This window comes from Rattus rattus, chromosome 1, assembly GCF_011064425.1.
Source record: "Rattus rattus isolate New Zealand chromosome 1, Rrattus_CSIRO_v1, whole genome shotgun sequence".
NCBI lineage: Eukaryota > Metazoa > Chordata > Mammalia > Rodentia > Muridae > Rattus > Rattus rattus.
The window spans coordinates 189,949,531-190,021,619 of record NC_046154.1 but is presented as its reverse complement, the minus strand read 5'-3'; positions in this window follow the sequence as shown (position 1 = coordinate 190,021,619).

Sequence of the window (72,089 nt, the reverse complement as noted above, 5' to 3'; positions counted from 1 at the left end):
TACTAGCAAATAACAATTCTTTAAAAAAAAAAAAAACTATACAAAATTCAAACTTACTAACAATTTTGATAGAATGCCATATATTATATTTATTTCTATATTTTTTGAGGCAGAAATGATATTTTATTAATTCTTTGAGTGTTTTATATGATTAATTTTAATAATCTTTTCGTTCACCCTCCACTTTACCCACGCTCAACCCCTCCATCCTTCCCCTCCCTACTCACCCAACTGCTGAGTTTTCTTTGTTTTGTTAATCCCATAAGTTCACTGTATATGGCCCAACTACTCTTGGGGCCTGTCTTGGAGTGTGGCTAACCTAGCAGGGGCCATGCCACTAAAGAAAATGGACGGGGTTGGGGATTTAGCTCAGTGGTAGAGCGCTTGCCTAGCAAGCGCAAGGCCCTGGGTTTGGTCCCCAGCTCCGAAAAAAAAAGAAAATGGACTCTCCCTCTCCTAGCCAATACCAAAGGTCAATACCTCCTCAGCTAGATATGGGCTTTATGCCCACTACCCTCCTTCCATTTTTGGATTTTGTCTGGCTTGAGCTTACAGAGGTCTTGTGTACACTGTCACTACCTCTGTGAGGCTATGTGTACAACTGACTTGTCGTGTCCGGAAAACAGTTTCCTTTGGCCCATGCAATCTTCCTGCCTCTCTTCTGTGGTGATTCCAAGTGTTGATGGAAGAGCTGTGGTATGTATATCCCTTCTATGTCTGAGCACTTTACAGTCTCTTATCCTCTATATGCTGACCAGTTTGAGGGCTTCATGTTATTAATTGCTGTCTACTTTAAGAAGAAGCTTCTCTGATGACTGTCATGAGCTGTACTGATGCACTAAGTGTACCAAGAAGTCACTGGGGGTCATTTGAATACTATGTCCATTTAGAAGAGTAATAAACAATATTAGTTTCTCCCATAGGGCCTACGGTACATCTAGGCCCAGGCCTTTGGTCTTATTAAAAGTGCCTGCTATGGGTTCTATATGATGCAGTGAGCCTTGGATTCAATCACAAAGTGGTTGGTTACTCTCATACGTTTGTGCCACTATTGAACCAGTGGGGTTATCTGACTTATCAGGCCAGTCATTGTCGTAGCTCTCAGCGTTCTCATCTGCATGAGACTGTTAGACTAGCTGTCTTCTCCTGTACAGGGCACACCACCTATTAGCATTATGAAGCTAGGGAGTAGGGATGATGCTTCCGGATCAGTACCAGATTCGTCCATGCTCTATGACTCATGGATGTTGTGTCTTCAGCAATGAATTCTTAATGCCATCTTTTAGAGAATAACCAAGAGAATTGCTAATAGTCTGTAATGGTTAAGAGTCTGTGGGACCCCGTTAGTCAACAATTCCAAAAGAGATAAGCCATTCCTGACACTAGTGTTTTCCTTTTCTAGCATAGGGTGTCTTATTGTCACCCATTATAGGGTAATTCCATTTAAACTCTTTTTATGTATGTATATGATTTTGGAAGCTCCTACAATAATAGAGTTTTTATATGGCTATTTCAAAAGGTCTTTCACTTTAGTTATCCCTCCTTCCTCCCCTCCTATTTTAAGGTACATTTCATCTCTAAGTAAACACTCATTAAAGTTTTTCATTTTTAAATTCTTAATAATATCAGTTACATAACTCATTTCATGACATATATAATAAAATTCCATATTACTACGGAGATGTCTAAAGAAAAAAATTGACAAAGATACCTTAACTAGATTATGCTGTTTAAATATTCGCAAATGAAGATACTAAACCTAAACAGTGTAAACGTCATGACTGATGTACGACATCTGCTAAGGTTTGGATCTGGATTGTTCTTTAAAGGCATGTATGTGAAATGTTCAGTCCATAGCCTGTGGTATCATTGGAAGATGGTGGAATCTTTAAGAAGTTAGGCCACATGAAAGGATATTAGGTCATTAGGGATATACCCTTGAAAGATACATCTGATCCCCAATCTCTCTCTCTCTCTCTGCCTCTCTCTCTCTCTCTGCCTCTCTCTCTCTCTCTCTGTCTCTGTCTCTCTCTCTCTCTCTCTCTGTCTCTCTCTGTCTCTCTGTCTCTCTCTCTGTCTCTCTCTCTGCTCTCTCTCTCTCTCTCTCTCTCTGCCTCTCTCCCTCTCTCCTCTCTCTCTCTCTCTCTCTCTCTCTGTTTCTCTGTTTCTCTCTCTCTCTCTCTCTCTCTCTCTCTCTCTCTCTCTCTCTCCTTCACCAATCACGAGGTGAGCAGTTTTCCTCACCACTTCTGTTTTGATGACCTACACTGTCACAGGTAAAATCCTGAGGGCCTAGTGACCATGGATTGAAACCTACACATCTCAAGCCAAAACAAACCCTGCCCTTTATTAAATTTATTTCCTCAGCAATTCTATCATGGAACTAAAAAGGTAACATAACAACTGAACTAGAGGACTCCTTTGTGCTCCGAAATTACAGCTTTTTCTGGATGACAGGTGGCATCTCCATAGCCTTGATTGGAGGAGTGAACTAAGGAACTAAAATATAGCTTTCCAAGGGGGAGGGAGTCCCCCTTTTCTGAGAAGAAGGGGAGGTGGAAATAGAGGAAGGGATTTGGAAGAGCAGGACTGGAAAGAGAGAAGGGAGAAAGGCTGTGATTGGGTTGTAAAGTGAATAAAAAAATAAAAAAATAAACTAAAAAGAAAGAAGAAAAATGTTAAAGTTTTCACACCTAATGTGAGGCAATTAACCCTCTGAATAAAATTAATGAAAAATAACTTTGATGTTAGCAAGATAGTTTATTGTGTAAAGGTGCTTGCTCACAAGCCTGACTACCTACCTGAGTTGGATTGCCAATGCCCACACAGTAGAAACAGAGAATTGATTGACAAAATTATCATCTGACCTCCACATGCACTTCCTGGTGCACACACAGACACAGATGCAGACACAGACACAGACACACAGACACATACAGAGACAGACAGACAGACACACACACACACTTGCACGCCTGCACGCATACACACACACAACATTTAAATAATAACAATAACAACAACAACAATAATAATAATAATAAATTTCAAACTGTAAGTATTCTAAGAACTTTGTATCACATCAGTTCGTAGAATTGATCTTGCCAAGGGCATCAGCGGTGTGAAGTAAAGTCCTAGACTGGGGCAGTTTCCCATCCTGAGGTTAAGAAAAAGCAGACTCTGACACAACAAAAACTAGCATGCAAGCTCGTCCCCACCCAACCACAGTGCTATGACGGCTCACACAAACGTCTCTGGCTAGGTTAGGAAAACTACACTGAAAGATTTATAATGGTATATTCAGATGTCAAAGACCTAAAATAGAAATAGAGGTAAGAAGGGCCCATCCACCGCAGTGATTCACATCTGCTTGCTTTGTGGGAAGTGTTTACAGCAGGAACACTGAGGTGAGGCAGATGCAGTGATCTCCAGGATCTAGTTACAAATTCATTCACATTCTACCTATTTGCAAACAGGACCAAGGGCTAAAGTAGGAATGTTGAGCCACTGAGAAGGAGTGCACTGGACGTATGTATACATAAGGAGACACAAATTACGCTGCTGGAGGATAAGAAGGTTACCCTGGCAGTTAATGGAACAGATAACATGTGATTCTGTGTGTCTCCATGTAGGACAGTGGCTCTCAACCTTCCTAATGCTGTGACCCTTTAATACAGGTGCTCATGTTGGGCTGACCTCCAACCACAAAATTACTTTGCTTTTATTTTACAACTGTAGTTTGCTACTGTTATGGGTCATAATGTACATATCTGTGTTTTCTGATGGTCCTAGGTGACCCCTGTGAAAGACCCATTTGACCCCCTAGAAGGGTTGAGACCCACACATTGAGAACTATTGATGTAGGAGATATGACTTTTACCAGCTTCATGAGATCTTTTCTCAAGTGATATCTTCATTTTGTCCATGTTAGCATATGTAATAAAGCAAGTGGTAAGTTTGGGCATCATACAGCATTTACACAGATAATGGGATGATTATGTTATAGTTATATTAGTCAAAAAGTGAGGAGAAGCAGTGTTGCACCTAGTCAAATAAAAAGAAGTAAGAGGTATTATGGCCTTTAGGGAAAGTCCTACTGTGACTTGGTGGGGAGACACAGAACTGAGACACATTACTCACTGTTTGTTGAAACAGGCAAGATGTCTATGTAAGCAGGCTTATCTGTACTAAGCAAGCCTCTTCACTTCTTTCTGATGATATTTAAGATAATCTTGAAAGAATAATACTTCTCAAATAAGAATGTGTAGAAAATAAGGGAAATGTTAAAGGAAATATGGAAGCCCGGAAGTCTTGTAATGAATTGACAGCCATTTAAAAGAGCTCATTAGCATTCGATAACCTTTGGAACGGGCAGAGTGCTGCTCTGAAGGTTCTAAGATTGTCGGCTCTACAAGTTACAATTAATAAAAAGGAGAAGAATGAGAACTCGGCCCGTCAGAAAATTGCCAGCCAGCAGGACGGGGATTAAGAATATAATTGTAATGTGATAGAAAGAATTAATGATTTAAAACACACGCTGCTCTGTCCTTTAAAAACCCATGTCGTAAGGAGTTTATCACAAAAGTTATAGCTTTTATTAACTATGGGAAGAAAGAAAACTTCACTCCTGAGCATGCAAACTTTAAAATAGCCTAGGCTGCCCATTTCTCCTGACACTCCATCTGCATCCCCTTTTATTTTTTCTGTCTGGTCATCCATTATCTATTTCCATTACCAGCCATTCACTGAATGTTCCAGACCTCCAAAATGAAAGTCTAAGTAATCATCTCTGTGCTCAAAATGCACTTTACACAAGGAATCAAGTATGAACCGAATACTAGGCATGAAGCAACGAAAATAATCAGCTTGGCCAGGCCCGGCCAGGGCCACTACTCCTGGCTGCATCTTCATCCTACTGTTGATTAATCAGGTCTGAGGGAGTCCAGAGTATGCCCAATACGATCTTCATAGGAACCCATTAGTGATTGTCATTCTCTCTATCCTGTTTCAATGGCTGGCTAAACACCCGCAGATCCATACACGTGGTGCCCTTATCAAATATAATGAAGTTCAAAAACGCACAAGTATCTCAACAGGTTCAAGATGAGGCACGGGTAACCGTCCAACATCCTTAATGATAAAAATTCTAAATGGATCAATGATAAAATGCCAATGGCTTCGGTGAAGGCTGCTGGAGAATTGATGAGCACAAAATCAATTCCATGGGCAATTCTAGCAAAGCACGCGATCCCCACCTCTTGAGGTCATGTTCTAGTTCCTAGCAGACAGGGAGTACTCCTTGGTGCTTGTGCCTAGAGCATCTTAAGACGTTCCTGTACTGCTAGCAAACTGAATCTAGTGATCTCCGCCACGATCAGTAGTAATTCTTCCCAAGGTTGGTTAAACATAGGCAGATCAATAAATATGATGCACTTATTAAATATAATGAAGTATGAAAATATATGACTACCTCAACAGACACAGAAAAGGCATTTGATAATAATCCAACAGCATTCACGTTAAAAATTCTGGACAGATCAATAATAAAAGTTATGCTCGTCAACACAATAAAAACCACATGGAACAAAACAAGAACTAACTCTATAGTGAGTGGGGACACTCGAAAGTTTCTCTGAGATCTGAAACATTTTCTGCCCAGTTTCACCTCTTTAAAAAAATAAATAACAAGGTTAAAGGGGCATGAAAGCATACATTTCCTTTGCTTTTCTGCACGACTAACTCCTTGTTATTGTCAGGCAGCTCTTTCTCTTGCCAGAGATGTGGGTTAATATCTATCTCGTTCTCTTCCTAGACAATCTGAAAATTCCAGGTCCTCAATAGTGGATTCCTAAACTCTGAGATACACTGATTCACACAGGATAATGGGAAGAAGACTGAAATCTGCTTTCAATGAGTCAGAAATAGAATGTGTATATAGCCCGTGAAATGGGCATTTTATAAAACGTAAAATAATTACTTCCAGAATGTTTAATGAAAGACTTCCCATTCACAACAAACTGTGTGCTAACACAGTGTGGTAGGTCATGTGCTCAGTGGACCCTCTACTGGGAAACGTGGACTGATTGCAAGAGACTGGATTTGCCTATATTTCCAACCAACTCGTGCTCGATTTCCACGTTAAACACAAAAAATAACTTTATAAACCATACTACTTTTAAGTTAATAAAGATCATAGCAAAAAAAGAAAAATAAGTAACAGCAACAAAAACAGCAACAACAAAACACAAAAAGGAGGCAAACTTCAGTATCTCCGCTGGGGAACGTTGCAGCAGCAGCAGCAAGAGACTAAAGTGAGTTGTTTCTCTGTGAGAATTGGCTGTTCCCTAGTCTCATGGTGAGGGAAGTCGCATGTATTGTGCAAAAGGACTCAGATATTGCTGGAGGTTTGCTTCTCCGGGAAGCAACATGATACTAACCAAGGCCTGGGACCTTCCCACGTTCATAAGTTTTGGTTGGGATGTGCATTTGTAGGATGTGAAACATTCCAATCGTTAAAAGTGTGACAAAAACTGACAAGCAGGAAGCAGTGTGTCCAGTGAGAGGAATGTGTGTCTCTTGGAAAAGGTCACATTGCTGGAAGCGACTGACTTCCTGGTGAAGCTGACTAGAGACTACTGTAAGTTAGACTGACTTCAAAGCCCTTTTCTTTTCCTTTTGGAAGTTCATGAAGGCTTCTCACCAAAGGTACCAATCAATACCCCCAGAATTTCCAGGAAGAAATAGTTTCTCAATCCAATTTTTTTCCCCAATAAGAGTACATATTGGGTAGGACATATGAATTCTAATATCCTTTGGATTTCTCAGACAGCCAGGTCATTAGTTGACCAGATGAAACCCAGAATGATGAGTTAGGCTGACCCAGCACTATGGACCAGTAGAGAACTGTGAAAGAGATTATGACTTCCCATAATGTTACCCACCAATGATGTCACCCACCAATGATGTCACCCACCGATGATATCACCCACCAATGATGTCACCCACCAATGATGTCACCCACCAATGACGTCACCCACCAATGATGTCATCACCCATGAGAATGAACTTTGAGACCTGAGACAAGATTCTTTTGTTGATACCACACTGTTCATGGGTATTTCATGAATATTTGAATCATTCCAGAACCAGAGTATCTGAGTGTTAGCTTTGAGACAAGCATAAGTCAGGTCTCCTACCAACCTATGACTATTTGACAAACAGAGTTCTCAGTGCTGCACTGTGCTTTCTTTATAAGACTGAAGGCTTTAAACATCTCAATTTACTTCAGAGCTATGTCCAATTATGACAATATTGGTTTTCAACAGTTTTGCTAAGACAGTATACCCATTTTGAAGTGTAAGCATCAAGGATATAATAACATCATTATATCGTTATTATATCAAATTATATTATATATATATATAACTATGTAAAGGAAAGAGTTTAATATAACAATGTTAATCTTATGTTTTAAATGTAAAATTACAACAAAAAGTGGAACCTGAATCCAGTTGAATTTATCCATAGCAGCAGCAGAAAGAGGTGAAACTCAGCTTTAGTTCATGTTGAGATGTAATTTATATTGAGACTCACATATACCAAGCCAGCCTTGCACTTTCTATGTAGCTGAGGTTGGCCTTGAAAGGGATTACATATCTTGCATGAATGTTCCCTTTCGTGTTTTGGTATTCTACACCAGGTTTTCTGTGAAATTGAAGCGTGTGTAAGAAAATCCTTCTGGAATATGAAAGTTTACACTTTGGGGAAAAATTCAGTTTAGTTAATGTGCAATATGATATTTATGCAGGTACCCTCCAAAGTCCCCCAGAGACGAGAGGTTCAGATCCTCATTAGATGCTGGTCTGAGCTGAGCATTTGGGACTACTCCATCAAATTGCTGCTGAAATTTTACACTCACTCACCTCTGCTTTCTATGATACTGTCTCTACTGATGTTCCTCAAAACCAATTTATACTTTGTATGAATGTTTTTGCCACAGCAATTAACATTTAATATTTTTATCTACCTAAATATATTACAATTCTCCATTACATTAAATAGTTGCTACAAAATCAATAATCCTTCTTTACTCTATTTGTATTATATTAATTCAGATCATTTTAAGACCTATTTTTGTTATTATTATTAATAATATTATTATTATTGTGTGGTGTGTGTGTGTGTGTGTGTGTGTGTGTGTGTGTGTGTGTGTGTGTGTGTAAGCCAGAGAGGGAGCTGGGGTCAGGCAATTCTGAGCCACCCGATGTGGGTAATGGAAACCAAACTCAGGTTTTCTGCAAGAACTGCAAAAGCTTTTAACCCCTGAGTAACTTCCACGAAACTAGCCAGCCTGCAAGATCTGAGGAAGTCAGGAAGGAATGCATGGTAGGGTTAATTAATATGAAGTTCAAGAAAGCTAATTTAAAAATAAAAACAAGAGTAGTCATCTCTGTGGAGGTAGCTGGTTTGCCGGGAAAACACAAGAGTGGACATCACACACACAGGACGGGCTTCCAGCGTGTGACATGGGGACTTCAGAGGGATAATCCTGAACACTCACTTGAATGGTTGAAAGGAAGAAAAAAGCGGGCACCACTCTATGTATTTGTTTATCCAGCCCGAGAACACCTTAGACAAAGCGTTGTTGTCCGTGCCACCGTTTGTTTTTCTTTCTGGAAAGGAAGTTAAAGTATGAATAAAGAATGATGTTTTTGTTCAGTAAGTGACTAAGTTCAGACATTACGGCCAATGGATATCCTTCGGTGGATAACAGTGTGCTTTCCTATGAGTCCTCTAAAAGTCAAGCAAACAGAGAAGAATAACTTCTCCATGACTAACAGGTCCACAGAGTGCCTCTGAACACCTGTACAGACAGCCTGGGGGCTTCAGCTCCATTCATGCGAACCTTTGGCAAATCTAGGCCAGTGATTCATGCCTTTCTCATGCTGAGACAGACCGTTTAATACAGTTTGTCATGTTGTGGTGACCCCAACCATAAAATGCTCTCGTTGCTACTTCATAACTGTAATTTTACTACTGTTAATGATCTCAAGGCAAATATTTTCGGAGGCACAGGTTTTGCCAGAGGGGTTGCGACTCACAGGTTGAGAACCGCTGATCGACATGCTTTGCCGATCACCTCTCCACCGTACCTTTATATGTGATAGCAGAAATCCCTCCTGTGTACACAGTTTTTAACCCGCATGTTATATCTTGTTTGCCCTTCCCAAAAGTCCTGAGGTGAAAGAGGAGCTTCTGCTATCCAAAATTGTTAACAAATGTAAAAACAAGGTTTGGAATAGATAGTCCCAGAGCGTCTAACTAACAAGAGAAAGTACTGAATTCCAACCTGGGGCACCGGACTCCAGGCAGGCAGTTCTAAGTAAGGGACTGTCAGCCGGGACAGAGCAGTGTCATTGGTCTCTGGCTGTCCTTCCTTACAGACAGTCTTGGGCAATAAGCAAAGAGTGTTGCTGTTGCTTTGGGGCTAAACTTGGCCAAGATATCCAGCTTGGTGAGAACGAAGTGCATGAGCTCCAAAGATAAGAGCAGAGACATTTTATTTCATGGGATTTACAACCAAAACGCTCATCGATGGTGATGTGTGCTCATGGGCAAGGCTGAGAGGTGGAGTAAGAGAAGTCTGAACTCTTTTATGGCATTCTCTCTAATTATTGACACGTCACTTCGCCTCAACTTTCATAAAGGTTCATGGGGGCGCTGCATGATTTTGGTGCTTGCAATAAGGCTTAAATTAATAGAAATTAAATACCTTGCTTATAAACTGGAATAATTAATTTTACTACTTTTTTTGTCAACTTGTGCAAATCCAGACACATTTGCCTCTTGTTCCCTAATACGAATGGACTATTGATACACGCAAACACATATGCGTGCATATCAGTGCACATAGAGATAGAATATAAGTGTGCATTTCTATCTTAGGAAAACGCAACTTCTGGCAAAGTCAGGAAGAACAGATTGTACTAAAGCCAATATCACCATTAAACATAAACTATTATAAGAGGACACAGTCCATTGTGACAGAAGCTCTTTGTCTATTGTTTATCATCCTTAGGCTTTTAACCCTGTGATCAAATATAGCGAAAGCATGTCATGAGGGCGAAAGCATGATCAGACACATGACCATGGGCAAGTCACTAAAACTCTTAATGCAAGGGAGCTGACGTCAGGGCTCTGACCCATTTCCCTTTCCGTCTCATACAAGTCTCTCACAAGGCACAGCTGAGATAAGAATACAGGAAAAGGGGCTGTGTGTGTGTTCATTCAAATCCTTACTCTGTTGCCCCATTATGCATGGAGCTAGCCACCCAATAGCAGAGGTAGTGCTAAAGGAGGCATCTGGAACATTTGCTGTGAGCATCCCGTCCGAATATTAGAGTCATCAGACGTTAGAGGTTTAGAGGTATAGACTCCACATCCCCGTAAAGCAAAAGCTGCTGTAACAAATGTTACACACACACACACACACACACACACACACACACACACACACACAAATCTCAGTTGCATAGCATCTGCGTAGCACACACAGGAAGCTCCAGCTTGTTGAAAATAAATGAACTCTGTATCCCTCAACAGCCGAGACAACAGAGTCTCGATAGGTGGATGAGCACACCGTGAGCTGGACCGTGGCCTGAAATTCCCGAAACAAAACCCCAGAGCTGTGTAAGTTGACCTTCTCTCTCTTGGCACAGTTGACCCCTTAAAAAAGAAGAGATGAGACATCCCAAAGCACACTGAACTTTTAACGACAGCAGCTCAAAAAAAAAAAAAAGCTAAGAAAAGTTGGGGGAAAATGCATGGGTGTGCCCATGCGATGCTGAAAGAACACACTGATCGACTTGGCCACTTTCTGTTTGGGGAGTAAACAGAGATTGTTTTAGAGTCAGATACGCCAAGGTTGCTGTGGGATGCACAGTGTGCTGAAAACAAATTTATCTGTCTATTATAAACAGGCTTCCAACACGGCAGGACCCACTTCTCCATAGCAGTCGGGCTTACAGTGACATAAAACAGAACACCAGGAACTGTATTTAGAAAGGCTAATCTAAAAATCGATTCAGCGGGGAGAAGTGTACAAATGCTTAGAAAAAATATGCATGCACAAGGACAGTATAAATAGGAAGTGGGTTCTTTTTCTATAGCCTGAGAGCTCTTTTTTTCTTTTTTTTTCTTTTTTTTTTTTTTTTTCTTTTTTTTTTTTTTTTTTTTTTTTTTTTTTTTTTTTTCTTTTCATTTTTTTTTTTTTTTTTTTTTTTTTTTTTTTTTTTTTTTTTTTTTTTTTTTTTTTTCTTTTTTCTTTTTTCTTTTTTTTTTTTTTCTTTTCTTTTTTTTTTTTTTTTTTTTTTTTTTTTTTTCCCCACCCCCCCCCCTTTTTTTTTTTTTTTTTTTTTTTTTTTTTTTTTTTTTCTTTTTTTTTTCTTTTTTTTTTTTTTTTTTTTTTTTTCTTTTTCTTTTTTTTTTTTTTTTTGTTTTTTTTTCTTTTTTTTTTTTTTTTTTTTTTTTTTTTTTCTTTTTTTTTTCTTCTTTTCTTTTTTTTTTAGCCTGAGAGCTCTTAATAGTATTTTCTGGGGGAACTGAAGAATTTTCCTAGTGAGAAAATCTTGTTAAGTGTTACCGTCATCACCTGGGCAAGTGCCTAAAGATATAGCTTACAGGGTGAAATTTAAAGTAGGTCTCCTGTGTTGAAAGAGAGGGAATTCCAAGTATGGTCCCTTAGATTGCCCTCTTTAGCCTCTCAAACATAAAGTTGGATGTGGTAGCAGCTAAAGATGGCTCCTTTTGGAGCTATGGCTATACAACTCCGGTGACCCTTAGATTCTTACAAGGTGTAACCTAAGTAATTTTGTGATCTGTCACCTTTACAAGCTAGGAAGAATAGCTACTGTGAGGACAATCATGCAGGAAGTGGATGGGGATAGAATTCACCACAATAATTCATTTAGGAAAGATCTTGAAGCCATTTAGACTTGGCTTTATTAATTTATTTATTTTGTGTCTGTGTGTGTGTGTGTGTACATGCATGCTTACACATGAGCACACATGCATGTGCACCTAGATGTCAGGCAAGTTAAGAAGTGGGCAGCGACCTCTCTGGAGCTGAATTTACAAGTAGTTTTGAGCCACCTGTTGTGGGTGTGAGAAACTGAATTCAGGTCATCTACAAGAGCTCTTCAGCCTCTGAAATACCATCCTTCCTGGCCCACATTAGGTTTGCATGCATTGCCCTGGAAACCTGTATCAGTTCCACTGATGAGAACAGAAGCAGAGACTGCAGCAGTTCTGCATCACAAATACACTGTCTGTGACAAGAGGATGCTAAAACGGTCCCACATTGGGGGCGACATAAGTCAGAGAATGGCACCACTCAAGTGTTGTCTGTGATAAGTGTCTTGGCTTCTCCTTCCACCCCAGTAACCCTTGACCAAATGGGCTCTGCCGTGTTGTCAGATCTATGCCCTCAGTCTTTGTGTTGCTTATTGATGTATCTGGCACAGCTGATCACCCATTCCTCCTCTTTCTTCCCTGTTCCTACTCTAGGAGCATCTCCCCCAAGAGCTAAGCCCTTTTAACCGTCCCCTCCAGCCTTCATTTTCCCAACCCCTAAATATCAAAATACCTCATGGGCATAAAGAAAATAACAATTACATGTAATTTAGGTACGGGGGAGAGTCCAAGCAGCTGCATCTAAAGACGAGTCACTAATACACACTCCCTACTGCTCCCCCAAAGTCCCCAAGATGGCAGCTTGCTAATGATGACCTTCTCTGTGCAGCAGGGGAAGCAGAGCAAACTACCTTCAGGAACCTTCATCTCACTAAATACTGAACCTTCACTGAAGAGTGGCCGTCAAACCTGAGAACACAGGTAAAGGCTTGCCAAGTTTTAAATGATGTCTGTAGTGGGCGGACCAAGAAGAGCTTGTCCAGGGTGATTCTATCAAGGTGGCTTGTGTGTCAGGGGACTCAGACTAGATGTCTGTGCAGAGACCAGTGGGGAAGCCACATTGTGTAAGGAGCTCATGGTAACACAGGGTATCTCCTTAAGCTGTCGATGAGTGCTTTCCTGGGTTTCTACCGCCATAGAAAGCCCTTCCTCTGAGCAAGACAGGTAAATGCTCTCTGATCTATTCTAATTCTTCAGTTGAAAGAACTTATTGATAGCATGAGAAGAAGACCTTGGCTTTTCAAGAATCAAAGGAGTTTGGATCCCATCAAAGTGACAGAGGATGAACAAAGAAACTAATATTCATGTGTTTCTTGCAGCAGATCGACTGCTTTTCCTAGCTACTTTCCATTCAACCATTATGAACTCGTAAGACAGATGATTTGATCCTCGTATAAACTAAATACTTTTTGTTCTGGTTACACAGGCTAAGGAACTAGTTTCAAACCCATTTTCTCGGTTTCTAAAGATAATTTTTCTTCTCTAAACCACACTATTCACTGTAATTTCACAAACAGGGCCCTAACAGGTTGAAATGTGCCTAAAGTTCAAAGTCAACATATGGCCATACTTAAAGTCTGGTTTGGCAAGCTCATGCTCATTCCACTGTGCAAGAGAACTAGCATGTTTTCTTCTAAAGCCAGGAAGAAAGAGGGAAAATAGGAGACATCAGGAGGAGGGAGTTTGGAGCCCAGATCTTTATGCTGGACAGGAATGAGCTTAACACGTAGAAAAAAAGAGCAGATTTGAGAACATCCGTTCCTTTGTGTTTCTATACCCTTGAGTAGGTGAGTTGGACCCATCCCAGGATGAGGCTCAAATTGAAGTTGGAATCGCTGCTCAGTTATTTTCGTGGGCAGGAACTCAGCAATAATGAGATCAGGATCAGGATTTCAGTCTGCCTGAACCTCCTCTGTTCTACAGCCAAACTGCAAGGTTTCCTCTACCCAGCCAACCAAGAATCTCACCCTTTTGGGTGTAAGTAGGAACCTAAGAAATCACGGGCCAGCACGCAAAACCAAGCACATGCCTGTGGCCAGTGGATCTAAGTCACAAGCTTCATGTTATATCAGGAACGGCCCTCTATATCTGGTCAATAGGGTGCTGATCCAAACACTGAACCAATAAGAAGGGTACACTCTCTGTGTAGCCCCCAGAATGATAGTTTTTCTATCCCAGCCCCCCTCCCATTCCCATAGGGGCACATAATTCCCTGGAAAACGCATTTGATGTAGCTTAAGGTAACCTAATTCGAGAATTGAATTTCATACCTGACCACATAGAACTAAATGTGGTTTGCACCTTGCTTTTAAAAACATCGGGTTCCAAACAATTGTCATAATGTTTTGAATTCAGTGAGTTACTTCATAGGAAGTCCTAGTTTGGTTTTAATGAAGGAGGTAAGGTTTGGGGCCCAATAGAACCTCTATTAGACAAAAATGTCTTTCTGTCTTCAGCTCTGACAACAGTAAAATAGGTCAAGAGATGAAAGTCCTCACAGGATGGAGGGGATGGTATGCGCCGCCTTGACTCGTGTTTGTAAAAAAAAAAAATCACAAGTGGCATTTCCTCAGAAAACTGGGACGTAATAGAGAAGCGAATACTACACAAAACTCTTTTCCTTGGGGGGAGAGCAGAGCTGGGGGCATGGCACACCCCTTGGCAGGACTTCAGCTGGAGAAGAAAGGCTGCTCTGTGTGCAGTTAGCCTGCTGGCGAGGTGTCTTTACTGACCGATGCTATTGCTCTGGTCTCTCTAAAAGATTGGTTGGTCTTTTGGGATGGGTTTCCTGATCGTAGAGAATGGAAGATTCCTTAATTCCTTTTCAAACCCAGAACCTTAAAATATATGTGTGTGTGTGTGTGTGTGTGTGTGTATGTGTATGTATATGTGGTATATGATATATATGATGTATATGTGTATGTGTGTATGTATATGTATATGGTGTATATGATATATATACATATATACATATATATATACGTATATACATATATATATACGTATATACATACATATATATATATATATACATATATATGATCAAAATAGCCATCAGTTATCTGCCTTGGGGATGAGGTTTGACATCCTTAGGTTTGAGAGCCCAAAACACAAAGCCCTCCACTTTACACTAGATATATCTGCAAATGTTCGTTTAGACCCACAGGTGATCTCTCTCCACTTACCCAGAAGGCTTTGCGGTCCAAATGCTGGTGGGGACTGCCCATCCCTTTCTGTCTGGCTACCTTTCCACTATGGCACGGGGATGTCTCTGATTATGGAGCTGTCTTCTGCTTCTTTGTAATGCCATTTGAGCGATGGTGTCTGGCGAGGTTGAAAACGTCATGTGTATACAAAAGTGAACCAGTGTATAAACCAAGGAAGGAAGGCAGCAAGCATCTGCGGTTTGCCAACAGTTTAGTCTCGCAATACCTCAAGACGTCCAAAAGTACAGGAGAATGTGTGTGCAGACATTAAACATTGAGCCCAACGAGTTAGTCACCTCCTCACTAAATAAACGCACCCCTGGTTTAGCACTTGGCCCATGTCTTACTATGAAGTGGTCTCTTGCTCCATTGCTCCGTGCCGTAGGGGCCAGTAAGACAAATTTCCTTGTTCATCCTGGATGACTCTTTCGGTGTTCCCTTTATGGCAGAGAAGTGACAGCCCGAGTCAGGACCACGGTCTGCTGGCTCGGTGTAAAAGGGCAGCCCCTTTCTACCGGAATGTGGAAATTAAAGTTAGCTGTCTCTAATTGAAGCAGATCAACCGGGACAGCTGAATTAGCTGCTTGTAAGAAAGTCTCGCTCCTCCAGCTGTGTGGCAGGGGTGAGAAACCCTGCTCGTGGCATCTCTGACATAGGCTGAGGAAAGAGAAGAGCGAGCTGTTAGGAATCATTCTCTGCACCATTTACTTCGCAAACTAGGCTGCCGAGTGACTCTGGGAGTGAGCCCACAGGAAAAGCGAGCCGGACGGGCTCACGTCTACCTGGGTATTTAAAGTCTGCACTGTTGATTTTCCTCTAAGACCCCATTTTCTTTCTTTCTCTCTTTTTTTTTAGATCATCAAATATCAAGGTTATTATTAAGATTGGTGCTTGAAAACTAAATCTGGGAACAAAGGCAAACTAAAATTGTCTCGTGGGACTTGCTTATTTGTCCTTATTTGCAATGTAGCCTGGTTTTCACTCGCACCATAGCTCTTTGTATGGTGTGACAGGATACAGGCTTCTCAAAATGTTCGAGGCTACAGATGGATACGTTCTTTTTTTTAACATAACAAGGTCAAGTACTCTTTATTTGAGTTTCTCCAGGATTAACACCTGATAGGTACCTCAGGCTTCTTTTCAGCGTTTATAGACAGCATGTTACTATTGTGCTAACATATTTACTATTTAGACTATCTACCTCTGGTAAAGGGGCAATGGGGAAGACTGGAGAGAACTTCAGGTCACGGTTCACTTCTAACTTTTGCTTATGTATCCTTTGGATCACAGCTAACTTCCCTTACAGCTTTGGCCTTTCCGTCTGTAAACACAACTGAAACCCTACAGTCATCTGTATTTCCTGTCTTGACAGCCTCACCTTGAAACTGGGCACGTTCTCAAGGATGTAATAAGTCAGAGTCAAGTTGGACAACTTTCAAAGGCCTTTCTGGTGCCCTTTTCTAATCAAAGCATTTCTGTTTACCTTGACTCATGGTTCCTGGAGCCTAGAATATCGCTTGCTACTGTGGCTGCTGAGACTCAATAACTCCTTTCCGAATCGCCTAAATGTTAAACAAATACCATCCGTAATTAACTGAAAATGATCAAATGCCAGATTTGTAGCATTAGATGACACTTTTTTCTCACTTTCTTTTAAAAGGTGTTTGTGTTGGAAAATGGAAGGAAGATAATAAGGGAGAATTCCTCCTTCCCTACAATGAGTCTGAATGACCTTAATGAACACTTCCCATTGGGAGTTTCCTGAGAGCAAATGGTTGACCTTCTGAAGCATCAAAAACTGTAAAAGGAAGAAATATATGCAGGAGCTGTCTTCTCTACCTGTTTGTTGTCTGTGTCTCAGTTTATGAGGTGAGAGAAATGAGCTTCGTAGCAGAGCAGTAATTAATGTGATTGCAAAATTCTAGACAATGTCACAAAAGTGAGCTGGCCACCATATGCCACCATGAGGAGTATGTATGTCTGCTCACACTGGGACGGGAGCCACAGCTCTGCAGAGGCCCGCTGTGCAACCTTTGTTGCAAGGCTGGGTCTGTGGCCCTGTGGGTGGCTTCGGCCTGCTCCCATCTGCCTTGTTCCCACAGGTACCTCTCCTTCCCAGCTGGTCCCTTCCCCCCCGCTCCTTCTGACGATGACTTCCTCCTGGTTTTCATAACTGCTTCGCTGGTAGGCAGCACTGACAGTGAGGGTATTTGTTTCCCTTTCTTCCTGACTACAGGGAACTTGCCAACCAACACCACCTTGTTCAACTTTGATAAGAGCTTTCTTCTCTGCTGAAAATTACTCTCTCTCTCTCTCTCTCTCTCTCCTCCTCTCTCTCTCTCTCTCTCTCTCTCTCTCCCACCCAGAAAGCTTGAGAGTTGGAAACAGGCTGGATGACTATTAAAGTTTTTCTGTACCTAGTGCTGAGCCTATGATAATCAAAGCCAGTTACTTAACTCTAGCATTCCTCCTTACCCTACAAAGCCTGTACGCATACAAGTGCTAAATAAAAAGGAACGTTGACTGTTCTTTGTGTGTGTGCTTGGGAGTGGTGCTGTATGAGTGTATGGTACCTGTCTGTGTGTGTGTATTTGTGATAATGGGTGTGCATGCAAATGTATGTGTGTGTACATGGAGGCCAGAGTCAATGTCAAGTGTCTTTGTCAACCACTCTCTACCTTAGTTTTTGAGACAATATTTCTTACTGAACCCAAGGCTCGTCGAATCAACCAAAGTGGCTAGCCAGTTAGCTCCAGGAAAGTACCTGCCTTGTTCTCACCGGCTCCTGGATTACAGGTATATGATGATGCCAAACCCAGTTTTTTTATGTGGGTACTAGGGGTTCTGAGCTCAGGTTCTAATGCTCGCTCAGCAAGTGCTTTAACCAGTGGGGCCACCTCACCAGCCATATTCTGTTTATTAATAACAACTGTGAACACTCACTAACTGTTGAGTGTGTATGGCCGATTGCTCTGAGTATATCTGTAACAACTCATGAACTTTTCATCAAAATCCCAGTAAAGAAGAAAGGTCTTGGTGATGGTGTTGGTGGTGAATGTGTTGGTGGTAATGGTGTTGGTGATGATAGTACTGGTGGTGATGTTGTTGGGGGTACTAGAGATGATGGTGTTGGTGATGATGGTATTGGTGGTGTTGATAATGATGTTGTTGTTGATGATGCTGTTGGTGGTGCTGCCGGTGGTGGTGATGGTGCTGGTGGGGATGGTGTTAGTGGGGATGGTATTGGTGGTGGTGGTGGTGGTGATGATGGTATTGGTGCTGGTCATAGCAATGATGATTCCCATTTCATAGTAGAAGAATCTGAGACTTCCAAGACTTCAGCTATCAAATAGTTAAGAGGCAATCACTGATCCATCTTGCTTGAGTCTTACCCTTACTTCTATTAGCTACACTACTTCTGACAAGTTTGCTGATAGGAAGTCCTCTGAGCTGAGAAAACTTCAAATAAGAGAAATTTCCACTGGAATCTATTTAACAAAAAACAAAAAAAACCAAAAAAAAAACAGTAGCCATTTAAAGAAATATCCGCAAGGAAATGTTCTGTCTTTCCCCTCCTATTGGACGGGAATTTATCTCTAATGCAAAGATAATCTTAAAAATCCAACAAGCAGATTATTTTAAAGATCTTTCCTAGGTGGGTCTGGGGACACATTCCTAAAACCCCACTTGGAGAACCCAGAATTCAAAGTCATTCTCAGCTATATAGTGAGCTTTAAAGTTTTTTTTTCTATCAGTGGATGACTAAATTAAAGAAGTTATTGCACGAATACCAATTATTTCACCCTAACAATGCTAAATCTCAGAAAATTTAAAAAGAAATGAGATCTGTGTGCTGAAATACCCATCACTTAAAAAAAACAGAGTCCTCCCTGTATCCTAAACCTTCATCCCACTGCATCCCAAGTCCGTCCTTTGTAGGGACAGTACAGCTTAGCACTGCGGCAATGGTACCAGGCTCAGCTATCATCTGTGACCTTTGGCAGCTTAGTGCAATCCCCTTTTTAGTCCTAATGTCCATAAAATGGAGAAAACAATAATGCCTGTCTTTGTAAGGATTTAAAGGGTATTAAATGTGATGCTCTTTGAACAGGGCTGGCTACAGTATAAGCTTTTAGTCAATGTTTTCTGTCTGATGCTCTTGTTAGAAACAAATCCAGTCCTGTTCGGGACTCAGAGTCTGGACAGCAGACATGCTCAGACTCTGGTTATTAGCAGAACCCACCATTTCACTGGGTCCTCCCCACCCCTGGGAGCTGATTCCTCTTACTAGACTTGGTTTGTCTTTATTCATAACACCACACTACAATTTAGTATAAAGTTATCATGTTTATTGCTTAGATACTGCAACGCACGCACACACACACACACACACACACACACACACACACACACACACACACACACATATATTCCACCTGCTGGTAGGATCTAAGGTTCCATGAGAGTGGGAAAACCCACCCTTACTCTTTCACAGTCCAAGTCATGGCACAGATTGAAAAAGGCAAGCAGGCCTCTTCATCAAAATTCATTTTCTCTTCCTCAACTATCCTGCCTTCCAGTTCAGATTTTATTTTCTAATGAATAAAGAATAGCTATATATAGAGCAGCCTATTTATTATTTCCTGAGTTCCAGACACTACAAACTGAACATGGAAAAGGTAACGTCTCATTTAATCCTGTGGAATAGCACTATCATAACCATGCTCCCATGCTTCCCAGAGCACAGGGAGGTGAGGCCATTGGCCATGCTGGTCCAGTTAGCTTGAACAAGGACACAGGCTAGAGCTCTGAGCTGGTTTCTCTATGCCATCTGAGCCTTCAGGCTGTGACTGTGGGTCTGGAACAGTGTCCCTTCCTATGACTGTGGAAGCCGAATGCTAAGGATAGGACCTAACCCCAAAGGAGACGCCTCATCAGCACACACTGAGAACAAAGTCCCTATGGAATCAACAAAGGGGGGCCCAGTGTTTCCCGGCTAGCTAAAATAACTTTCTAAGGGAATAATCTACCTGTCTTCCAGTCCATTGCCTTCACTCTGCCACGGTGAATAACATGTCCCCGTGCACGCCAGTCTGCCCACCCAGCAGCAGAATACCAACAAAACAGAAACCCACCAAGCATGAGGCCCTGAACATTTAACAGCCTTCACCACTCAGTGAATGATCTATGAAACTTTGACTTTGCAAGGTGTTTGTCTATCTGTGGTTGCAAGGTTCTATAAAATTATGTCTCTGAGCTTTGGGGATAATTAATTTCACGACCAGGGAAATCCCATGAGATATGCAAATGAGATGTGAGATTTAACTTAACCCTGCCTTCAGTAGCAACCATGATTTCAATGACAAAGTTCACAGCCTACAGGTTCAGAACTCCAATCCTCCCTTGTCTAGCCTTGGGCAATTCCAGTTTGCTCAGAGCAGAATCATTTAAATATATCTGAAAATATATTCATATTACAGATTAGGGGAAGATTTAAGTGCACTGTCATTTATTAGAAGAAGGGCATCCAAGAGCTTTCTGACTTCATAAAGAAGTACCAGAGAAAGACGGGCATGACATACATACCTACGACCTAAGCACTTGTCTAGACGGAGCAAAGAGTTCATGTTCAAGTTCATGGCCAGGCTGGGCTATGCAATAAAATACTGTTTATAAAAACCAAGAACTGGAAATATAGGTCAGTGGCGGGACACTTGCCTGAGAAGCCCATGGCCCTGGTTCAATACCATCATGGAACAGAAGAGATGGAGGGGGTGTCAGGGAGAATGAATCAGAGAAAAAAAATGATGTGATTAAAGAAATAGACATTAAGAGGATTAGCCGTTAAAACTGTCTCATGGAGACTTCAGCTATATCATGATGGTGATACAGTTACAGAGAGGAACTGAGGTGTCCCTCACTGCTGCTGAGTAGCTCAAACACTCCTGATTGTATGACCTTCACTTCGGAGTTGTCACCTTACCTGAGGAAATCTGTCTTTCTATGTCTATCTCTGTGTATCTGTCTGTCTCTCCCTCTCTCCCTCTCTCCAACCCCTCTCTTCCAGCAGCTAACAACAGCCTATCCTTCCACAGCGAATGGGATTGTGTGTCCAACTCCCCTCTGCATGTTGGGATTTGGTCTGGATTGGGCTTGTACCGGTTTTGGGAATGCTGTCACCACTACTGCAATTTTATTGGTGGAGCTGACCTACGGGTCCAGAAGTCACTGTTTCCTTCTAGTCATTCACCACCTCTAGCTCTTACACTCTTCACTCTTTTCAGCCTTTTCTGCAAAGAGCCCCAAGCGTTGGGCAGAAGAGCAGGCAGGAGGCATATGTGTTGCCTTGATAGCCAAATACTCTGCAGTCCGTTATTCTCGGCACTTTGGCCAGATGTGAGTCCCAGTGCTAATCACCATCTGTTGCAAATAGAAGCTTCTCAGATGAGGATTAAGAGATGCATCGATCTATGGGTAGAACAGTAATTCGTTAGGAGACAGATTACTACTGTGATCATTTAGCAGCACAGTAGTAGTAAGCTCTCCCTTAGGGTCTATGACCTATATAGCCATAATTTCTTGGCCCGATTATGGTGCCAAGCATAGGTTTCATCTTGTAAAACAAGACTTACATCTAATTAAAAGGTAGGTGGTTACTTCCATGATGTTAGTGCCACTATTGCACGTGTGAGCATGTCTTACCAGCCCAGTGGTTATTGTAGCTGGAGGGGCAGTAGCTTGGCAGGGGTAATAGCTTGGAGTGGTTGCTGATAGCTCCCCCTGCCCCCGAGGCAGGCATAGCACCTTCCAGCACCATGAGAGCTACCCCCAGTGAGGATGAAAATGAAGCACAGTGGCATACTTAGTGTTTATGCAGACTAGACACGGAACTGCATTCCAGTCATCTTGGAGAAGGCAGGTTGATTTTCCTCCTGGGCACCTAAAAGTGGATGCACATAGCCGAGACTGGGTAAGAAACAATGTGTGGATGAAGACTGGAATCAGTTCATTCAATGTGTTTTGTATGTAGCGTTTACTGAGTTCTAGGTACTGAGGACACAGAAATGGTCAAATGGAAAGACCTCTTTCTCCTTGGAGCACATACTCTAGTGAAATGATAGATGGTTGAATAAATCCCAGGTAGGTATGAGAGTTCCTAAACTGTTTCACCAACAAGAAGAGTATATGTGCCTTAACCTGGATAGACTCGAAGAATTAACATCGCTTCGCTATAAAGATCAAACTGCCCATTCTTTAGAGTGGTGCCTGCCAGAGGCATGGAAAGGGTTTAAGGTTAAACCAATGGCAAAATGAAAAGGGTGTTTGTTCCTTCCCTATGAGGGGAGACAGGCACATCCCCAAAGCATCACATGCACATTCTGCTGAATTATTATTGCAAAGCAGAAAACTAATGTTGATCAGGCCCGTCATCACACTGCCCTCGGGTGTTGTTTAACATAGAGAAGCAAAAGGAAATGGAATCATTCATTACACAGATAAGCACCTGTTAGCTCATTTCTAGGGCTGACCAGGGAAGTGTCCTTGAGACATATCTCAATTATGTATCACATTTATAGTAAACCAATGAAGTGCCCCACCTTTAAATGCTAATATTTGCACCAGGCCTGTGCATTTCAAAAATAAAAGTAGACAGAGAGTAGGTTTTTCTTCACATCTGTATTCCTTCTTTGGAGTTTTAAGTAAAGTAAAAAAATAAAAACCTACAAAACAAACAAACAAACAAAAAACAAGCAAACTGATCCTGAGGACAGAAACCCTTGTATGGCTAGAGGGGCCAAAGCAAAAGGGGTTGATTAAGGGACAGATCTGAATTTGCTGGTAACGTCATGGTCAATCTGCCCTGGGCTAGTTCAGATCCTCAGATTTATAAGCTCTGAAGTTTAATTACTACCATGGTGCCCAGCTGTGCAAGACTTTAGGGACCCACTCAGATCGCAGTGAAAACCACACTGTTCCAGCCTATAAGCATGATTGCTAGTATGTGAGTCTACATTGGAACTTATCTCTGAGATGGAGCCCATGCTTTCTGATGGCCACCAACAGACGTCCACATGATGCATTAAAAGGGCATGAGTTAAAACCAATGAACTCGGACTGGGGCCTTAGCTTAGGAGCAGTGCTCTTACCTAGACACCCAAGGTCTGAGGTTCACTTCCCACAACCAGAAGAGAGACAAAACAGAAGTGGGGCTTGAAACGTGATAGGTCTGGAGACACAAGTGTTCCGTCACGAAATAAAGCAATGGTGTCCTGAGAAGATGACTCTATGATTCACATAGGCCTAAGGCCCTGACTCTGAACTTCATGGAAAGAGCTAAGCACAGCATGGGCACTTGGGAATCTAGGACTGGGAAGGTCAGCAGGTGGTCTCTCCTAGATAGCCCACTTGGTGATCTTACCAGGTCAGGGAGAGACCTTACCTCAGAAACGGGACAAATGGGAAACAATACCCAGGTTGTCCTCTGTCCTCCACATGCGTGTGCACTCATGTGCAAATGCACTCTCCTTGGATCATGTGTGCACCAGCCACACACATGAATACACATGCAGAGAGAGACTAAAAACAAATCTATAATTGAGTTTGATTAAATAGAGCATTACAGAAACTGGGTGTTTAGCATCTGAGTGAGTTTTAAGTCCAGCCCGGATCTTTTTCTATCCTTGGGAAAGCTTGCAACAGCTCAGTTTGCTTTTCTGAACAAAGGTGGTGAGGTTGGTGATCCATTTAGAGAGTTCAGTGTAGTGGTAGATACCCAGAAAGTACACAGTATGTGTTCGCCGTTGGTTTCCTAGCTGAAGGGTTGGTATGGGGGTTTTGAGGTGAAAGTCAGTCTTCACAGCAGTGTCTAGATGAAGAGCCAGATGGGACTGACATCATCACCTTCAACTGGATGGTGGGGCTGGCAGACAGGTTTACTGTCAGATGGTTTCCATGAGACACCCTCCAGTGCCCAGTCATCATCATAAGCAAACTGCAATTCACTTACGGAACAAGAGTTTTCTTTCCCACCAGCCATCTTCCAGGCACACCTCCCTCAGGTTGAGCGGGTGGTGGGGTTCTAACTCTTCCAAGTCAATAAGACTGTTCGGTTTGTTAACTATAGCCTGTAAGTTTCAGCCTCGAAGCTTGTCAGTGGATTTTCTATGCTGTGGTATCAACTCGTGAGTTGTCTTTAAAAATATTTCTGAACTAAGCTACTTCCCTGTTCCACATATAATACTTAATACACAGGCCCTATATACATAGTACAAATAACATATAAAAGACTAATATAAAGCTCATGGTTATTATTCTGTGCAGTGGAATCATGGTGCAATGTACAGATGCTATAATGTGTCTTAATCCACATTCCTTGCCTCCCTGCATTGGGCATTGCATTTACAGAGCTCATAGTTCCCTATAAAGAACACAACAGTGCCCATTATAGAGCCCACATTACACAATATAAAGTTCATAGTGCCTTATATAGACCTTACAGTGCCCTGTGTAAAGCACATAGTGCCCTCTATAGAACACGAAGAGCCCCGTTTGGAGGGTACAGCACCCTACCTGCAGCTCATCATGCATTTGTATAAAGAGTTTGTAACGTTCTGATATATCCCTTAGTGTTTCTCTCCATAGCTAACTTCTCAGTGGGGTAGTGCTTATAAAGACCTTTATGACTTCCTAACGCCTTAATACTAAACCCATCTGTATCCTGTATAGAACTTACTGCAAACCTTTCTAGAGTTTTCAGTGCCTAGTACAGTGCCTAGGGTGTGCCAGTTTGTGTCAAACATTGATTCAAAATATGAAAAAAAAGGCTTCTCAATTAGTATTATCTGAACAGCTGGTTTTTAAAAAATGTAGATGGCTTGCCATGTTGGGAACAGGGAAAGTCTGTGGACAGAATGGGTATAGGTTTCTGCAAAGGGGTATGACACTTATTCTGGCTGACTGGCAGTATTCCATTCTTGGGTAGTTGGAAGAACTATGTGTGTTGTTTATGTGTGTGTGCACATGTGTGGACGGGGTGAAAATTCAATGAGCTGCACATGGAGGTAGGAGGAACCTACTGTATGTGATAACTCGATATTGTAATGCTTAACTAAACATCAATCAACATGTTGGTCCTCACATCAGACCTTTGAATCTTCGTTTCTAAGGTCATGTGACCTTAGGCGCACTGTTAATGAATGCTTTAGATAATCAGTGTGTGAGAGAGCACAGGTACATGTATACAAGGAGAGGACGGAAGATAACCATGGCTCTCCTTCCTTAGGAATCACGCACATTGTTGAGTAAGGTCTCTCATTGAAACCGGGATCACTGGTGAGGCTAGGCTGGTTGCCCAGTGAGTCCTTTTTCTGGCTCCCAGAGCTGGGATTACAAGCATATAGCAACAGATTTTTTTAACCTAAGAGCTAGGGATCAAAGGGAGGTCTCCATGCTTCCCTGCTAAGCACTTACCAACTAAGCAGTCTCTCCAAGCTTCCCCAAAGATGACCCCGTGTACACTGAGATTGATAAACATTGGTCTTCTCTCTCTCTCTCTCTCTCTCTCTCTCTCTCTCTCTCTCTCTCTCTCTCTCTCTCTCTCTGTCTCTCTCTTGTCTCTCTTCTCTCTCTGTCTCTCTTTCTCTCTCTCTCTCTGTCTCTCTCTCTCTCTCTCTCTCTCTCTCTCTCTCTCTCTCTCTGACCAAGAAAAAAATAACCAAAACCCAAGCCAATCCCAGGCAGTAGGAGATAAATATCATGAATATCAATATTCATGAGCTCAGAACCTTGGAGAATCAAGTTAATATACCAACATCTGTTTTCTACACTACCCGACATGTCTCTACACGTCGCCCTAACAAAAAAAAATGGAAAGAGCCACAGGGACAGAAGGACCTGCTGAAAGTCGAGGGCAGAACTCCACTCCCATCATCCCCCTGTGCAGCCAGGCCTTCAGGCACGACCACCCCTCTCTGCAGTCTGATAATGTAGTTAAAAAGAAAAAAAAGAAAAGCCAGGCTAGTAATTCAAAACGGTTGGATTGCAACAAGGCTCTTAGGAAGAGCACGTGTCAGGCTTATACCTCCTCCAAAAGAAGCAAGTACAGAGGGTGTCTGGAACAAAAAGAAAAACTCTGCCTGGTGGAACGTTTTGAATGCTGAGCGAGAGTAGCTGTGCACAGAGGCATGGTTGTGACTGAAGCGCCCTCCTGGCTCACCAATGGGTGCTCTGTGCATGAGAGAATGAACTGGGAGAATATTTAGAGGCAGTTCAAGACGGCTGCAAGGGGTTTCCCACTCAGGTTTCCTTTGATGGTAGGGGTTTCCTGATGCTCTTCGATTTTCTTGAGAAAATCCTGCTTTGCTAATATAGGAGCCTGCAAGAAATTAGCCCTACCTGCCAGCAAAGCTTCCGCCTGTGTCCTTATAGATAGAGATGCCATCAAGGGATTCCTACCTTCGTGTTTTCCTTTAACAATTCTGGATTCTTATCACAGTTGCCCTGATGGAGGGAAGCCCCCACTAAGCAGCCATTTTCTGGTCTGCAACTAAATGAAAACATGCATCTCTAGGCTCTCCCGGTGGACATGTGGGCGGAAGTTACAGTGAAAAGCAATTCCCAGCCTGGCCCTCATGACTAAGCCTCTCCACCTCACCAAATGGCCCCCTTCCCTGCTCACAATAATCATTTTCTTCAGCGCTCACTCCACTCCCATGTGCACACCTGTTCTTGCAGATCTATAATAACAGAGTGTAGATTTCCCTGGGGGAAAATGGCAAAATGACTCAGGGTGTTTATCAGCTGGCAACCCTGTGTCTTCCGAGGAGACGGTTGTGTATATACAGATTTTTCTCCTAAGATGAACCGCAGCTTCTGCCAGCCGGAAAGGACCTGGAGGATAATCTAGACAAAATATACAGAAACAAGGGCCCAGAACAACGATCTTACACCACCTTACAGAACCAGGGAGGAATAAAACCCAAGCCTCACTTACTGCTCTAACTCTGGCTGTCTTGCTCTCTGATATTTCCGTGTCCTTTTTGCTTTTATTTTGTTTGTTTTTCTTTCTGGAATCCAATTTCTATAGCAGTTTTAAGTTCACAGCAACATTGAACAGCAGATACAGAAATGCCCCATGTATTCTTGCCTCTACACACACACAGTGTGTGTGTGTGTGTGTGTGTGTGTGTGTGTATGTGTGAGTGTATGTGTGTGAATGTGTGTGTATTTGTGTGTATGTGTGTGTATGTGTGTGAATGTGTGTGTATGTGTGTTTGTGTGTGTATGTGTGTGTATGTGTGTGTGTGTGTGTGTGTGTATGTGTGTGTGTGTATGTGTGTGTATATGTGTGTGTATGTGTGTGTGTTGTATATGTGTGTGTGTATGTGTGTATGTGTGTGTATATGTGTGTGTGTGTGTGTGTTGTATGTGTGTGTGTGTGTGTATTGTGTGTGTGTGTGTATAGGTATGGGTGTGTATATGTGTGTGTGTGTTTTGTATATGTGTGTGTATGTGCGTGTATATGTGTGTGTATAGGTATGGGTGTGTATATGTGTGTGTATGTGTGTGTGTTTTGTATATGTGTGTGTATGTGTGTGTGTGTTTTGTATATGTGTGTGTATGTGCGTGTATACGTGTGTGTATAGGTGTGTGTGTATATATGTGTGTGTGTGTGTGTCTGTGTGTGTGTGTGTGTTGTCCTCTCCTCTACCCCTCAATCTTCTTCAATTCTTAGTAATTCTCAGCCCAAGGTAATAATGTTCCCCCTCTCTATTTGCTGTATATTTGTAGAGGTGATAATGGCCTCTCAGAGTACCATTAGAAAAGCTTCCAGAAATGTCCTCATTCTCCTGAAACCCAAATAGACTTGTCTACTCCCCCACTAGCAACGGAACCTATTCCCTCCCTCCTGGCAGTAGATCACATCTCCCAAGGACAGCGCTCCAATTCCTTCTGAATGTCTGGAATTTTCTTCACCTCTTCTCCACTGGCATTCACCATGCCCAGTCTTTCCTAGTGAAAAGATATATCCTGAATATTCAACAATGTGTGTGTCTTTCTCCTACAACGTGGACCAGCTTTCTCATGTGACACCATGGTTACGCCAGAGATCTCATAGTGAGTAGCTGCCTTTCATCAGCCTCCTACAAGCTGGGGAACATGTCCACACTACTCAGGATGCCAAGGGCTGTAACCATGTCAAGGACAATCGGCAGGTGGCTCCCTGCTTCCTAGAGTTTTGCACTCCTTAAGTTCTACCACTTAAGCAACTGTTTTCATCATGTTTTGGCTTTCTGAAAGAACAACCATTTTAACTAGTGTAGTTTTAATGGTTAGAAGAGTCAAAACAGTAATCCCAAGGTCACAAGTGTCTGTGGGAAAATAAGGAGTAAAACCTGTCAGAGGCTCTTGGTGAGAAGGCAAAAGGTCTAATGATAATCTTAGAGTCTTTCATGATGGTTCCCCAAATTTTCCCCACTATGTTCCTCGTGTGACCAACCTTTCCTCTCATTAGTGTTTGTGTCTTTTCACCCAAACCAGTGGTTCTCAACTTGTGGGTCATGACCTCTCTGGGAACCAAATAACCTCCCATAGGGGACACATATCAGATATCCTGATATCAAATGTTTACATTACTATTCATAACAGCAAAATTACAATTATGAAGTAGTAACAAAAATAACTTTATGGTTGGGGGGTCACCACAACATGAGGAACTGTATTAAAGGGTCACAGCATGAGGAAGGTTGAGAAGCACTGACCTAAGGGTTCCCAGATATGAAAAGGAACACTGCCTCTTCCAGTGTCCTGGGAACGCCATGGCCAGTGTCACCCAAAGGTCACTTTCCCACTTCTGTGCTTCATTCCCACAGAGACAACAAGAATATAGAGACAAGCCAAGGAGTGATTAGAGATCCGTTTCTTAGGTCTTACCGTGTTTAAATTACTGGATGGAGACGTAATCCAAGACAGAGCAAGGAAGAATGGACTTGGTTTAAATCCAAGCCTGGTTCTGCCATGTATCGGGTCTGTGACTTTTATCAGGTCACTGAAATGAATTCACCTCGAAGTTACGCCTAACTCCAACTCCACCCCCAAGGCAGGGAGAGCATGCCGCCTTCCTTCCTGGGAGAGCAAAGGTATCTGATACATTCTGTAGACTACATTGTATCCTGTGAATGTGAGTAGGATGAGACCAATTCCTCTAGCACTAAGGACAGGGGGCACTCATGGGACTTCTAATACTCTTATACCAAAGCTGACAATCACAGCCTAACCTTTCCCTAAAAGTCTTCAATTTGAGAAGGGTGGAAAGATTAAATGAAAGAAATATATTTCTTCTCATTGACGTCTGTTTTGAAATAAATGGTTTAAATCTCCTATTCAGTAACATAGATGTGGGCTAGAGAGATGGCTCAGAGGTTAAGAGCACTGACCGCTCTTCCAGATGTCCTGAGTTCAGTTCCCAGCAACCACATGGTGGCTTATAACCATCTATAAAGATGTTCTCTTCTGGTGTGTCTAAGGACAGCAATAGTGTATTCATATACATAAAATAAATGATAAATAAATAATTCTTTAAAAAAACACACATACCCCAATTTTTAAAAAAAATGACAAGGATGCTTTAGGGCAATATGACACATTTTCACACATCACTGTGTGCCCTTGGAAGCCATGGCACCCTATGGCATTTCAGAATCTCAACTGACAGCTCTCTCTTTTCCTGTATGTGTTTCCATGGAAAGTTATCGGAAGCGATGTGACAATTATCCTCTTGCTAACAGGCATTTTGTTTTATTTCTGATTGTATCTCTGGGACCTGGCGTATTTGGAAGCGCCCTATAACTGTTTACTCCATGGACAGTTTGTCTTCCTAGTTTCAAGGATGGGCTCTTGGTTAGCTGACAACTGGTGTTCTGATTACTGTAGACTTCTACCGGTGACACTGAAAAGAACTAACATTTGGAAATTGAAACTCTGAGTGCAGTCTGGCTTGGAACTTGCCTGCCCAGTGCTAGACGCCTTCCCAGCCTCACAGCCCACGAGTCCAGTTATCACAGGCAGGCCGGGTGTTGCACACCAACACTTGCTGGGACACTCTTAACATAAGAAACCTCGTTCTAGTCTTTGTTGCCATTCCACAACGCCCGCGTCTTACATCTGTTCCCCTTGGAAACCAGAACACTTGAACATTCCCCGCTAGAAGACACCCTGGGGAGGGGAGAGACTCGGAACCTCCATCTGTTGGCAATACTCCTGTGCAGAGCCAGGTTGAAGGTTAATGACACCCTCCAGTGTCTGGTAACAAGTAATGAGACTAGGCGGCTCTCCCAGAATTCTTTAGAACTATCGTTGTCCCTTGGAAAATGTGACAGGTTAACCAGCACCAGCAAGGGAGCCAGGAAGAAAGTTCTGGCCAAAAGCTGGAAGAAATTTAGCTATGATCCAGGAAAAACAATTCTCACCAAAAACAAACATGGAAGCAAGCGGTAGGTCCCCCTCCCCCCACCTCACGCCAGCAAAGGGGCTCTAAAGCAGTGACCTTCCAATATGATCCACAAATTGCTCTTTATAAGACTGCTTTGTAGCAATCACCAATCCTACAATACAGCTCTCTTCCTTTCTCTGGCCAGTTTCAGAAAAAGAAGGGTTGAGAGCCAATGATGAGAGGAGATTCCCAGGGGTGAACGCGCTAGTCTTACAGAGCTAACTGCTGCTGGCACAGGCAGATCTGGGTCTGAGCTTTTCCAACAGCCTCCTGGTTAATGCTCCCTCATCGGGGAAGTCGCCCAGACAAAGGGCTGCACCTCCAAAATGTACTGTCCACCTCCTTCACATCACAACCACCTCTCCAATCTTCAGTGACCCGCTGAGCAACCTTTCAAAGTCTATGCCCTTTACCACCTGGTGCTCTGGGGACATTTTAAAAGGGGGAGCAGCTCAGCAGCTCAGCAGCTCAGCATGTTTTTCTGTTACAACCAAAGAACAAATTGTCCGGTCCCAGCGTGAAGTAGAGTAGCTTCCTCCAGACTTGTAGAAAGGATTGGAATGGGCTGGGGGTGAGGGTGGGGTATTGGGGAGGATAGAGTTCAACCTCTCCCCAGCATGCTACTGTGTGATGGCCTTATTTAAAGTGGAGTTTCTGGCTTCAGCTGCAAGTCTTCACATGTAAGTTTAAAACTAAATGGTCTATAGCTGGAGTGGCCAGGCATCTGATTTGTATTACCAGGGACACTTATTAAAGATTGGTGCACACAGTTCTGAAGGGAACAGTCTTACTATCAGGGGAAAGAGGCATGCATGTGTGCATGTTGTTTTGTTTTGTTTTTGTTTCTGTGACATGGTCTGCGTAGGTAGCTTAGGAAGCTCTTAAACACTTGCTCCTCCTGTCTCTACCTTCCAAGACTGGGATTATAGCCATGCACCACTCACCACACGGGGCTCAGTTGAACTTTCTATGTTTTATGTTCCCTAACCCCAAAGTATAGCTCATTTTACCTGTGTTCACCCACTGAAACTGTGGGTGATTTCTTTTTTCTGCAGTTCTTCTTGTTAGAACCATGTACAGCAGAGAATATGTATCCTGTGCCTTCCACAGACAGTGCCCACACAGAGGGGACAATGGCGATGTGGGTTCTGTGACTGCCCAACTCGACAGACACTTTAATGTCAATCAGTTTAAACGCAAAGCAAACACAGGCCAGGTAGCAACTATACGGACAGCACAGGGTTGACTGTTTCTCCAAAGTTATGTTTTGATGAGCTTTTGATGATTCACAGAAGCCCATTCTATTTCTTCTGTCTGCAGTAAAAATCAATTTCGTAAATTATTTGGCATGAATACATTTAATGTTATCTAATAGTAAATAAGTGTGAGATAATTTAAATGTCGAGTCTTCATAAGAACAAGATAAAGTATACACAAGTGGATCTGATAAATTCGAGTTTCATCAAATATGAAGCATAATTATGGAAATCTCTATATGACTCTACCAAACTCTAGCTGGCTAAAAACTGTTCCATTTTATAACCAGACCAGGGAAAATACCACGACGGACCTGTGGCAGGCCACGGTATGTAGCGCTTTCTGAGTATCTTCTCCCATTGATATTGCACAGATTTCTATATTTTTTTCTTTCCAGTTTCTGCAAAGGGTCTGTATAGGTGGCTGGTGCTGTATGGTACCACACTGTATAATGTTGAACTTGGCCTCTCTCTCCTGCAGTGTATACTATTCAGAAGTCCACAGGGACAACTCCTTCACTAGAGCAGTGGTTCTCAACCTAAGGGTTATATGATCCATTCATGGGATCGGATGACCCTGTTGCCTATCAGATACCCTGCATGTCAGAAATGTACACTATGATTCCTAACAGATGCAAAATTATATTTAAGAAGTAGCAATGGAAATCATTTTATGGTTGGAGGTCACCACAACATGAGGAACTACATGCATTAAAGGCACATTTGCCTAGCTCTTGTATCCTCCACAGTTATCCCTTCTCCTAGACCTGAGAGAGTCTTTTTATGGGCACTCAAAGCTCTTTCAGCCTAGGGACTCTGTCTCTAGTCCTCCCCTGGATCCCCAAAGCCAAGGTTCCAAACACCAGACTTATGATTTGGAGAAAAGGTTTCTCTTACCAACTGCCGGGCAGTAGAAACAGTGCCCTTCTACATTTTAAACAATCCTTGCCTCTTTAATACAGATACATGCTTTATAGTTTGGAAAAGGGTTACTTCACTTTTAATAACTTCAATATAATTATAACTAGTATGAAATACATGTCACCTATTTAAAGTACATAATTTGAAGGCTCTTGATGTCCATGTAGATTCATGAGACCATAGAGAGGAAAATCTTTTCATCACTGCAAAGCTTTTCTGTGCCACTGTGTGCTGTGAGGCAAAAGACCGAACTCAGATTTTCTGTGTGGTCGTCTGTCACTAGCATGTGCTCCATCACTGGGGTGCACACCCAGTCTGTATCCCCTTTACATCTCTTACTATATCACTTATCCTGCCCAGTGAACTCTTAAAGACAGGAAGTCAATCTACTAAGGAAGTACTTTGTGCTTAGTGAATTAGAGGCTGTCCCATCCAGATGATAGAAACGTGAAGTACCGCTCTGCACAGGTTAGCATTTAATAGAATAAGACATGGCTTTTTTTGTCTACTTTGCTTTCCTCTGTGTAACTATTTTGAGATTCATTCATGTTCTAGTCAGTTCACGTTCACTCCTTTTCCTTGCTAAGCAATGTTTCTTGTCTGGGTATGCCCACACAGGGAGGATGTGGCATTCACTAACAACGTATGGATGTACACTTAGGTTATTTCTGGTTTGAATGGTTACAAATGAAATTTCTATAAATATTTACGAGCAAATCTTTGTGTGGGTTAGTGGAGTGGTTAGATCATTAGAATTTTTTCCTATAATCTGATTTTGGTTGCCCACCTACCCAAATCAACGCCCTTTCTTTCTCTCTCTCATTAAAATACAGGCAGATGATGATGATGGTGATATGATGATGATGGGGATGATTATAGAGTAAAATAATATAAAACAAAAACAAACAAATGAGAACAAGGCATAATAAACAGAAGAAAAAGAGCCAAAGTTTTCTTATAGCACCCTGGATGAGGATATCTCAGTTAGGGTTAGTTATTGTTATGACGAAGCACCATAAACAAAAAGCATATTGGGGAAGGAAGGGTTATGTCAGCAGAAATTCATCCTTAACATAGAGTTCATCACAGAACAGAGTCAAGGCAGAAACACACACATGGCAGGAACCTGCAGACAGGAGTTGACACGAAGCCATGGAGGTGTGCTGCTTCTCTGGCTTGTTCTTTATTGCCTCTTCAGTCAGCCTCCTTATAGATCCTAGCAACTAAAGGACCACCAACCCAGGGGTGGCACCATCCCCATGGTCTAGGCTCTCCCAAATCAACCACTAATTAAGAATGTACCCTACAGACTTGCCTGTAGCCTGTTCTTACAGAGGCATTTTCTCAGTTGAGGCTCACTCCTCTGATTAGTTTAGCCTATGTCAAGCTGACATAAAACTAGTCAACAGAGAGATTATTTGCAAACACACAGGCTATTTACTAGTGGCTATACACCTAAAGAAAATGCCTTCCCCTGCTCCAGCAACTGTTAACTGCTGATAGAGACTATGGGAGGGGCGATAGATTCTGTGAGAGGCCTGGTGGTTGTGTCCTCTCTGAAAGCAGTATCTGCCTTTAAATAGCAAGACATGGAAGAGGTTTCACACCCCCAGTGCACATACCATGACAGAATATCGAAAATCCTACTATTTTTTTGTTTGTTCCAACATCACTTACCATGTGTGTGACTTTATGTGTGTGGGCACGAGAGTCCCACCATCCATTTGTGAAGGCCTTAGGACAACTAGGGAAGTCAGTTCTCTCATTCCACATTGTGGGTTCCACAGATCAAAACTCAGGTTGTCTGACTTTGCCACAATTGCCTTCACCCAATGGGTCATCTCAGTGGCAGTCTTAGGGTCTTAGATACAACTGCTTTGATAACAAGAATGAACCAGTTATGTCACTTGTCGCTCTCAGAAGATAGCATTCTAACTCAGCCTACCCTTCATATGTGTTCCTCTAACTCTTCCTGTGTGTGTGTGTGTGTGTGTGTGTGTGTGTGTGTGTGTGTGTGTATAGTGTGCAGATGTGTATCCATGTGTGTGGGGGGGTGGCTGGTATGTGAACATGTGTGTACATAAGCATGTCTGTGCATAAGTGTAGAGGCCAAAGAGGACATCAGAACCTGGAGCTAGGCTCATGGCAAGAAAGCCCTTAGTAATATTCCTTTGTCTCCTTCTTAACAGAGGCGGAATCACTGGTGTGGAATGGCCATCGGAACGCAGGTCCTATGCGTTTGCAGCAGGCGCTTTCATCCTCGGAGCCAGCTTTCTAGCCTTCCACGCTGGCATTCTTTCCTTCCTCTACATAGTCCCTGAGCCTTGGAGGAGATGATATGGAGGTCCTGTGTATGCCAAGGCATTCCACGGGCCCTCCTTCTCTCCACTTCAACCAGTTATGAGTCTGCAGTTACCGGTGCTCACTTCTATGACCAAGGCTGACAGCAGCACTAAACTGTAGTCAAAACACAACTATTCAGGAGTTATTCTGCTGAGCACATCTTGTCCATTTAGTGAGACAAGAGCAGGAGATTTCCCACTAGGAACTATGACTTCCCCAGTCATGGGCCTTTGACCAGGTTTACAACGGCAGGTACGGATTTCTTCCCATGCAGCAAGCCTGAGATCTTATCAGTAAATAGTGACCAAACCCACCCCACTATTGACTTGCATCATGGCACCAGGAGGGTTCCTCACTTGGCTCATGTGCAACATAGCACACAAAGTCCACAGCTATGCAGATGGTGATTCTGTCCCACCTTTCTGTAGAGCATCCTTCAGCTAACATCTTCCTATGTAAGCTGGCCAGCAGGGACCTACAGCCTTCTGTATGCTAGGCAAAGGCTCTACCACTGAGCCATATCTACTAATCTTTTCCTTAACACTGTCTAAGATGATGGTCATCTCTTATAGTATATATTTTTTTAATCTAAGATATTGTAATTTTTGGGTCTGAAAGTTCAATGTATCTCTCTTTTTTTAAAGATTTATTTATTTTATGTATATGAGAACACTGTCACTTGTCTTCAGACACACCAGAAGAGGGCATTCAATTCCATTACAGATGGTTATGAACCACCATGTGGTTGCTGGGAATTGAACTCAGGACCTGTGGAAGAGCAGTCAGTGCTCTTAACCACTGAGCCATCTCTCCAGCCCCTGTATCTTTTTATAGTTTTTAATCTTCGGTTTTGACTACAGACTGTAAACACAGTAATTACTTAAAGGCATTTATCTGCCAAGTTTACACTTGGGTTTGGCCATATTTTATTCTTCCTTATGTTTACTATCTTCATATTTCTTGCAATGACTAATAATCTTTCACCCAATGCCAGACATTGAGCCCCATCATGGATCACGTTGAGTCCTTCTGAACACCTACAGGTATTTCTCAGTCTTGCCCCAAAACACAGCTACATTGCTTAGAACTAGTCTCTCCCTCTGAGGTTCATTCTGTGGTATCAGAGTATCACTGGGTGGAGGTTGCATCGCTCTCCTACACCTAAGTGAAGCCCTCTGGTACCTCCCGAGGACCTGGGGGATAAGTTGGTAGTGTGGACCCATGGTACTCTGTTGTGGTTTGCCTTGGAGTTCTCTCTGTTTTGATGCTGATTCTGCTCCCCCAAGGATGGCTGCCTAGTCGCGTACTCAGGACTCAGGTGACCTTATCAGAGGATCCCACTGAATTTGTAAAATAAAGGCAAGAGCAGATTTGGGCAGAGGGAGGAGTCGGGATTGAGAGGGGAGGAGTCAGAGGAGGGGAGGAGAAAGGAGAAGAGCGAGGAGAGAGGAGTCGTAGGAGAAAGAGAAGCTGGAGACCTGGCAAATAAAAGGTGCAAGTGATGAGGGATTTGGGAGCAAGGAATAGGACAGTGTAGGGTGGATCTGCCCAATCTAGACACTAGATTGTTTTCATATTAATCGAGTTGCGTTTTCTTTGTACGGGCCGATTCGGGTTGGAGAGGTTACTGCAACAGTACTCTCCCTTTTAATGTTTCCAGACAGTGTTTTAGAAAGGCAAGGGGTTCTTGCAGCCATGTGCTAGTCAATATGCTCCTTAAGCATGATGAGATCGTCAGCAGATGTTTCTACTTCTCTCTGCTGCTCCCTCCCCTCCAAAACATTGTCCAGCAAATATAGCTGCTGTCTGGCCCAAGTCAATATTCATCTTCTTCACTCCCTGAGTTCACTGGCCCCATCTGAGCCCCAATCCACCCACACTGCACAGCAACTGGAAACTCACTCAGTTCAGGCATAAGTCAGAGCCACAGTGCAGCTCATCTTGTCTGTTCCTCATCTCTGTGTCTAGCCTTCATGGTCTGATCTCAGTGTAATCCCCCTTGGTTCATATGACTTTTGCCTGTTTTATTTTTTTCAGTGATTCCATTGGAAACCTAAACATGGTCTCAATCATTCCATCTTGCCCCAGGAAATCAATCCGTTCTTTTCAAAGTGTTTAGTTCAATGGTACATCCCATATCTAAAGAAGATAGATAAGGAAAAATAATGTTATTCTCACAGGAGCGTTCATGAACTAGGTGAGATCCACCCAAGCTGCCTCAATAATTCAAAGTATCAGTTGGGAATGTCCCTTGTCAATATTTAGGCCTAGAAATGCAAAGCTTTCTGGCACAGGACCAGTGGAAGAAGAGTCACTTCTTTGAAGATTCATGACCACACAGAGTGTTGACTCCATGGGAGTATGATGCCTTAGAAAGGATTTGCACACACTGTCACTCAAAGCGTTTGGCCTCCCCCTCCTGTGGTGTTGTGAGCAGCCAGCCTGCTGACAAGCGTTTGCTCCTCTCAGCTCTGTCCCTTCCTTTCTCCCAGCCAATGCTCCCATCTCTTGCTCCATTTCTCTTAGTTAAGGGGTTGACAGGAGTTGACCCAGCAAAGTTATACTCCATCAGTCTAAGGACATTGACCTTAAGAGAGAAAACCAGGATGTGTGAATTGTTCCAGGTTAGAGGCAAATGTGATCACTGAGGATGTTGTGAATACAATATTCTTAGCATTACTTTCCTATCAAAGTGGATGGAAACACAATTTAAACCTAAAAACAGTAATATATACATTATTAATATGTGTAGAAAGAATCTGTTATAAGCATCACCTGTCAATAAAAAAGCCAAAGGCCAGTGATCTGAGGCAGGAAATAGGAAGTGGGACAGTGGCAGGAAGATAGAGGATTCTGGGAAGTAGGAGAGAATGCAAGAAAGAGTCATAAGAGACTGATGTAAACCAGCAGGGAGATGCTGGGGAAGACGCTGAGGAGATGTGAAGAAAGAAGCAGACCAGAAATGAAGAGAGGTAACTAACCACATGGTAGACATGGAATAGTTTAAATAGTTAAACAACAGCTGTCAGGGAATGAGCCAAAGCTTATGGCCTACGCATGTATTTATTAATAATTAGTCTCAGAGTCATCATTCTGGGAGCCATGACTGGGAAAGGAAAAACGGATTTAAAATTTATATTAACAAATATTTTTTTTCATGATAGCAGTGGTTTCGGGAGGCCGTACACCTTGACAGCACATCTTTGTATCACAACTGTGTGAGAATTGCCGCAGAGAGTTAAAAGAACTACAGGTAAAGAAACAAAACTAGATATTTTCAATGACTAATAAAGCAAAAGTTAGCTGTGACCCCCCCCATTTGGAACGATAAAAGAATACATCTTAGATCATAAAGGATCCAGTAACACAGGGACAAAGGGTCATCTCCTACTACAACTACCACAAGTTTACTCCTAAATGGGTCTGTCTAGCCTTTGAGTTAAACTGATTTACGTAGGAAAATAGAATAAATGTGATAAAATACAAAGACAGGTAATGGTAGTGATATGGACGATAGAATGATAGATAGGAATTAGTGATTTAGACAGATGATAGATAGATACATAGATAGATAGATAGATAGATAGATAGATAGATAGATAGATAGATAGATAGATAGATTGGTAGATATGTAGATTGATAGATCACAGAAGATCAATAGAGAGAACACTCCAGAAAGCCATTGTTTCACGTCATTTTCTTTGTCTTTAGTACGACAGGCAGATTTCAATAACTGTAAATGAACTTAATGACTCAGTATCTCTCAAAGGATGATCTAACATACCCACAGCACAAGGCTATGGGACAGTTATTAAGCCAGAGCCCTTGAGGGTGTGGCCTAGGATTTTGCTCCTTTATTCATGGCCTCGGTGCTCTTACTTCTCACTAAAGCTTACAAGTGAAAACGGTGGAGTCAAGCTTCCTGGGTTCACAACAACTCCATGAAATAGCTCTGTCCCCCATCCCTCTGCATCTGGCTCTTCATCTCTAAACCAGTAATGATGATAGCTACAGCTTGTGCCTTGTAGAATTATAGAACTAGTCAATGACTTCGGGAACTCTTTCTAAGAGGGAACCAAGTAGATGGCTCAGTGGGTTAAAGCACTTGCTTCCAAGTCCAATGACCTGAGGCTTGATCTCCAGAACCCACAAAGTGGAAAGGGAGAAATAAATGACTTTCGTGAGTTATCCTCTAATGGACACATGCGTCCCAAGGTGTGCATTGCAAGTCTCATTCGTTTGTTTCCCCTCTAGAGCTGTGATGGTCTTAAAGACAGTGTTTTGTTCATTCTTCTACCTACAATAGAATCCCGGCACTGCTCCCATATGTGATGCCCATCAGCGAGATGAACCGGTCAGCCTCTGACCTTGTGCCATATCTGTGTGGTTCAGAACAAAGTACAATCTTGGAATCAGGCAGATCTTGTCTTTAGACATACTTCTGGTCTCTGGTGTGTAGGTGACAGATTACATAGCCTAATTTGAGTATGCAGACTGGATATCTGCAAGTCATGACAATAATCTTTACCCTACAGAGATAGTCTCAGATTCATATAATAATAACTATCAAGAATTTTTATTATTGTATTAGGAGTGAGAGGTAAGATTTATTCCTATGCAATAAGATCAGAATCAATAACGGTTTCGTCAGTGTGACTCTGCAGTGTCTGTCAAATATCTGAAAAGAACTGAACGCATCTAAAAATGACTCTAAGGTCTCCAATTCCCTATGAAGGTGTTGCAAAAAAATATTTATAGAGGTCTCTTCAATATCAGGACCAATTTCTTCCTTCAGACTAGCTTCCCAGTCTATGCCTTGGGGAAAATTCACAAATATGCTGAAAACAGTATTATAGTCAGTACCACATGGACTCGATTTAATAATTAAAGTTCACATTGATTGGGGGTAGTAAATGCTACCCACGCAGTTCTTACTTAATCATTAAAACCAACTGAGACAAGACTCACTGGGCTGGAACCAGGAGAGGCGAGGCAACTTTCCAAGGTAACACACCAACTAGTAGAACCTGCTCTTTCGTTTCAGAAGACGCAGATTCACCATCACCTTTTGATCTGGATGAGAACGCCTGTTGAAAACCGGTGAACAACTTGGATTTCTCAGAAGGTTCTCATGTGGAAGTTTCAAATGTGGATACTTCTGTGATTCAAATAGACCACCTACTGCAGCTGATAGTGCCCAGCTCTGGGATCTGCTGCTGATGGTGACTCTGACAACAAGTCCCATTAGTTCCAGGCCAGTCATCAGACAGCATCTCCAGATGGTACTTGGGAGCCATGATGAAAGACATGAGATAAAAAAAGAAAGAAAGAAAGAAAGAAAGAAAGAAAGAAAGAAAGAAAGAAAGAAAGAAAGAAAGAAAGAAAGAAAGAGAGAAAGAGAGAAAGAAAGACAGACATGAGCTGCAGGACCCCGTCTACTCTCGTGACAGTAGTAAGATACTCTTTGTTAAGTTAGACTTTTTCTACTTCGAAATCAGCCTTGTTCTTTGGGGGAAAAATCATCTGGTGCTCCCACATCAACCACCTCACTATTTTCTGATAGGAAACAAAGGCTTGCTCTTTTATCTTTTGTTCATTAAGGTGTTTATTTACTGACAGGGTTATTATGTGTCTGGGCTGGCTTGGAACTCTCTATACAAGTCAAAGATGGCCTTGAACTCATGATCTTCCTGTGTCTATCCTCCAAGTGCTAGGCTTAAAGGTATTTGCCACCATACCTGGTTCAATGTGGTAATAGGGCTGGAACCCATAGCTTTGTGCTTGCTAAGCAGGATCCTACTAATTGAGCCACAACCCTATTCTAAGAATAGCTTATTCTTAATCATTAGCTCTGTAACTCACTAGTTATTTCATTAATTCATTGATAATTTCATTTGCTTATTTAAAAATCCGTTCAGCACTTGCTATGTAGACGCATACTGATACCACCCAATATTGTGGTGAAAATGTGATTGGGGGGGTCAAGTATAAACAGCTTTGCTTCCTGCTTTTGCAATGTATTTGTTCATGGCAAGACTGACATAAAGAGATGCTGCACGCATCAGAGGGACTTGGCTTTTAAAAGTCTTGCCCTGCCCCCTATTCAATCTGTGATGAAGACAAATTTCTCTGAATTTCTTTTGAATTAAAATAAGGTACGCTCTAAGGCACCCGGCACGATAGCTGAGAGATAACAGCAACTCAAGGGATGTATAGCTCATGTCTGCATCCAGAGCCTGGACACTCTTCAAGTAGATATATTTGGCATTTACAAAATAATCTAACTTCAAAAGCCCGCTTTATTTCAACCCAGTTTTAGGCATGTGTATGCTAGCACTTAAATTTAAGTAATAGATACCTTCATCCATCCACTCACTCATTTATCCCATAAATGTTGATTTATCACCTCTGCACTAACAGCTGCTCTAGGCACTGGAGATTCAGCATCAACTAAGACGGACCAAACTCCATCTTAGAGACAGAGTCACGTGCTCCAACATTCTAGAGACAGAGTCACATGCTCTCTCTGCGCCTTGTCACACAAATATGAAGCTGTGGAATCTGTGACCTTGACTCAGAGGACTTCAGGGCCCAGAGCTTTCAGGAAGACTTGAGGTGGCTAAAACAGGCTGACCCTGTTGCAGGAAAGAAGAGCGTCAGGGAAGAAGCAGTGAGTTCGGTTTGGTCGTTGGGTCCGGTGGGCAAACGTAAGCAATGGAAGCCTCTTGGAAACATGTGTGAAAGTTGGGTGGTGGTGCTTGGGGGTGCGAAAGCAGGCTGATGCGTGTGAGCTTCCCTGCAGACCATTGAGAAACATTTGAGTGTTTTAAGTGGGAGTGGGAATAGTTTTATGGGTTTGCTTCACAAATATTAATTGGGCAACGGTGTAGAGAATGGATGGAAAGGAGACCAAGGAATCTGTGCACACCAAACATTCCATGCATGTGTTAATGCAGAAATGTCCCTACAGTGTTCGTCTTCAAAGCCTGGTGTCTTCTGAGCAAACCAATCAGACAGCAATGAAGTCAAAGCAGCTCACCCCAGAGGCCCAGGTCCTGGTGTTTCCTTAAAATCTGCAACCACAGAGTTTCAAAGTGGCTAGCCCCAGGTGGTCCAGCACCCTAGACTGCCTCACTGGGTTCCTCAAAATCTGCAGCCATATTAACTGGGTGACAACATGTACAATGGATGAGAAGGAAAGACTAGTGGAGAAGATGGAGAAGTTGGCTGGTTAAACGTCACTGCTGTGATTAGGGCTCATTTCAGTCAAGGACAGACTGCCTTCTAACAAATTCAGGCGAGTTCTCTTTCTTCTGAGTCTGCAGTTAAAAATGCACTTAAGGAGAGAAAGGAAAATTCACTTCATCTGAGAAAGTTTTAATCTCATAAAAAGAGTAGATTCTTAGATCTTCCCGGTTGCTGCCACCGCGGAGAGCCCGTGGGCAGCACCCCGCGAGCGAACTCGAGCCTCGGGACCAAAGGTAAGACTAACTTATCTGCTGCAAGTGACTTGCCGGGTGGAATCGGGACAACAGAGGCAGAATCCCTCTAGGACCAGGCACGTCCTGTGTTTACCGGAAGTCCCACACCCGCGGATCCCGGCCCGCAGCAGCTCTCTGCTCCCAGAACCCGTGGGAGAGATACCTTACCGCCTGGTCAGGTGGGCACTCCTGAGGCTGCAGAGCAGAAGAGACCACCAACACTGCCCACCCCTGCCCACATCCCTGGCCCAAGAGGAAACTGTATAAGGCCTCTGGGCTCCCGTGGGAGAGGGCCCAGGTGAGGCAGGAGCCCTGCCTGAGACACCGCCGGAACCTGAAGGAAACAGACCGGATAAACAGTTCTCTGCACCCAAATCCCGTGGGAGGGAGAGCTAAACCTTCAGAGAGGCAGACACGCCTGCGAAACCAGAAGAGACTGCTCTCTACACACATTGCTGATTCCAGAGGAAAACACCGGAGGCCATCTGGAACCCTGGTGCACGGAGGCTCCTGGAAGAGGCGGCGCAGATCTTCCTGGTCGCTGCCACCACGGAGAGCCCGTGGGCAGCACCCCGCGAGCAAACTTGAGCCTCGGGACCACAGGTAAGACCAACTTTTCTGCTGCAAGTGACCTGCCTGGTGAACTCAAGACACAGGCCCACAGGAACAGCTGAAGACCTGTAGAGGGACAAAAACTACACACAAAAAGCAGAACACTCTGTCCCCATAACTGGCTGAAAGAAAACAGTAAAACAGGTCTACAGCACTCCTGACACACAGGCTTATAGGACAGTCTAGCCACTGTCAGAATTAGCAGAACAAAGTAACACTAGAGATAATCTGATGGCGAGAGGCAAGCGCAGGAACACAAGCAACAGAAACCAAGACTACATGGCATCATCGGAGCCCAATTCTCCCACCAAAACAAACATGGAATATCCAAACACACCAGAAAAGCAAGATCTAGTTTCAAAATCAGATTTGATCATGATGCTGGAGGACTTCAAGAAAGACGTGAAGAACTCCCTTAGAGAACAAGTAGAAGCCTACAGAGAGGAATGCAAAAAATCCTGAAAGAATTCCAGGAAAACACAAACAAACAGTTGAAGGAATTAAAATGGAAATAGAAGCAATCAAGAAAGAACACATGGAAATAACCCTGGATATAGAAAACCAAAAGAAGAGACAAGGAGCTGTAGATACAAGCTTCACCAACAGAATACAAGAGATGGAAGAGAGAATCTCAGGAGCAGAAGATTCCATAGAAATCATTGACTCAACTGTCAAAGATAATGTAAAGCGGAAAAAGCTACTGGTCCAAAACATACAGGAAATCCAGGACTCAATGAGAAGATCAAACCTAAGGATAATAGGTATAGAAGAGAGTGAAGACTCCCAGCTCAAAGGACCAGTAAATATCTTCAACAAAATCATAGAAGAAAACTTCCTAACCTAAAAAAGAGATACCCATAGGCATACAAGAAGCCTACAGAACTCCAAATAGATTGGACCAGAAAAGAAACACCTCCGTCACATAATAGTCAAAACACTAAACGCTCCAAAATAAAGAAAGAATATTAAAAGCAGTAAGAGAAAAAGGTCAAGTAACATATAAAGGCAGACCTATCAGAATCACACCTGACTTCTCGCCAGAAACTATGAAGGCCAGAAGATCCTGGACTGATGTCATACAGACCCTAAGAGAACACAAATGCCAGCCCAGGCTACTGTATCCTGCAAAACTCTCAATTAACATAGATGGAGAAACCAAGATATTCCATGACAAAACCAAATTTACACAATATCTTTCTACAAATCCAGCACTACAAAGGATAATAAATGGTAAAGCCCAACATAAGGAGGCAAGCTATACCCAAGAAGAGGCAAGAATCTAATCGTCTTGGCAACAAAACAAAGAGAAGAAAAGCACACAAACACAACCACACATCCAAATATGAATATAACAGGAAGCAATAATCACTATTCCTTAATATCTCTCAACATCACCGGTCTCAACTCCCCAATAAAAAGACATAGATTAACAACCTGGATGAGGACCCTGCATTCTGCTGCCTACAGAAAACACACCTCAGAGACAAAGACAGACACTACCTCAGAGTGAAAGGCTGGGAAACAACTTTCCAAGCAAATGGTCGGAAGAAGCAAGCTGGAGTAGCCATTCTAATATCAAATAAAATCAATTTCCAACTAAAAGTCATCAAAAAAGATAAGGAAGGACACTTTATATTCATCAAAGGAAAAATCCACCAAGATGAACTCTCAATCCTAAATATCTATGCCCCAAATACAAGGGCACCTACATAGGTAAAAGAAACCTTACTAAAGCTCAAAACACACATTGCACCTCACACAATAATAGTAGGAGATTTCAACACCCCACTCTCATCAATGGACAGATCATGGAAACAGAAATTAAACAGAGACGTAGACAGACTAAAAGAAGTCATGAGCCAAATGGACCTAACGGATATTTATAGAATGTTCTACCCTAAAGCAAAAGGATATACCTTCTTCTCAGCTCCTCATGGTACTTTCTCCAAAATTGACCATATAATTGGTCAAAAAACAGGCCTCAACAGATACAGAAAGATAGAAATAATCCCATGCGTGCTATCGGACCACCACGGCCTAAAGCTGGTCTTCAATAACAATAAGAGAAGAATGCCCACATATACTTGGAAACTGAACAATGCTCTACTCAATGATAACCTGGTCAAGGAAGAAATAAAGAAAGAAATTAAAAACTTTTTAGAATTTAATGAAAATGAAGGTACAACATACCCAAACTTATGGGACACAATGAAAGCTGTGCTAAGAGGTAAACTCATAGCGCTGAGTGCCTGCAGAAAGAAACAGGAAAGAGCATATGTCAGCAGCTTGACAGCACACCTAAAAGCACTAGAACAAAAAGAAGCAAATACACCCAGGAAGAGTAGAAGGCAGGAAATAATCAAACTCAGAGCTGAAATCAACCAAGTAGAAACAAAAAGGACCATAGAAAGAATCAACAGAACCAAAAGTTGGTTCTTTGAGAAAATCAACAAGATAGATAAACCCCTAGCCAGACTAACGAGAGGACACAGAGAGTGTGTCCAAATTAACAAAATCAGAAATGAAAAGGGAGACATAACTACAGATTCAGAGGAAATTCAAAAAATCATCAGATCTTACTATAAAAGCCTATACTCAACAAAACTTGAAAATCTGCAGGAGAAACAGTTCTCTGCACCCAAATCCCGTGGGAAGGAGAGCTAAACCTTCAGAGAGGCAGACACGCCTGCGAAACCAGAAGAGACTGCTCTCTGCACACATTGCTGATTCCAGAGGAAAACACCGGAGGCCATCTGGAACCCTGGTGCACGGAGGCTCCCGGAAGAGGCGGCGCAGATCTTCCTGGTCGCTGCCACCGCGGAGAGCCCGTGGGCAGAACCCCGCGAGCGAACTCGAGCCTCGGGACCAAAGGTAAGACTAACTTATCTGCTGCAAGTGACTTGCCGGGTGGAATCGGGACAACAGAGGCAGAATCCCTCTAGGACCAGGCACGTCCTGTGTTTACTGGAAGCCCCACACCCGAGGATCCCGGCCCGCAGCAGCTCTCTGCTCCCAGAACCCGTGGGAGAGATACCTTACCGCCTGGTCAGGTGGGCACTCCTGAGGCTGCAGAGCAGAAGAGACCAATATTATCCAAACTATTCCACAAAATTGAAACAGATGGAGCACTACTGAACTCCTTCTATGAAGCCACAATTACTCTTATACCTAAACCACACAAAGACCCAACAAAGAAAGAGAACTTCAGACCAATTTCCCTTATGAACATTGACGCAAAAATACTCAACAAAATTCTGGCAAACCGAATCCAAGAGCACATCAAAACAATCATCCACCATGATCAAGTAGGCTTCATCCCAGGCATGCAGGGATGGTTTAATATACGGAAAACCATCAACGTGATCCATTATATAAACAAACTGAAAGAACAAAACCACATGATCATTTCATTAGATGCTGAGAAAGCATTTGACAAAATTCAACACCCCTTCATGATAAAAGTCCTGGAAAGAATAGGAATACAAGGCCCATACCTAAACATAATAAAAGCCATATACAGCAAACCAGTTGCTAACATTAAACTAAATGGAGAGAAACTTGAAGCAATCCCACTAAAATCAGGGACTAGACAAGGCTGCCCACTCTCTCCCTACTTATTCAATATAGTTCTTGAAGTTCTAGCCAGAGCAATCAGACAACAAAAGGAGATCAAGGGGATACAGATCGGAAAAGAAGAAGTCAAAATATCACTATTTGCAGATGATATGATAGTATATTTAAGTGACGCCAAAAGTTCCACCAGAGAACTACTAAAACTGATAAACAACTTCAGCAAAGTGGCTGGGTATAAAATTAACTCAAATAAATCAGTAGCCTTCCTCTACACAAAAGAGAAACAAGCCGAGAAAGAAATTAGGGAAACGACACCCTTCATAATAGACCCAAATAATATAAAATACCTCGGTGTGACTTTAACCAAGCAAGTAAAAAGATCTGTACAATAAGAACTTCAAGACACTGAAGAAAGAAAATGAAGACGACCTCAGAAGGTGGAAAGATCTCCCATGCTCATGGATTGGCAGGATTAATATAGTAAAAATGGCCATTTTACCAAAAGCGATCTACAGATTCAATGCAATCCCCATCAAAATACCAATCCAATTCTTCAAAGAGTTAGACAGAACAATTTGCAAATTCATCTGGAATAACAAAAAACCCAGGATAGCTAAAACTATCCTCAACAATAAAAGGACTTCAGGGGGAATCACTATCCCTGAACTCAAGCAGTATTACAGAGCAATAGTGATAAAAACTGCATGGTATTGGTACAGAGACAGACAGATAGACCAATGGAACAGAATTGAAGACCCAGAAATGAACCCACACACCTATGGTCACTTGATTTTGACAAAGGAGCCAAATCCATCCAATGGAAAAAAGATAGCATTTTCAGCAAATGGTGCTGGTTCAACTGGAGGTCAACATGTAGAAGAATGCAGATCGATCCATGCTTATCACCCTGTACAAAGCTTAAGTCCAAGTGGATCAAGGACCTCCACATCAAACCAGACACACTCAAACTAATAGAAGAAAAACTAGGGAAGCATCTGGAACACATGGGCACTGGAAAAAATTTCCTGAACAAAACACCAATGGCTTATGCTCTAAGATCAAGAATCGACAAATGGGATCTCATAAAACTGCAAAGCTTCTGTAAGGCAAAGGACACTGTGGTTAGGACAAAACGGCAACCAACAGATTGGGAAAAGATCTTTACCAATCCTACAACAGATAGAGGCCTTATATCCAAAATATACAAAGAACTCAAAAAGTTAGACAAGAGGGAGACAAATAACCCTATTAAAAAATGGGGTTCAGAGCTAAACAAAGAATTCACAGCTGAGGAATGCCGAATGGCTGAGAAACACCTAAAGAAATGTTCAACATCTTTAGTCATCAGGGAAATGCAAATCAAAACAACCCTGAGATTTCACCTCACACCAGTGAGAATGGCTAAGATCAAAAACTCAGGTGACAGCAAATGCTGACGAGGATGTGGAGAAAGAGGAACACTCCTCCATTGTTGGTGGGATTGCAGACTGGTACAACCATTCTGGAAATCAGTCTGGAGGTTCCTCAGAAAATTGGACATTAAACTGCCTGAGGATCCAGCTATCCCTCTCTTGGGCATATACCCAAAAGATGCCCCAACATATAAAAAAGACACGTGCTCCACTATGTTCATCGCAGCCTTATTTATAATAGCCAGAAGCTGGAAAGAACCCAGATGCCCTTCAACAGAGGAATGGATACAGAAAATGTGGTACATCTACACAATGGAATATTACTCAGCTATCAAAAACAATGACTTTGTGAAATTCGTAGGCAAATGGTTGGAACTGGAAACTATCATCCTGAGTGAGCTAACCCAATCACAGAAAGACATACATGGTATGCACTCATTGATAAGTGGCTATTAGCCCAAATGCTTGAATTACCCTAGATGTCTAGAACAAATGAAACTCAAGACGGAGGATCAAAATGTGAATGCTTCACTCCTTCTTTAAAAGGGGAACAAGAATACCCTTGGCAGGGAAGAGAGAGGCAAAGATTAAAACAGAGACTGAAGGAACATCCATTCAGAGCCTGCCCCACATGTGGCCCATATATATACAGCCACCCACTTAGACAAGATGGATGAAGCAAAGAAGTGCAGAAGTGTAGATCGCTCCTGAGAGACACAGCCAGAATACAGCAAATACAGAGGCGAATGTCAGCAGTAAACCTCTGAACTGAGAATAGGACCCCCGTTGAAGGAATCAGAGAAAGAACTGGAAGAGCTTGAAGGGGCTCGAGACCCTATATGTACAACAATGACAAGCCACCAGAGCTTCCAGGGACTAAGCCACTACCTAAAGACTATACATGGACTGACCCTGGACTCTGACCTCATAGGTAGCAATTAATATCCTAGTAAGAGCACCAGTGGAAGGGGAAGCCCTGGGTCCTGCTAATACTGAACCCCCAGTGAACTAGACTGTTGGGGAGAGGGCAGCAATGGGGGGAGGGTTGGGAGGGGAACACCCAGAAGGAAGGGGAGGGGGGGGGGGGATGTTTGCCCGGAAACCGGGAAAGGGAATAACATTCGAAATGTATATAAGAAATATTCAAGTTAATAAAAAAAAAAAAAAGATAATATATTCCAGTTTAAAAAAAAAAAAAAAGAGTAGATTCTTTGCTATGTAAAAAAAAATCCTAGGTGTTCTCAGCAGAATAAATTAAACAAATGTATGAAGAAGCCCTTGAGAAGACACATGGCAGAACATTCAATATAAGTTGACCCACAAGCCTGAGACTTAAAATGGCTTTGTGTAATGAATGATAGAGTGAGCGTTTGCATAAGAACATTCAAAAGGACTCTACCTGTGGAAGGGGCTCTTCCTATGGAAGGGGCTCTTATCTATGGAAGAGTGCTGCTGGCCCACCTGAGTCAGGACAAGCGGATTCCCACACCTGGAACTCTTCCTCCCAGGTGGCAGTGCTGCTAACTCAAGTCTCCTTCTCTGTTGGTGACTCTTAGCCAAAAAGCCCTAAAGTTCACGTGTCTCTTACCTTCTCTTGGATTATACTGAATCAAACTCAAAATACCACAGATTAAGGTCATGATTGTCTCCCTTTTTATCTCCTTCTAGCCCAACTTCTTTTTCCTGACTTTCTATTTATTCAGCAAATACCTCTTCAGCACCTCTGCATAGATCACTAGGACCACTGCTCAAGACATTACTGACCAGCAAAGCCTTCTCCCTCATAGCCCTCATCTCCTTACAGCAACTAAGATCTGCTGTTGTGATTTGAACAAGAAACAGCCCCTAGAGGCTCATGTATTTGAACACTTGGTCCCAAGATAATGAAATTGTCTAGAAACATCTGTCGGACATTTATGAGGTAGGATCTAGCTTGAAGATGTAGGTCACTAGGAGCAAGTTCTGGTGGAGAAAGAGGTGCAACTGTATTATTCCTGTCACCTTCATGTCACCCTCTCTGCTTCCTGGCCTCCAGCCATGACACAGACAAGACTTCAATATAAGTGCTTGAGATCATTCTTTCCCTGTTACGGTAGACTGAAATATTTGAAACCAAAAGTAAACCCTTTCTTCCTTAAATTTCATTTGTCAAATATTACCACAGTGGTAAGAAAAAGTCACCACCCTGCTAAGCCCATATCCCCAAGTCTTCCTGCAACCAACTTCTCCAAGCTTGACTTAGAAAGGCCTGCGTCAGTCTACTCCCGGATTGTCACAAAGCCTGTCTCCAAACTTAGCTATGGCACAGTTCTCCATTTCAGCCCAGTCCCTCTCAAATCCAGGATCTTCGTTGTGGATGAACCTGTGTGATGTTTGTAAACCTTGCTGCTCAAGGTGCGATATGCAGGTCTCCAGTGGCTGTATCATCTGGTAACTTGCTAGACGTCTATGCACAATAGAATCTCCTTTCTGCCAAACCCAGGATCATTTACATATGCTTATGACTTGTGGTCTGAAAGTACCAGTCCAATGTATGGCTTCCCACTTAACATTCTACTGTGAAGGCTAGCAAAACTACATCCTGCTAGAGTATCTGGTTGGTTATCTATTTTAAAGTAGTCTCTGAAATAAGAATAATGACACTGGTGGAGGAATCAAAATGAGGGTCATTATTTCATAACACATGAAATTGCATGAAGTCTAGGAGGAGATATGGAGACAAAGTTTGGAGCAGGGACTGAAGGCATGACTATTCAGAGCCTGCCCCACCTTGGGATCCAGCATATATACATGTATACATATATACATATATGCATATATATGTATGCATATGTATGTATGCATATGTATATATATCCACCAAACTTAGACAGTATTGACGAAGTCAAGAAGTACATGCTGACAGGAGCCTGATATAGCTGTCTCTCCTGAGAGACTCAGCCAGAGCATGGCAAATACAGAGGTGAATGCTAGCAGCAGACCATGGAACTGAGAACAGGGTCCCCATTGGAGGGGTTAGAGAAAGGTTTGAAGGAGCTGAAGGGGCTTGCAACCCCATAAGAACAACAATACCAACCAACCAGAGTGCCCAGGAACTAAACCACTACCTAAAGAGTTCACATGGACAGCTGCATATGTAGCAGAGGATGGCCTTGTTGGGCACCAATGGGAGGAGAAGCCCTTGGTCCTGCCCATATCCAGTGTAGGGGAATGTCAGGACGGGAAGGGGAGTGGTTAGGTAGGGGGAATACCCTCATAGAAGAAGGAGGAGGGGGCATGGGATAGGAGGCTTATGGATAGGAAACTGGGAAAGGGAATAACATTTGAAATGTAAATAAAAATATCCAATTTAAAAAAAAAGAAACTGCATGAAGTCCAAATATTAGTGTCTACATGTGTAGCTTTGATGGCGCACACATCCATTCATTAACATTTGCCTATGCCGACTCCTACATACAGTGGCAGAGTTGAGCATTTATAGCAAAGCCTGTATGACTGACAAATACTAAAACATTTTATATCTGGCCCTTTACAGGCCCTTGTCCTTAGGGGGAAAAAATTCATGATCAAATGGAAAAGATGAGCTAGAAAGAGAGTTTGGTAGCTAGGTGGTCAAGGCTTGCTGGTAAGCCTGATGAACTGAGTTCAGTCTCAGAAAATCACATAAGAGGAGAGAGCCAACTCCCTCCTCTGTCCTCTGTCCTCTGTCCTCTGTCCTCTGCCCTCTGACCTCAGGCCACCACACATGCACACACACACACACACACGAAACAAACAAACAAACAAACAAATAAATAAATAAATAAATAAATAAATGTAAAACAGTGAAATAATAGAACTGCACATTATGAGGTAGGAAGGGGAAAGTAAATGCCTGAACAAATTACGTTTTCTCCTGAACATCCCTTGCAGGTGCTAAGCCCTCTATTGACACAGTTGCCGCAGAGTGGAGACACACATCTGTTCCACTCATTACTTCCCGGCTGAGGCTGAATATTGCTCCCCTTGGAAATGCAGAGGTGGGCTTTAGACATGACAAGATAGGGGGATTGTCCCAGATGTTCAGAGATGAGGAGGGACACATGGAGGATTTGAGGTTCGCTCGCTTCATGACATGGTCTTCACTTAGGTTTGTACCCCTAAAATAAAATTGGTGGCGGGGGAGAGGGCTATCTCTAGCCCTGGAGAGCTAAACGACTCACTTCTGGGCCTCACTACTTCACCGTGGCTAATAATTCTTCTATTGAAAGGAATGCCTAACAATGAAAGAATTCAGTTTTAAACATCACAGCCACTCTGCCTGAAGACCTTTCCTTTTCCACATTTCTTAATTTCATGGCTCCAGGAGACATTAAAGAAACCAGTTGAGACTTTATTCATGGTCTAAACACACAGAGAGCTACACTTCTGAGAACGGTAGTTATTATTTACTGAGAAATGTTCTGCAGCTTACTTTTTCTTTCATTCCCACTCTCCCAAACATTATGGCCCCTGTCTTTTTCTCCTTTATTGTCAGCATGAGAACAACAGTCAATAGTTTTAAAACTGTTTTCATAGTTTCAAAAAACTACCTAAAGAACACTTCAGGCATCCGGAAGCAGCTTAGTTAATAAGAATGCTTGCCGGGCAAGCATGAAGCTCTTGGGTTCAGTCCCTAGTGCCGCACACACTCTGGTTGCAGAGTCTGTAATTCCACACTCGGTAGAGTCAGGAGATTCAGAAGTTCAGTTATCCTTGACTAAACACTGACTTGGAGGCCAGCCTGTGCTACTTAGGACCCTGACTTTAAAAATAAAGAAGCAGGGCTAGCAAAAGTTTCCTCAGGTAAACACGTTTCATGGCCACCTGAGTTCCATCTCTAGAACCTCTGTAAAGATGTTAGGAGAGAACCAATTCCACAGAGTTATCCTCTGACCTCCACATACACCATGTTACACACATATACACTGCGCGCGCACACACACACATACACACACACACACACACACACATACACATACAAATTAACAATACTAATACATCTTGAATGATGACAAGAAACTTCTCAAAAGTGTGTGTTCAACTCAAAACATAAAGGATTATTCTAAAAGCACACACAACATACAACTTCTTCAAATGACAAAAGGATCTGAAATTATGAGAATTAACGTGGCCATACTTACTTGAGAAAGTTTCCTGAAACTTACCAGGAAATGAAGGAAGGCAAAAGGGGAAGAATGGCCATCTTCACCACCGTGTAGCCCACATGTCTTTTCAAGAGACGCCATAGGACTTAACACAACTTTACTTAGAGACATCGAGTGTATACTTTGTGGGTGGCACTATGTCTCGTAAATTCTAGACATCTTGAAGAAGACATAACAAGCCCTTTTTTTTTTTTTTCTGGCAAAGCAGCTTCATTTTCTATTTTCAGCTGGAAATTTTGGAAATCAATTCAGTGAGACTGTGTTTACTGAAACATTTAGGTAGGAGGCAAGATCTCAGTCAAGAATTTTTAATCTCCCACAGCCTGTACACACACAAAAAAATATATTGCTGGAAACGCTTTCAGATTTGTTTATCCCCAAATAATGTGCTCTATGTTCATTCTTAGAAAAAAAAAAAAAGGAAGAATTCCACAGAAAGAAATGCTTCCATGACTGGCTGAGTCATTCTGGGGAGACGTTTCCAGTAAACCACGTTCTGCTGGATGCTGTTCAAAGAGAAAATGTCAAGCCCACCGAGCTTCAGTGTGCTGTGTGGGTGGGTTTACTCAAGTACAGAAATCAAATATAGGCACTGGAACCAATATCCTGGGAAACAACAGAATGGCTCAAAATCACAGCTGGGGATTTTTACAAGTTCTATTTCAGCCAAATAATAAAAAGTGAATAAAAAAAAGTGGGGGTAATTTAAGAATACACTAGTGACATTCATTATATTTTTTTTTCCCTCAGATCCTGAAGTTGAAATTGGATGTTATAAAATTCTAGCTTTCTCCTTTGCAAAACGTTGGTGTCTCTGGTAGACTTCCACATTTCTACTTAAACCTGCCTAGGAGGACTCCATCTGCAGCATGCTCTCCCTTCCTTCGTTAGATAAATAGTCACCCACGAAGTCTATGACTATGAGATTTCTTTTGTAATTCACTTGCATTTTGTACCTTTTCTGTCAATGGTTTACAGTTGTAAGGAAAACTACATGAAAGCCATAAACAATCCAAGTACTAAATTTTACTCTAACAATCAAGACCGTGCACAATCAGTCAGCTGAAAACTGGACACTAAAATTTCCAATGTTCCAAAACACATTGCTAAGGAAACCCATCTACCATTTCCAGAAAGGCAATCCTACTGAAGAGTCTGTCATTCTCACCCTGTTGATAAAAGATAAACAGGGATTTGGAGAATTTCCGTAATACACTTGGCAGCTAGTCAGCAGGTTAAGATTTGTACCTGCATCTGATGGATCTGACTGTTACTGTTGCCTTTGATGATTCTGGGTATCTAATGGCTTTGGCTGCCTGCCTTTAAACTTGTCTCTCTGGTCTCAGAGAGACCTTCTCATGTATATTCTGGTCTTCGACACCAACTTGGAAACCCAGTTCTTTTTCCTTTGCAGAGGTCATGATCATGCTGGATTTCGTGCTTCTTCTCGATCTAGTTCTGGGTGTGCAATACATGGATTATCTTTAAGATCTTTAGGCATTTACATTTACCCATGGATGTTTTCTTCTAAGTTACTGATAAAATTTGCAAAATACTAAAAACAAAACAAAACACTTTTTTCAGAATGATTAATCTCTGGGACGACCTGCATGTACAAAACAACCCACAATTCACCCTCTTGTCCATAGGCCTATAATATCAGTTTTGTTTATTATCTTGCTGAAATATGTCATATACCCTTCTCCCTGGTATATGACATCATTATAGAAATGTAATTGCTGAACAGTGGACTATACTGGTTTGTTAACCTGAAATGTTCAAATCTAGAACTAGGTGGTTAAGACGCTCAAATGATAGCACCAAGAACTAGTCTGTCCTCTTCCTGGTTCATTGTTTCTCAGTCTCAGACTGTACATGAAACGAGTTATCTGTCAGCAACTGCAGGATTCCATTCCATAAAAACCCACATGCAAATTATGGTCGCTGTTTTAGGATGTATAGAAAGCATTGATATCAGAGAGCCCTTGATCACACAAAGGCAGGATGGTCTAATGCAGCACTTCTCAACCTTCCTGATGTTACAGCCCTTTAATATAGTTCCTCGTGTTGTGGAAGCCCTCAACCATAAAGTTATTTGCATTAATACTTCATAACTGTAAATGTTCTACTCTTATGACTCACAATGTAAATATCTGTGTCTTCTGATCCTGTGAAGGGACTGTTTGATCCCCCGACAAGGGTCATGGCCCACATGTTGAGAACCAGTGCTCTAGTGAAAAAGGATGTACTTTGGTACAAAGTGGACCTGGATTTGATGTACTGTTGGTCCTGAGACAAGTTATTCAGTATTGTTTTCCTTGATTGTGAAATGGCTATTATATATTAGAGTTGACTTAATGTCCTAATTTAAATAAAATAATAAAAATGAAGTGCTTAACTCAGGGCAGGGTGTTTCACTGGCATACACCAGATCAGCAAATCATGGACCAAAGTAGCAGGAATATTAGCAGGGCCATGCGTGTTGTAATGTTAACATAATGTATAATACTAGGGTATCAGAAGCTTCAGAGTTGAGTGAAATAGCAGAGCAAAATGGAAGACTGTATGAAGACGATGGTGTTGGAGCTGGGACTGAGAAGAAGGAAAGATGTCGGTGAGTAGCATCTTCAATGTATGAATGGTGTACAGTTCTGTAGGAGATGAATATAGGTGATCAGGTAGGCTGGACTCGGCTTGTGGTGGTTTAGATGAGGCTACAAAGCTTGAAGTCAATTCACTGAATGAAACTCCCAGAAGCTGGCAAGGAATAGAGAGGCAGGACAAGGAGACATGCGCGTGAGTCTCCATCACTGACGTTGGTGTACAGATGAACGGCAGAGTCGAGAGACAGATGTCAGAGGCCAATTTGGAAACTTATTTGCAAAATCATAAGCAAGTGGAAATGAGGGATTCATATCAAGCAATGCCATGGTAACAGAGTAAAGAGAGGCGTGAAATAAAATTCCAGGGATTAATGAGACTCATCAGCTGATTGGATGTTGGGACTGAAAGGGAAGAATCAACGTGTATTCATTTTTAACCCCAGATGGCTTGAAGAATAAAGATGCCATTGACATAAGAAAAGAACAAAATAAAAACAACTTAGGGTGCCTAGAGGAAGAAGAGAATGGATTTAGCTGTGAATTGGTGACTTTGAGGTGTTTTCAAAACATTTGATGGGAGAGTTTCAGACATGGTTTAATTTTTTATTCTTTTCATATCTCTCCCTCTCCCTCTCCCATGTCTGTCTGACTGTCTGCCTGTCTATGTGTGTATGTGTATGTGTGTGTACATGTACATGAGTGTGCGATTCTCTTTACTCTCCTCATATAATTGTCAGTTTTAGCCATAACCTAAAGCTCCTATACCATTTTTACCTCAGATTTATGATTTTAAAAATGTACTTTTCCCAGGTCTTTGCCAATTCTTTAACCTGAGAAACTCTCTCTTTCCTTTGTCTCTACTCCTATCAAGAATATTATTCTAGAAACTCCTCTCCACAACAAATGGCTGTCACTCGATACTCCTGCCAGGCGTATGGTGAAGTCCTCATGTATCACAGTTTGGGTCACCATGAAAACCAGGGAACAAATCTTTTCTTTTTCATTTCTCTGTGCAGAAGTATTCGTAAATGGGTCTGCACAGGTTGCAGTGTTTGGGGAATGCTCATTCCATTTCTATTAGAGTTCCTGTGTGGATCAAACACAGAATGATACACCAGAAAGTCTGAGCAGAATCTGAGCAGAATTTGCAACCTGAAGCCAAGTCCAGATGCTCCTAGCTCTTCACAAGACACACTGAAATTGTAATTCAATCACTTTGAATGAATGATTGCATATCAATATGGTAGTTTGATTTAAATGGTCCCTATGAGCTCATATATTTGAATGTTCGGCCCCTGGTGGATACAAGTGTTTGGGAAGGATTAGGGGGTGTGCCCTTGTTGCAGGAGGTGTGTTATTAGGGTGAGCTTTGAAATTTCAAAAACAAACACCATTTTTAGTTCTCTGACTCAAGCTTGTGGATCGTCTGTAAGCTCTCAGTTACATCTCCAGCACCATGTTTGTCTGCTGATGGCCATGCTCGTGACATTATGGTCATGGTGAATGGATTCTCACCTACTGAGTCCCCAAACTCCCTCTTCTGTAAGTTGCCTTCATCATGGGGTCTCTTCACAACAAAAGAAAAGGAACTCACACTCTAACATAATCAGTTTTAAATAACAGTCCAAAAATCTTTGAATCACAACAATTTCATAAGAATTACTTTAAGTTTGGCACCTCAGTTTGTTTCATTTTCAACATTTTACATCCCAAATCTCGAAATATCTAAAGTGCTTGAATAATTTCTTTTGCTTAGCCATAAAATCCTACAACAAAAGTCAAAAGGTCTATCAATGATTTATGATGAATGTCTTAGTTTGGGTTTCTACTGCTGCAATGAAGCACCATGACCAAAGCAACTTGGAAAGTAGTTATTTGGTTTGCGATTCCAAATCAACTGTTCATCACTGAAGAAGTCAGGACAGGAACCCAAACAGGGCAGGAACCTGAGGCAGGAACTGGTGCAGAGGCCTTGGAGGATGCTGCTTACTGGATTGCTCCTCATGGCTTGCTTGGCCTGCTTTCTTATAGAACCTAGGGCCCTAGCCCAGGGTTGGTACCACTCACAATGGGCTAGTTCTCCCCCATCAATTACTAATTAAGAAAATGCCCTACAGCTGGATCTTAGGGAGGCCTTTTCTAAATTGAGGTTCCCTCCTTTTATGCTTAGCTTGGGTTAAGTTGACATAAAACTATCCAGAAGAGTGAATGAATAAAAGCTGGATTGTGGAATAATGATGTAAGGAAGCTAAGACATGTAGAACAAATGCTTGCCCCCTTCTTCTACACATCATCGCTTCATCTCAGCAGGAGAAGTAATCTTACCCCTCAGATCTGTGAACTCTAAGCTAGGGCATGGATGAAATGAAAACAGAATTTTTGTACAATCAGAAAGGAGGGTCCAATTGGAGGCAGCGAATGCAAAGGAACCAGATACCAAAAACTTTAAAAAGAAATGCATATGTTCTCAAGTAGGCATGACTGTCAAGATAGAGCTCAAAGAGGGGAAAACAGATTGAATTTTTGAAACACCAGCCCCACCACCTCTTGGTCAAGTTGCCGGTTGATTTAACTTACCCAATAAATCAAGGATTATTCTAATATGTGCATAGAACTTTGCCTTGAAACAAAATGAAATTCCCCTTCTCTTCATTATCTCATTTCACCTAGCTACAACCAGCACAGAAGACCTGGGAGCAGGAAGGTTAGGCATGTGGTCAGTGCCTCCTAACAATAATTGTGTGGAGCTGTAGCATCGTTACCCACTCGCATCAGTTTGCACTGAGATGAAATCACTGTGCATATGACACTGGTGCTTTGAAGAGGCTGAACTTGGCAGATGTGTAATCAAGAAGATCAACTCCATCGAGGGCTGTGTGGAAAAAGCCTGCTGAAGTAATTTGCAAGCATTCTTTGGGGTGGGTGGGTGGAGGAAGCACCAGCTCTGCCCCCCACACACACACACACATCCTGGAGTGCTGGAGCTGTCTGCCTTCTCACATCCATGAAGGTCATCTTCATGGTGATGCTCTTGGCCTCATTTAGTTCTTGCAGATTTTGTCCTCTGGTTCAGAATCAGGAGAGAACACCTAAATTCTGAAAGGCCGCTGCTCAGTGGGTGAAAGCCAATGTCAAAACTATATGCCACCTGACACCTGAAGCAGGCTGACAGCTTCAAGAGTCATAAACAAACACAGCCTTCTGTTTATACTTCCTCGTGTGAATGAAATACCAAAGCAAGTCAGAACTCTTTGATGGACTTGGGACTTACACACACACACACACACACACACACACACACACACACACACACCACCCTACCTCTACCTAGCCCTACTCATTCCTTGCCCACAGAACCATTCAGTAGCAGACCGCTGCCACTGTCTTACCAGAACTGGATACTAAGGGAAAGTAAATAAAAAAGCACAGTGCTGTGTACACATGCCTTCTGCTCAACCGCTAATTGGTCGCTCTTCACTATGCTCGGCTGTAATATGATTAGTGTCTCTATAACTGGCTTACAGGTGATCCACAGTCCAGTAACTTAGAAATCCTGGGAATGGGGAACAGCACCTCAGTGCAGTGGTTCTCAACCTCTGGGTTGTGACCTGTTGGGGTCCGAAGGACCCTTTCATGGGGATCGCATATCAGATATCCTACGTATCAGATATTTACATTATGATTCATGGCAGTAGCAAGATTACACTGATGAAGTAGCAACAAAAATAATTTTATGGTTGGGGGGGTCACCGAAACATGAGAAACTATATTAAAGGATTGCAGCATTGGGAAGTTTGAGAACCGCTGCCTCGGTGGGAGGACACGTGCATGCGTGCATGTGTAGCAATTGGCACTGGATCAATCCTCAGCACTGAGAAGAAAGTAGGGAAAGGAAGGAGAAAAACAGATTTTTAAAAAGAAAAGGAGTAGCAGGGAGAGAGAGGACGGATGAGGGAGGCTAAAGCGAAGATATCAATGTTTCCATTTACAAAGAAGGAAAGAAAGACTCCTGTAAGGTAGATTGCCCAAGGTCAAGTGGCTTGAGAGATGTAGATGTCAGCTTTGAGTCGAGCATTTCTGATGTCAAAATTGACATGTTCGTAATTGACACCATTATGAAGCTTCATTATTTTTCTGGTATCCATGGATACAAACACCATTCACCCTGATGCTTTAGCAGCAAAGTCCTGCCCAGGATTCTGTAGCTGAAGTAAAATTGCAGTCCGGAAGAGCAGTAAACAGAAGAGCAAGCAGACAGAATTTCCATCACCCAACTCAATGATTCACATGCATAGGCCTGATTTTCATTTCTTCTCTGCAGAGAAGAGATGAATGGATGCTCCCATCCCCAGCTCCAGGCCGTTTTCTATTGCGTATTTATGTCCTCAGCTGTAATTCCTATTGAAAGGAAAACACAATTGTCGCTTGCTCGGAAACAACGATGTATTTATCTGCACACACTCCTAAAACATCGCTTGGAGTTAAACATGGAGCCCTAACAAGCAAGCTGCCCATTATTTCAAGTCCGGTTCCGGAAGCCTTCCTTTTGGAACTGCGTCTGATAATATTATTACGTTCTGGCTCTGTATACATAACAAGAAGCCAACTGCTCGCCAGGTTAGGATTTACTGACTTGGAAGGCACGCAAGCTAGAAATGAACAAATGAGCCACGGGGGGGAGGGGCTCTTTCCTTCCTTTCTTTCTTTTTTCTTTTCATTTCTTTTTCCCCTCTTATTTTTCCTTCCTTTTATTTTTTAAAATTTTCATTGTGAACATTAATTTTACACAATACTGTGCTATATAAGGACACTTTCATACACACACACACACACACATTGCATGGTGAACACATCCCCCTCCACACTGCCTACCCCTCCCACTAATCTCTTTGTTCTCCTAGACAGGTTTTCTTCTTTCCTCATGTGTATATGTCTACATGATTTCATGTACCTATCCAAAGTTTGGGCACCTCAGAGGAAAGAATGCATACGATATGTGTCTTCCTGAAATAGTTTGTTTAATTTGATTGTCTCCAGTTGCATCATTTTTTTTGTAAATGATATCATTTTGTTCTTTATGGAAGAGAAGGTTTCGTGTATTAACAGAGGAACAGAGAAATTTATTTTCTTAACTATCATGCTCACTTGAGTCATAACTGGAAGATGCCACTGTTGGACATACTGAGAACTCCCAAAAGTCCTTTGTCCACATTCTGGAAATAGTCCCTCTCCACCTTCAATGACAAGGCACCAATGCCCTGTAATTGCCAAGGACCAATGAAACATGTTTCCACTATTGCCACGGTTACAGTATTTTCCCTATTCGCTTGCTCCAAACCTTCTATAAACCCTGCCATCATGACTTGGTCCACAGATGCCTCTAGGTCAGAGGCAGCCATTTTGTGCATGTGTTGTGTGCATGTGCGCGCTCTCTCTCTCTCTCTCTCTCTCTCTCTCTCTCTCTCTCTCTCTCTCTCACACACACACACACACACACACACACACACACACACACCCCTCTCCCATAAATCTCTTGCATGAGGTCTGCTGCATGATATGACTTTTGTGGCATTCCTTGGCCCCCTAATCACTGTAGTACTTTTCCACAGCAAAACCGTTTCAGCCACCACTAAGGAAGCAAGAAATGAAACTAAGTCCGTTAAGGAAAGTGAAAGGTGCTGTTCAAAGTTGAACAAAAAGATGCAGAAAAAAACCTAATAATTCTTCCCTATTGTCAGAAAGAAAAATCTGAAGTTGAGCTGCGATTTACAGAAATGACAGACTTGCGGTACTGGAGTGCACCGATTATGTAAACAGAGCCCGGTGGAGGGCAAGCATGGTCACTAAATAGCTTCACATCTGTAGCACGTGGCCTCTATTTCCTTGTCCAAAATGGCTGCTCAGGCCCCAGATATAACCAAAGAAAAGGAGGGAGTAGAAAAGAAACCATATCCCTTTCCTTTATGAATGTATTTTAAGAACTGCGCGAGGTACTCCAGCTACCTGGACAGTCACGTGCTTACCCCTGGCTGAAAGGGAGGCTGGGAAATGTAGTCCTAGTTCCAGAGATCCGAATGCCAAGCTACAAACTTGGTTGTGTTACTAAAGAAGAGAAGGTAGACATTGCCAGTCAGGCAGTGAGGAGTGTGCCCTCAGGAAACCATGGAAATGCCCTAGGAATAATGATGTCCCTGTATAGGACTTTTTCAAATGAAGGCTAAACATACTTAATTGATGATGTAGTTTCTAGCTTTGAAGATAATATGGAAATCTATTTTACTTAGTATTTTGGATGAGTCAGAAGGAGTGCATGTGGGGAGTTTGAAAGCCCCCAGCCAGACCTCAAGACCCTAAGGTGATAGGTTTTTTTCTAGTATTCTCATCCTTTTGCTTCGAAAAGAAAGACAGATGTCCACACAGTGATGTCTGAGGTCATTCCTGCACGGCTTGGTCCCATGTCACTCACTTGCTCACAACGTTTATTTCCAGAAGACCAAACGATTTCCCTGTTCCTAAAATCACTGTGATGCTTCTCGTTTCCATTCTCCCTTCGGTCCTCGGTGGGAGCCTTCAGGCTTTAGTTCTCACACCGAGCGGTGCGCGGCTGGGCAGGGTGTTGAGTGACACTGCCTCTGCGAAGAATAACATTGGGAGAAAATACTGCGCGCTTGTCTAGCCAGTGTTGAGTACTACACTATGGCATTTATTATCTTACTAGGGCATGCACTGAGCCTATGGAAGAGACAACCTGTTCTCATTTTAGAGACAAACAAACTCACAATTAAGGTTGAACAAAACAGAAAAGTTAAGTTGTGAGAAACCAGAAAGCAGCAAGTGGAAGGCCTGAAATGGTGATTGCAGAGCACAGGGTTAGAACCACAGATGACCTAACACACTCAGTCTTAACTGTCCAGAATGATCACCCTCTCTAGGTTCATTCTGTGGCAGGTGCCCATTCAACCTACCAAACAAAACCAAAATCCAATTATCCCTTTGGGACCCTAACTGATTTAAGGGATTCTTTCTTCCCTCCCTCTCCACCACCCCCCTCTCTCTCTCTCTCTCTCTCTCTCACACACACACACACACACACACACACACGTACTCATGCATACCATACACTCACACACATGCACACATGCACACTGTGCTTTCATGTATGCATGCACACACTCTCTCACACCCATGCCTGCCTCTGCCTCATCCCCTCTACACAAAGAAGAGCAGTGTAAGTAAATATGGGAAAGGATAAATTAATAATTAGCTAACTATTTGGAAAGAAAATCGATCAAAATGTCAAATCAGAACATAAACCAAAATAAATACAGGTGGATTAGAGCACTAAAGGTTTTCTTTAAAAAAAGAAAAAGGAAGAAAGAAAAAGAAAAAGGAAAGAACAAGAAGGGAAGAGTCCAAAGCATGACGGAGCTCAAGTGCAGGCAAACATCCACCCCAGAGGAGGAGGGCCTTCTACATTTACAAGGAATGAACAAGATTATAAAGGCAGAGCTTGGTACATGTTACTAAATTCAGACCATTGTCCTTTTATCAAATTATAACTAAAATTAGAGGGGATTTCAAAGAAAGCAGAATATATTTGTCTCAAATACTACAGGAAAGAACACTCTACTGCGTGTTAAGTTCTTGAAACGAATGGGTGTACTATTCTGACCCACTAAAGGCTTCTGTCACCAGCATGGATGACGCCTGCAAACAAAATGCTGAGCAGAGTAAATCGGGCATCGAAAGGAAGTGCAAGCAAACCTATGAATGCCTGAAAAAGTCATACAAATGAAAGAAATGGGAAGAAAATGATCCTCAGAAAGAGGGGGAGGAGGCAGATGTTTCTCAGTATGAGCCACGGTTGCAGAGTTTTCTGTCTATATAGCTTTCACATTGAGCGCATATTTTGTATGTGCTCTTCCTCATACACAGCGGTCCCTCCGTATCTTTGGCTTTGTCATGGATTCAGTTACCAGAGTTTCAACTAACTGCAAACATTACATTTTTTAAACAAAGCAAGGAAATGTAAGGTGTGTCCTGATTTAAATGGTGATGAGATCTCAGGGTTCCTCTTCATCCTAACCTTTAGGGTATTATTCCTTTCTCTGTGTGTCCACCTTGACTGCACTACCCATGCATTAGGAACTCAGTACCTTTTACTGGACAACTGCAGTGCCCTGCGCATGTGGCCCTTATAAACGCATTTGTTATTGTATCTGATAACGATCCAGGAGCCCAAGTGTCGGGATGCTGGCTCTATGCTTAAGGAAAGTCGTAAGTGCCTCATTTCATTGGGAAGGTGAACATCTCAATAAGGAAAGGAAGACCGAATGCCGAGGTTGCTGAAACTGATGCCAAGAATGAATTGTCTGTCTGTAGAAATTGGGAAGAAGGCAGGTTGGAAACACATGCTGGTGTCACTGAGACACCGGAAAATGAAAAGAAAAACAAATTTTTCCACAGTCGAGGACAAAAATTTTTAAGATGAATAAGCATTAAACATATGGCTATATTAGGACGGGGGTGTTAGGCGTGGGTAACAGCACATACCACTTGAAGCAGCTGTGTACACAAATCTTTTCCCCAGAGTAGAAAAAGACTAAAGGGAACCATTACTGCATGATTAATCATGCATTTCTAAAGAAGGTGGAAGCTATGATAATATTTTATTGTTTTATTCAATCTCTCTCCCTGGGGTTACGGATGCTGGTTCAATACAATACCTTAGCTAGAATTCCAATTGTACCGTTCTCTTTCCAAATCGGCCTTTTATCATTCCGTCTACCGCCATCTGGAGTTTCACCTCCTCTCCAGCTCCACGCCATGGTTTTAATTCCCAGGCCACCACTTACCTTACGTCCACGCCAGCGCTGACATGGGCGCGGCACACTTTTCTTTCCTTTCTCACCACAACCTTGCCAATAGCCAACCTCATCGACAGCCCTTCTGTGTGTCCCAGGGCCACATACCAATTCAAGGGATTCAGTGACGTGAGTATATCCCAAGTTTTGAGTCTATCATGAGTGTTATATGTCCATTAAAGGAATTGCTATCCAGGACTAAGTATTTAAGCCACAGAGGTCTCAGCATAGTGGACCAGGGTACGGCACGGCACATGGATTCCATTCACTGAAGTTCAAGTTCTAATATTGATACTTAGTTGTTGCATGACCTTCAGTGAGTTCTTCTTTTCACCCCCCCCACCCCAATCTGGAAACTACAGTTAATATTAACACCTACCTTAAACCTTGTAAGGATGAAATTAAATGATCCGTGCAAAAGCTCCTTGCGTTTAAAAAGGAGATGTTCCTGCTATCACCGACCTAATAGCCACCTCACTTACCATCGTTTCTCCCATCCAAGCATATATTTGAATTTTATAGAAGACACCCAGAACATTTTACAAGTAATTAATTTTACTAAAGGTTTGTGGTCCGTGCCTGTCACCTGCCAAAACAGCAACTCTGTGTAAGAATAGTCCTGAAGAAATGCCACTCTCAATTCATCTGTGCTATAAACGCCTTTACAGTCCCAGACCATAAGCCTCTTTTAAATGAAGTTACGGTATACCCAGAGTGACGTCCTTGGAGAGAGGACAGAAGTGATAGGCAATGCTTTTGAGAGTCATTGGAACTAGTGAACAACTACAAGGAAAGCCCCCATCCAGCTTGTTCCTGTGGCAAACCTAGGACTGGGTGAGGGAAGTTAAAGTCCTGAGGCATGAGTAGAAGCAGTTCCGAGACTGATGACCTGACTTGCCTAATGGGTTGACTCCATTGTTTTGAGAACAGAATAGCTAACTAATTAACATCGTTGTACGTACGGCCACCCCATGAATACATGTATCTTCTTGATCACACCAGACGCCTGAGTTCTGTGGCAAAACGCGTGTGCACTAGGCCGCCATTCCTTTCACAAAGCAGCTCCTCTTTGTGCCTCCCAAAGCCTGTGTCCCATCCAGGACCCTCCACAGGAGGACTGAACAATCTGGCTGGGAAGAAAAAAATACCTATTTCCCTGAGGGATAAATGTTCCCTGCAAACTGAAAAGTATTTCCATCCCAGGGACTTGTTATCCAGGTCAACCCCAAGCTCAGCTCCCTATAGGGGTATCTACAAAATATAAAGCAATGGCCATCTTTCTTGAGTAGACTCTATGGTTTCTCATAAAGTAGGGTGTGTAACAAGCCCACAAAATGCAATTGCATTGTGGATCAGGTTGAGCAGTAACAGTACCCGGGTATAACGAGGTTACCAGCATTTACCTCCTTAAATTCCAATGCAAGCACAGGGGTTTGCTGGTTTCTCATTATATCTTACCTGGTTATCTACAAGAAAATGGATATGACTTTTGCTCTGCATCTGGCTTTGGAGGGAGACCATGTACATGGGCTTAGAAATAGGCAATGTTTCTCTCATCTAACTTGAATGTATTACCCAGAAAAGCCACAGAGACCCTGGTTGACATAGTCCATGGTTAACTATGTGCTTAACATTTATAGGCTATTGAGTCCTCGTCTGCATTATAATTTTGCTATGTGCCATAAATGTAAAATGAACCTCAGTGCATTCTGATATATGACCTCAGTTTATTATATTTCCATAAAGCTGTCCAATATTTACTATGGTTTTATAACGTTGTTAAACGATTGTCTTCAGCTGCCAATGAGAAGCCATTACCACAGTAACAGTGTAATTCTCTGTATCCCATTTGTGGGTTTCTTCGGTATCACCGATGTGGTACATTTACCATTAAACCTTACGGTACATAAAATTCTAAAGGTGACAGCCGATCACTGTTGTCACTGCAGTGAGAACGCAGTCCAAAACTTTACCCTTGGGCCAGTGGAAACAATTACTGGGGAGAGCTTCGAAGGATAGTGAACGGCTGGAAAAATTTAAATTTGCCTCCGTAAGCTAAGGACAGAGAAGAATGTCATGGAAGGAACCTGTCTCCTAGACATCTTTAAGGGTATCCCGTCAAGACGTCTCCTCAAGACAGGGCAGCTGCTGCTTACTTGCCAGCAACCTGAGGTGAAGTAAGTGGGTACTCAGATTCTGACCTCCCTGTGATGCTCAGACTTGTTCTATCATCAGCGTGGATCACAGATCTTGCTGTTGGATTGTATTGTCTTTATAAACCGTGGCTACAGGAAAAAAAATAATTGCATGTTTCCTTTTTTTTTCCTTTGACTTTCACATTCAAGCCAGAGGAATAAATTTCCTGGAACTAGGGGTCTTCTTTGCCCTATTGTCTTATTTTGGGGGATTTTTTTTTAGTTGGTTGGTTGGTTGATTTTTTTTCTGACAGGGTTTCTCTGGGTAACCTTGGCTGTCCTAGAGTTCTATCTGTAGACCAAGCAAGCCTTGAACTCACAGAAATCCACCTGCCTCTGCCTCCCAAGTGCTGGTATCAAAGGCATGTGCCACCACTGCCTGTCGCATCCTGAGTATTAAGCACAATGTTTAGCACACAAGACACATTAGATGATTCAACAGGAATTTTTTTAAAATGACGTCATTTTCTCTCATCTGTAGGGCCTTGAATTCCGTAGACCTCCAATGACCAAAGCCATGGGGTAAAACAAAAACTATACTACTGTTTCAGGAAAAGCAAAAACAGAGGAAGCTTAACATGGTCACCTTTTCTGTTCTTTAGGTGAGGGTGGCGGGATTGATAGAGCATCTCCCTGACCCTGAACTCAGGATTCTCCTGCCTCCGCCGTCCATCGAAGTGCTAAGATAACAGGCATACACTAGCATGGCTGGCTGAGATAGCTCCCTTCAGATTTCAATACACAGACCTGTTTCAGGCAGCTGCAATTCCAAATATACCTTGAACTAGGGTGCTCGTCAGCACTTCCCAGGTGGCATGCTAGACTGACAAATGTTTACGACTACATCCGAGTCTGCTGCTCTCGATTCAGCTTTCCCTTCAACCCACCTCGCACCCCAGCTGCTTGACACATCAGGTCATCTCTGTATTGAAAACTTCGTCTGCTGCCCAGGGGACTGTCCTCATCAGCCCTGCATGCTGTGTAGGTGAAGACAACAGGTATCCTGTATGCAAGACGTGATCGGTTGAACTCTTCAGAGAAAGCAAAAAACCGTGCTCTTACAACTTCGGAATTAGTTTTAATATATAGGTTAGCATTAAACTAAAATGTTATACTTTTAAATTTTGTTTGTGTGTGTGTGTGTGTATGTGGTATGTTTGCACATACAGGTCCATGTGTGTATCTATGTGCATTCAGGTGTGCACGTTTACTAGATTCTTGGCAGCGTGCTTCAAGGATCTGACTTTTTCTGGTTCTGCCAGCCCTGGAGTTAGGGGCCGGCGCCTCAATGCCTGGCTCTTTTGATGGTGGATTCCAGCTCAGGTCTTCAACCTTACAGGGCAAGCAATGTATTGATTGAGCCATCACTTCGGCCCCTCATTATAGAATTTTCGTACTTATGTGTCATTATATTTTGTTCCAGTTGATCCCTTCTTCCTCTGTCCTCCTTTAACCCTTTCCCCTCCCCAAGGCAGCCCCATTACATGAACTCCATTGCCCTCTCTTCCCTACTCCCTTGGATGTCTTCCTTCCCTTTCATGGACACACATAGAATCAGATACATGTTCTTATGTAATAACTTTAAACCCAGATTCTGCAATGATATCAAATGGGGTTACTGAATCTCCACATCTGGTTTATTTCACTTAACATAATGATTTCCAGATTCCACTCATTTTTCTGGCAAATGTCATGATTTCATTTTTCTTCATCTAATCATCTGTTGATATAGACTGGGCTCCATTTCCTGGATATTGTGAAAAATGTAGCAATAATTATATATATATATATATATATATATATATATATCTTGGGTATTAACATTGCTGAGTCATGTAGTGCTTCTATTTCAGATGTCCAGAGACCTCCATGTTGGTTTCTACAGTGGCTGTACATGTTTGTGCGCCCACCAGAGATCTTTAAAGGTTTAAAGCAGTGGCTCTCAACCTTCCTAATGCTGTGACCCTTTAGCACAGTTCTTTATGTTGTGCTGACTCCAACCATAAAATTACTTTCATTGTTACTTCACAGCCTCAGTTTTGCGGACTATTGTGAACATAATGTAAATATTTGTGGGGGGTTTTGGTGGTCTTAGGTGACCCTGTAAAAAGATCATTAAACAATCCCTCCCCAAACAGGGTCATAGCCCTCCATGGAGAACTGCTGGTCTCAAGGGTCCTCTTCTCCCACATCCTCACCAATATGGCCATCATTTATTTTCTTGACAGTGAGCACTGATCTGACTAAGGTGGTCTGGGCTCTCCAAACAGGTGTATTTCCCTCATAGTGAAGACGTTAAACATGTTTTGAGTGTGTATTGACCACTTGTCCGACTTTTTGGGGACTATTCACTTAATTCGATTATTGGTTGATTGATTGATGATTGACTGATTGAGGGAATAGAGAGAGTTTTTTCAGTTTGCTACATAGTCTACCTATTAATTCCCTAGCTGAAGTACAGACGGCAAATATTTTCTTCCGTTCTGGAAGCTGTCTCCTCTGTCTTGTAATTGTCATCTTTGCTGTGTAGAAGCCTTTTAACTTCATGCAACCTCATTTATTCTCTGTGAGACTGAAGTCTTTTCTAGAAAATCCTTTGCGCTTGCCTTTGCCTTGGAGTGTTCTTGTGTTTGCCTGCAGCAGTTTTAAAGTTCCACGGACTTGGTTAAGATGGCCAATCCAATCTGAGTTGCTTTCTGTGTGCCGTGAGAGATATGGATCTGGTTTCACTCTTTTGCAGGTGGGAACTCAATTTCCCAGCGCCGCTCTAAAGAGTCCGTCTTTCCTCCTAAGTCTGTGCTTCACTCCTTTGTCCTTTGTACAGCACACACGGTAGCTGTAGCCCTGTGGTGATTTCTCTTTCCTTCCTTCCTCCTTCCATTCTTCCTTCCTTCATTCCTTCCGTTTTCTCTCTTCTGCTGTCCGGCATATCTATTTTTGTGCCCATAGCATGACGGGGCTCTGTTGTTACTACGACTCTGAGATATACTTGTGTCAGATGTTTGTGACACCTCCACAGTTGCTCAGGGTCGCTTTGGTGATTTGAGTTCTTTTGTGTGTCCATAAGAACTTTAGGGATTTCCGGGGTTGGGGATTTGGCTCAGTGGTAGAGCGCTTACCTAGGAAGCTCAAGGTCCTGGGTTCGGTCCCCAGCCCCAGAAAAAAAAAAAAAGAAAAAAAAGAATTTTAGGGATTTCCATATTTTTTTATTAGTTCTGTGAAGAATATTGAGATAGATAGGGATTATGTGAAATTGGTAAAGAACTTTCAGAAATGTAGCCATTTTCATACTCTTAACTCTGCTATCATGAGCATGGAAGGTCATGGCTATTTCTTCTTCAGTGGTTCTCAACCTTCCTAAGACCGAGACTCTTTAATACAGTTCTTCTTGAGGCCCCCAACCATAAAATTATTTTTCTTGCTACTTCATAACTGTAATTTTGCTACTGTTAGGAATTATAACGTAAATATCTGATATACAGGGTATCTGTCACGACCCATAGGTCGAGAGCTACTGTACTACAGCTCCCTCCAATTTCTCTATTTTGTCGTCTGAGAAGTTTTGATTGGACAGGTCTTCTGCCTTCTTGTTTAAGCTGATTCCTAGGTGGAATCTTTCTTTCTCTCTCTCTCTCTCTTTCTTTTATTTTTTTCAGCCTACTGTGAATGGATTTTTCCCCCATTCTCAGCAAGTTCAGAATTTGGTATGTAGAGAAGCTACTAATTTTTTACTATGCTATTTGTACGTTAATTTTGTATTATGCTACTTGCATATTGATCTTTTATTATACGACTCTGCTGAAGCTGTTATTGTGTTGAGTTTTCTGATGGGGTCTTCAGAATCTTTTAAGTATAAAGTCATGTCCACACTGATGCCCTCTTCTGGTGTATCTGGAGACAAGAGACAGTGTACTCACATACATTAAATAAATAAATAAATAAATAAATAAATGAATAAATAAATTTTTGCATCTGGGTTCCTTTGTGAGATAGACATATATAGGTCTTTTTCTTTTTCTGTTGGTTGTAGCCTTACTCACTTTGGGTGACAAAGTAATGGTCCCTTCATAAAGTAGATGTGCTATGGCCCTCTCCCTTTGCAGTTTACACAATGGTTTGAGGCACTTTGGAGTTTATACTTCCTAAAGGTTTCGTAGAATCTGATATCGAATCTGCCGGTCTTGGGTTTTTCCTTGTTGGAGAGAACTATTTTCCTAATCAAAAGAAAGGTTGAAAACCACATTGAGTCAATATATTAAAAAAAAGTGTTTAGAAGCAAAGAAGTTTCTTTCCCGCACCATGTGTCCTCCTGGGAAAGACCCGCTGTTTGTAAAACGCCCAGTCGCTGCACCTGAGGCTTTTGCTAGAAGAGTACAGACAGCTCATCTGAGTCTGCGCTTGGGCCATGCGCACAAGGCCCAGGCAGCTCGCTCTGCTTCCCAGCCTTTGTTGTAGCACCATTCAGTAGCCATATTGCAATGGCCGTGGAGCAAACCTGCTACAGGAAAGAAGGAAGGAAGGAAGGAAGGAAGGAAGGAAGGAAGGAAGGAAGGAAGGAAGGAAGGAAGGAAGGAAGGAAGGAAGGAAGGAAGGAAGGAAGGAAGGAAGGAAGGAAGGAAGGAAGGAAGGAAGGAAGGGAAGGAAGGAAGGAAGGAAGGAAGGAAGGAAGGAAGGAAGGAAGGAAGGAAGGAAGGAAGGAAGGAAGGAGGCTCATGGAAAGCTCCCAGTCCTCATGTTTCACTCACACGGAGGCAGAATGGTTGTGTTCGTTTATGAAGAGCAGCACTGACTGACAGATTAACAGTATCATCTGCAGGATGATACATGAATAAACATTCCCAACTTCATTCTTGTGGCATCACAGGAGGGTAAATCCAAGAATTGTGGAGGTCTTGGGACTGAGTATGTTATCCTATTCCTGAGAAGAATCTCTTATCATGGTCTCTAAAATTCAAATTTATAAAAGAATATTATTAT